This window comes from Arvicola amphibius, chromosome 4, assembly GCF_903992535.2.
Source record: "Arvicola amphibius chromosome 4, mArvAmp1.2, whole genome shotgun sequence".
Lineage (NCBI taxonomy): Eukaryota > Metazoa > Chordata > Mammalia > Rodentia > Cricetidae > Arvicola > Arvicola amphibius.
The window spans coordinates 97,090,145-97,162,233 of NC_052050.1; the positions used below are offsets into that span (position 1 = coordinate 97,090,145).

Below are 72,089 nucleotides of genomic sequence, written 5' to 3' on the forward strand. Positions count from 1 at the left end.
CTTCTTTTTCTCTGAATGACAGGACTGAAGGCGTGTGCCACTACGCCTGTTGGGACTTTTGATTCAGCAAATTGGGCAGGTCGTGTTCTCTCATCTGTGGAAAGGCCGTGTCTCACAGTCCACTACAACAGGAGTAAAGTGCAGAACTCTTGGGATTTTGTTTGGCAACATTGGCCTCAGATTCAACGCCAGGAAGCAGCACTCCTCCATGGTATCTGCACCAGCTGCTGCTCCCAGGTTCCTGCACTTCAGTGATGAATAGTGATGTGGATGCATAAGCCAAATAAACCTGCTCTTCCCCAAGCTGCTTTTGTTCCTGGTGTTTTATTATAACAACAGTAACCTTAACTAAGACAGCACCTCTATTTAAATGTTTGCAAACTGGATGTGGGGGTCACATAACTAACCCCAGTACCCAGGAGATCGAGGCAAGACAATTGCTATGCATTCCAGGCCAGTCTGAATGACACAGTGAGTGCCTCAGTAAACCAACCTAATCAACCCCCAAAAAACATGCTTGCTGATTTCAGGTTAGTAGAAAGACACTCCCCACCTCTGCCTTCCCTTGGTTCATTGTGGTAACTCCAGTTAGAGGCCAGCCTTGGCTGTATAGCAAGACCCTTTCTCAAAAGTGGGTGGGTGGGTCTAGTGAGCTGGTTTAGTGGGAAAAGGCATTTGCTGTACAAACTTGCTGACTTATTTGAGTCCCAGAATGCATGTGAAGTTGACATGACAAAAGGTTTCTGATCTTTACATGTGTGACTTGGCATGTGTGCCTATTCATACATCATGCACAAATGTAAATAATAAAAAAAACTAAAAAGGGGAGGGCTGGGGATGAATCTTAGTTGAGGGCTGGGGATGAATCTCAGTTGGTAGAGTGCTTGCCTCCCATGTTCTAGCTTTGGAGCCTGTCCTGGAGCTAGCCTTGAACTCACAGACATCTGCCTCCTGAGTGCTGGGATCAAAGGCATGCACCACTACCCAGCCAGACTACAATGTTTTAAGAGCCCATTACCAGGTGATGTGGGTTAAACTCAGATGTAAGAGTTAGCCAATAAGAAGCAAGAGCTAATGGGCCAAGCAGTGACTTAATGCAGTATCTGTGTGGTTATTTCAGGGCTAAGCAGCCGGGAACTAACTAGTGGCCCCCTTCAACAAATTGGTGCCCAACGTGGTTGACTAAAATCCACTTAAAACCTGAGAGGGCTTGAAAAGGAATTCTAGATACAAAAATACAGAGTTTAACAAAGGTTCTTTCTTGCTGTTTGCTGGTGGCATGCCGCAACTCCTTTAAGAGGTTTCCCCAATTCAGCTGCAGCAGAAAAAAAGCTGTGCTGTTTTAAAATACCAGCTTTCTGGGCCGTGCTGCCAGCAGGACCTCTGGTTCTTTCAGAAGACTGAATCTTTGGATGGGGTTTGTGAACAGCATGCTATGGCTTGCTTGATAGCAACTTGGACTGGCTGTGTTCCTGGAAGTGGGGCATTGTGTGGCAAGTGGCTCTCCCATGCTGAACTGGGTGGGGCAAGCAGGCAATGCCATATTACCCGTAGCAATGATATAGCTGAAGTTTTTAAGCAGCACTTAGCATTTTAAGAAGCACTTCTGGACAGTAAAGAATTACAGATACACAATAGGACAGATTCAGACATAAAAGACCTCTAAATGGGTCACAGTATGTTTTAAAAAAATGTATGTAGGCTCGGGAGAGAGAAGAAAAAGAGTATAAAGAGTTGTAAAAATAAGTAAATGGTTTATAAAAAATGAAAAAGTCTGTAAAGAGACAGAGTACAGACAGTCATAGATTAAAGGAGTAACGATAATAAAATAAATATTAAAAAGTAATAGATTTAAAGCAAATAAGTCACATAAGGATGGAGAATACACTGGGAGTCTGGATTATGTATATTGCTGTGTTTTCTTTGAATTTTTGACTGTGAAGGAGCTAAATACAGAGAGACATGTTATTGTATGAGCTGCTAAGATAAACCTATATATATGTTTTAAAGGTATCTTGTCTTCAAAATTTGGGCATAAGGATATGTTGCGTTGGAAAAGAGATTCTTCTTTTAAGAAGATAAGAACCTGTGGATTTCTTCCAAATTAATGTGGTTTGATGGACCAAGACCATCTGAAGGTTGCCTTGAATACCCCTCAAAAAATTACTTCTCCCAATAAACAGCAGGAAGCAGTTTGGAGAATAACTACACCCATATTCCCAAATATTGTCTATAAATGTTTGTTTACATTTAAAGGGGGATATGCTATAGAGATTTGCATTGCTATGGATCTTGGTCTATTGATACAAATTTAAGGTCAATTTTGTTATATGTCTATTTCTGCTCTTGAGTTTGTGCAGTCATTTAAAATGTAATGTGATGGAGGAGTGTCACCTGTCTATATGTTACTTTCATTGGTTAATAAAGGAACTGCCTGGCCCTTTAATAGGACAGAAAATTAGGTAGGCGGAGTAGACAGAACAGAATTGTGGGAGAAAGAAAGCAGAGTCAGGCAGAAGCCATAGCTTTCCTCTCTGAGATGTACACAGGCTAAGATCCTTTCCGGTAAGACACCACCTCGTGGTGCTACAGAGATTACTAAATATGGGTTAAAGCAAGATGTGAGAATTAGCCAATTAGAGGCTACAGATAATGGGCCAGGCAGTGTTTAAAAGAATACAGTTTCTGTGTAATTATTTCGGGTAAAGCTAGCCGGGTGGCGGGAAGCAGCCCGCCACTCCCATCACAACAGTAATTTATGATTAAGAAATATAGGTTAATAGATAATCATCTATAATAGTCAAGCTTGTAGTCATGTTAGTTAGATTTTCTAGATGTACAGAGATGTATTTCAGATAGATAGGTATTCTTAAAACCTTTCAAAGATTACAGAATATGGCATTTAAAATGTTTTAAGAAGTTAGGACTTTTTATGACAATGAGACACATCTGCTCCAGGCAGCACCAGTAACTTCAAGAGGAAAATGGGCATCAGAGAGGCTCTTTATGGAGTTTGTTAGCCATTTGGGTTGAAAACTGCCCTTGCCTGGACTGCTTGATGGCATGCTTTATGAAATGAACATACAGAACCCACAGAAAAATGACTGCTGAACTTGCTGAAAGGTGAGACAATCCTTCAGGGTTCCTGTTTCATGAAAGAGACTGCCAGACATTCTTCAGGGCACAGAAAAATGTGACTGACAAACTGCCAATATAGGTAGAACTGTCTTTGAAATTTCCTGCTTCGTGGAAAAGTCTGCTAGATACTATGGGCCTGTAGGTTAAAGATGGGTGCCTGAACATTGCAGAAGAACTTTGGGTGACTGTCCAGGCAGCGATATGTCTCTGTCAATTCTAGAGTTTTGGAAGTTGCTTATAATGCACTTCCTGTTTACTTAGGTAATATTTTTTTTCTGGAGTCTTCGATGGAGTTGAAAAATTTATAGTGATATTTATAGTTTTCTTTAGTTATGATAAAAGATAAAGTAGATATAAGTATTGTAACTGTAATTTTTGCTGGATACCTGTTTTGTTAAATGTAATTTTACTAAGTTAAAGTTAAAACTTCCCTTTTTATTTAAACAGAAAAGGGGAGGTAATGTGGGGTTCCCCTCTGTATGCTGTGAATATCACTGGTTAATAAAGGGCTGCTTTGGACCTATAGCAGGGCAGAACTTAGATAGGCAGGGAAAACTAAACTGAATGCTGGGAGAAAGGAGGCAGAGTCAGAGAGAAGCCATGTATCTCCCACCGTAGATGGATGCTGGAACTTTAGCCGGTAAGTTTATCACTTGGCGATACACAGATTACTAGAAATGGGTTAAATTCAGATGTAAGAGTTAGTCAGTAAGAAGCTAGAGCTAATGGGCCAAGCAGTGATTTAATTAATACTGTATCTGTGTGGTTATTTTGGGGCTAAGCAGTTAAGAACTAACTTGCGGTCTTCTTCAACAAGGTGATGGTAGCACACACCTTTAATCCCTGGACTGGGGTGCTGGAGCAGAGGCAGGTGGATCTCTGTGAGTCTGAGACCAGACTGGTCTACAGAGTGAGTTCCAGGACAGAGAAATCCTGTCACGAAAAACAAAAAAAACAAAAACAAAACCAAAAACAACCTACAGTCCTTTGCTTCCTGACATGATTGATATCCAAATTGTTATGAGGAAAAGGTTTGGAGATTGAAGAATAATAACATGTAATATAATCACCTCACCAGGCATCTTGACACTTGCCTGTTATCCCAGCACTTGAGAGAAACGGAAATTGCCAGTAGTTCAAGCCCAGCCTCGGCAAATAGTGAGTTCTTGGTTAATCTGATGTGAGATCCTGTCTCAAAACCCTAATCAAACCAAACCAAAACAACCCCCCTTTCAATGTATTTCATTTATTATTATGGTGTATTGTGCATGTGTGTATTGTGCATGTGTGCCTGTGCGTGTGAAGGTCAGAGGGAAACTTTGTGAGGCTGGCTCGCTCCACCTCTCTATGGGTTCAGGCTGTCACGGCAAACACCTTTAGGCTGGGTTCAGCTAAATCAGGGACTCATGCCCTAGGCTGACTTGGAAATTGCTCTATAGCTCAGGGCTGGAGGAAAATTTATAGTGATGTCGAACCTCTGCCATTCCAGCTATCTCACCCTCCTTTCCCCTTGAGGGAGGACATCTACCTGTAGAACAGGATCTCTCTCTCTCTCCCTCTCTCTCTCTCTCTCTCTCTCTCTCTCTCTCTCTCTCTCTCTCTCTCTGGAAATATTCAAATGACTCAGTTCTCAAAGGTTATTTCTGGGGAACAGGACTGCTGGGGAGGATCTGATGAGATAGGCAGAATGAATGACTTACATTTTTCATTCTAGCTTCTCCAGTCCGCTAGGAATTTATCTGTGCTTCACTCCCTAGTCAGAGAAACAGCCCCCTTTGAGTATCTTCTAATCCCACACTGGGACTTGTCTACCTCCCGTATTTGACTTTATGCCCTGTGGCTTTTGCAAGGGTGTTTTTTAAAATTTAACTTAATTTTTGGAGAGTAGGTCTGCCTATGATGTCCTGGCTTATACGGGAGGAACTCAATTTGTGACGATCCTCCTGAGTGTAAGGATTGATTTCGGGTGTGTTCCACCAGATCTCTCTGAAAGATAAGTTGCTTTTTACAGGCTAGTTGTGGTCACCTGAAGGATCCATGTGTTGATTTGTGATAACGTTGCTTAGGCTTCATTGAGGCCAATTTAGAATTTAAAAACAACAGAGCGAAACAAAAATTTACCAGGTGTGGTGGCGCATGCCTTTATCCCCAGATCCCCGGGAGAAGAGGCAGGAGGATCTTTGTGAGTTCGAGCCCAGCCTGGTCTACAAGCGCTAGTTCCAGGACAGGCTCCAAAGCTACAGAGAAACCCTGTCTCGAACCTCCCCCCCACAAAAAAAAAAAAACCCCACAAAAAACAAAACAAGGAAAGCGACACCACGCCCGCATTTGAGTCCTGTCTCAGTGAAAAAGGAATGTGAGCTTTTAGACAGACCAGAGACTAGATTTGGGGGAATGCGACAGGTCGGGGTAGTGGACGGAACGGAGGGAGATTTCGGGAGAAGCCAGAACAGACTAGGGCAGGGGCAGGATCTGCTGGGACTTTCAGGTTGTGCAGACGGTGCAGGGACCTCGGCCTAGGCTGTCAGCTCGGAAGCTGAAAGGTCCCGTCATCGCCGCTGCCCTCCGCCTCCCAGACCCGGTACCCGGGACTGCCCACCCTTGGGCGCTGCGCAGGCGCCGGAATGCCAGCAATCGCACAGCAGGGGCGGGGGAGGGACGCGGCCGTCGCACGTGTCCCGGGAGCGTGTACAGGACAGGTGCGGGCCGCTACTAGCCCCAGACCGATGCCCAGCTCGGCCGGGCCGCTCTCCCGAGAGCCGCGATGGGAGAATTTTCCTTTGGACTCGCACGATTCACTTGCCTCACTAAGGTTAGGAACTCAGCTATAAAAACATGGAAAGCGCTTTGGAAACAGACATAGACTGCAGGGCCCAGGCACCCGGAGTCAGCACATAAACACTCCGTGAGCACCGGCTCTCCGGCCCCAGAGAGGCCCCCGCCGGGTGCGGTCACCCAGCCGCGTCACGTGACCCGAGCTGAAAAAAAAAAAAAAAAAACGGCTAGCAGGCACTGCGCACGCGCGGCCCCTCTGCGCCGGCTGACACACACTTTTTTTTTCTGCTTTGGTTGGCTGCACGCAAACACTGTCAACTCCTCCCCGCTCCACCGTCTTCATCTTCCCTGACATTTACTCTTTTTTCCCTCCTCCTCACCCGCCCATTGATGACATCAGGGCGACAGGCGGTCGAGCCAATCGGAACCCTGTGTTCAGGGGCCGGCACGCGGAGCCCGTTGCAGCGGGCCAATGGGGAAGGCAGACGGCGGGCGCGCCCCAACCGCCTCCTCCCGGGGCTGCCGCTGGCCCAGTGGGCGGCGCTTTCCAGTCAGCATGTGGGCGGGGGAGGGCGGGGCCCGGTCGCCGCAGAGGCGTAGACGCCGCCGCCGTCGACGACGTTCCTCAGTCTTCGGGGTGGGCTCGGCGTTGCAGGCCGGCCGGGGAACGCCGGGTGTAGAGCGGCGGGGGTCGGAGCGAGGTCGGGGCGCCGTGGGCGGGCGGTAGAGGGGTGCGGGCGAGGCCAGGGCAGGGTGCGGAGCCTTCGAGCGGGGTCAGGGGGGCAGAGGCTCCGGGCTGTGCGGGGCGGGCGCCGGCTCCGCGGGGCTTGCAGCAGAGGCCTGGGCCGGCCGCCGGGCCCCTTGTTCCCGGGCTTGTTGACGACGACGCTCCCGCGGGGGCCCCGCCTGAGGAGGACGCGGCGGCGGCGGCCAGGCCGCGGGAGGCCGCGGAGGATGGAGGAGCGGAAGGAGGAGGGCGAGGCGGAGATTCAGGAGCACGGGCCCGAGCACTGGTTCTCCAAGTGGGAGCGACAGTGCCTGGCCGAGGCCGAGCAAGACGAGCAGCTGTCCCCCGAGCTGCAGGAGGAGGCGGCGGCCGCCGCGCAGCCCGAGCACAAGCAGCAGAAGCTGTGGCATCTCTTCCAGAACTCGGCCACTGCCGTGGCTCAGCTCTACAAAGGTGAGGCCGCGCCGCCATCTTGGCGCCGCCCCGGCCTGCGGAGCTGCCCTTCCGCCCGGCTCCCGGCTCGCTTCCCGGGGCCCGGTCGCTCCCCGCACCCTGCGGGGACAGCTCGGCGGCGGGGAGGGGACGGCCGCGTCGCGGACCCCTTGCCATCCGACTCGCACGACGCCGACGGAAGAGCGGCCCTGGGGAGGGGGAACGACGATGAGAGATGGGGAGACCCCCGACTTGGAGTACCCCTGGAGGGTGGTCCCCACATACCGGTCCGGGTGTCCCCGGCCGGATCGAGGGGATAGGGGAGGAGTCCCTGTCACAAAATGGCGAAGGAGGCGGTGGGGCGGCCCTATTGTGCCCCGAGTCGGCCTCGGGGCGGAGACTGCGAGGGGCGCCTCCCTGCGCCTGCCAAGCCGCGTTTGCAGCTCCGGCTTCGCTGATGTCAGGTTCCCCCTCCCCGACCCAGTAACTCCGGTCTCACGCTCTTTTGGGATCCCCAAACCCCGAAGAAAATGGCGAAACCTAATATGGCCGTTGCGGAGGGACTGACGCCCAAATAACATTCTCTTCTTTCTCTGTGTCCTTGTGTGTGTCTTTTTATCTCCCCTATTGTTTTTCCCCCCCTTTTTATTTCCAGACCGAGTGTGTCAGCAGCCAGGACTTTCTCTCTGGGTCCCCTTCCAAAACGCAGCCACCGCCGTCACCAACCTCTACAAAGGTAAAGATAACCTTGCTGCATTGCCAGGGGAAGGGGGAAGGGAAGAAGGACGGGCCGCTTCGGATTGACGTTCGGCTGACGTTCTGAGTGTGTTTTCTGTTCTCAAGTCTAGCTTCTGCTAACCTTGAATGCTTTGCACATTGAGGTTATCATTGGTGTTCTGGTTAGATGTCTAGAGGCAATTTTTGACAGTCCTCCGCCTTCTCCCTTGGGGGACATGTGACAGTGTCTGAGGGACACTTAGTTGTCATCAGTGAGAGGGGTCTGCTGTTGCCATGTGATATGTAGAGGCTGCTGATTATTCTGCAGTGTCTTGAGATATCCCCAGCACCTACCCTTTAGCAAGGACTTAATTTACCCAGTCTTCAAAGTGCTGAGATTGATTGAGATGCAGTGGAACACTGGTGAGTGTTGTTCTTTTGGAAAAGGCTTCGAGGAAAGGTGTGTTTAAAAAAAAAAAAAAACAAAACAAAAAAAAAACGGGATCACCGGCCCTTGGAAGATTTGTGAATCTGGCCTGTTGGAGCATGGTAGTTTGAGAGCATTCAGTGAACTCTTGCTGTTTGGTTTAGAGTTGTGCATGCTGCCCTGTCTGTAGCAAGTTCATCAGATCTTTTTCAAAACTACTTTGTAACTGACTGTAAATTGCTGATGTCTGAATGAGAGTTTTAAATGGCTTTGTGTTTGGTGCTTTTTTGGAGTTCATTTTCAGATCTGATTGAAGGTGTATAGGTCTTGCCATTGTTCTCTTGGTAACAGTAGATTTGACTGCATTGTTACAGCTTTGGGAATATTCTTGTGATAAAATTAATTTGGATTTAGTCAAAGGCTTCAAATGTTTAAAAATCCAGTAATGATAATAGAAATTTGTGCAGTTCAGCAAATAATAATTTAGGTTGGAAGATTATGGAACATCTTTAGTGTCAGGATCTTTTTGTTGTGGTGGTTTTGTTTGTTTTGTTTTTTTGGAGACAGGATTTCTCTGTAGCTTTGTAACCTCTCTTGGAACTTGTTCTATAGACCAGGCTAGTCTTGAGCTCAGAGATCCGTCCACCTCTGCCTCCTGAGTGCTAGATTAAAGGTGTGCCACCACTGCCTGGTGAGTGTCAGATTCTTAATGTCAGCATTTTGTAAGAGTTTTAGAGTATACTTGGCAGCTTGAAGGGACAGTAATTTTGAGAACTGTTAACTGTAATGTTAATTTAGGGAACGAGAAACTTATAGTCCAGTCTTACTGAAGAAACAGAAACCGCTTATTTATTGACCTTTTTGCTTTTGTAAGATAGGGTCTCTTTCACTTTGTAGTCTAGGCTGGCATGAAACTTGTGGTTCTCCAGCCTGTCTCTCCAGTGCTTGGATTATAGGTGTACACCTCCATGCCCTGCTAGAAACAGTTTACATGATTACTGGTCAGCTTTGATTTTATATAGCTGGGTTTAAGTTTTAGGGCAGAGTGTTAGGAATGGAGTCCAGGGTCCTCAAAAATGCTAGGCAGTTAGATAGCTGCTGAGTCACAACCCTAGCCCAAGTTTTATAAGTTTGACTACTGAAAAAATTGATTTTTAGCATCTGTTGGTGCTTGTGGGTCTTGAGCATTCTCTTTGGATAGCTCATGGTTTAAATAGAAACAGAATTTAGAACTAATACTTAAATTAAAATTTTACCAAATTTTAATTCCTTAGTGTATAATTTGCATACAATAAAATCACCTTTTAAAAATGTGCCATTTCATTTTGACACATACACTATTAGTAAATAGAATATATCTTCCCCTCCAGTCCCTGGCAACCTGATGGCTATATACATATAAAATAGCTACATCAAGTTCACATTGTAGGGTATTAATAGCTCAATGCTTTATTTATTTATTTATTTATTTATCTATCTATTTATTTATTTTTTGGTTTTTCGAGACAGGGTTTCTCTGCAGCTTTAGAGCCTGTCCTGGAGCTAGCTCTTGTAGACCAGGCTGGTCTCGAACTCACAGAGATCCACCTGCCTCTGCCTCCCAAGTGATGGGATTAAAGGCGTGCACCACCACCGCCCGGCTTTTGCTTTATTTTTTTGAGACAGTCTTTCTGTGTAGATCAGACTGGCCTGGAACTCAGAGGTCTGCCTCTCTGCCTCCTAAGTGGTGGGATTAAAGGCGTGTACCTGCCACTATGTTCTCCCAAACTCTTTTATGTTGTAGAGTAATAATTCTGTTATCCTGAAAACTAAGGCTTATTACTTTTTGCTTTAGTAGTTTTTGTCTGAAAGGGAAGATATTTTTCTGGTTGCTGGGTCCCTGGCCTGAGCCATATTACTTTCTGATGTGACGTCCCATGATTTGGTGCTGGTGCATGTACTAATAGGTCCCTCCAGGATTAAAGCTAGAACTTCTCTTTAAAAGATGGGGTTGGGTGTGGTGCACACCTTTAACCCCAGTAATGGAGAGGCAGAGGCGGACGAATCTCTGATTTTAAGGCCAGTCTGGTCTACAGAGTGAGCCCCAGGATAACCAGGACTACACAGAGAAACCCTGTATTTCAAAACCAAAACAAACCAACAAAAAACCCACCACGAACAACAGACAAACAAAAAACCAAAATTCGTTGTATTCCGAAATAATTTTTTTTTTTTTTGGGTTTTCAAAACACGGTTTTCCTATGTCAGCCCTGGATGTCCTGGAACTCACTCTGTAGACCAGGCTGGCCTTGAACTCAGAGATCTAGCTGTCTGCCTCTGCCTCCAGAGTACTGGGATTAAAGGTGTGCACCACCACCCTCTCCAGGCTAAAATAATTTTTAGTTGATTACTTCATTTGAAATGCTTATTGCTGGACGTTGTGGCAAAGGCCTGCAATCCCTGTAGGAGGTAGGAGGGTCACTGAGTTCAAGGCCAGCCTGGGCTCTATAGGTGAGACTCTTGTTTCCAAACAGGTAAGTTTTCTTGGTTTAGAAAACTTCTTGAGAAGCATTGCTTTTGTTTCAGTAGGACATGTAGTTCCTGGATTGTCAGTGTGAATTGATACTAATAAGTGTCCTGTTAAATAAAATATGCTTTTTACCTCACAGGAATGTATAGATTTTGTGTGGAATTAGATATTTTCAACTCCTTAGTTTTGTTATAAGGAGGGTGAATAATATTGTACTTTCACACACTCCCACCTTTTCAGAGTGTGACCACTATAGAACAGGAATACAATTTAAGAATATTTTGCTATCTGGGAGCTAGAGAAATGGCTCAGTGGTTAAGGACACTGGCTGCTCTTCTAGAGGACTTGGGTTCAATTCCCATCACCCACATGGCTGCTCACAACTGCCTGTAACTCCAGTTTCAGGGGATCTAACACCATCTCACACAGACACACATGCAGGAAAAACATTAATGCACATAAAGTAAGAATAAATTATTAAAAAAATATTTGACTATCTTAAATAGAACCGGTAAAATAAGTAATGTCACAAGTAAATTCAACACTAAAAATTTAAGTCAGATTGTTCACAGTTCTGATGATCTACTTAAATGTTAACTGATTGACAGGAAGACAGACTTTGGAGGGTTTCTCTTAAGTGGGCGGTGTTCTCATGTATTTAATGTAATCAAGCATATGATAAAATAAAAATGGCTTATTTTTCAGGCAGGGAAGAGTGGTGCTCCTTGGTAATTCTTTGATTTGAGCTCACAGGAAGATCAGAGTTGCGGTAGAACTCTTAACAAAAGGGTCTTTGGGGACATGCTTATTTGCTTGCTTGTTAATTTCTTTGAGTGTCTCCTTATGTAGCCCAAGATGGCCTTGAACTTGAGTATTGGAATAATTTACTGCCCCTCCCCCCCCTTTTTTAAAAGAGGTCCTTCTTCTGGAAGGCTCTATGTCTTCTTATTTAGACAAACTATGTCCCTGATTTAGACATGACCAAGTCTCCAAGTTAGAAATGTTGAACTGCAGTCTGGTAGGATTGATGATGGGTGACCATGATTCAGACTAAAGCCTCAGTTTTACCATTGTGTGAATCCTTACAGACCCAGCTTCGTTCTCCTCTAGTGTCTTGGAGTAATACCTGATTTTGTTAGCTGTTTTCATCTGAATCCTTTGAGGAACTGGACAATTATGCTTTTGTTTCTTGGTCAGGGCTCCTTTGATTCTGAAAGTCTTGTGAGAAGACAGGATGAGAAGCAGAGTTGGGTATGGTGCACCATGGCAGAGTAAAAGAGAAGCACAAAATATTTTCAAGTTATATTTATTTACTTAGTATGTGTTGCATGTGTGTGCAGAAATCAAAGGACACAACTTTTGGGAGTTGGTTCTCTCAAACATGCATCAAACCCAGGTCATCAGGCTTAGTGGCAAGGACATTTGCCTGCTGAACCCATTCACTGACCCTCAGGGATCTTTTTAATTGTCAGTAAGCTTTTGAAAAATTGAGCTTGCTGTGGTGGTTTAGTTGGGATATGGCCTGAAGGATTTGGAAAAGAAAAGCAAGTTAGTTTTGTCTCCCCGTTGAGGACACAGTTCAAGAAAATGGAGTGATAGGGCAGGCCTTGGTGATACTGTCTTGTGAATCCTGCCTTACTTGGGAATTTTGAGGAAGGAAGGTGGCAAGTTTCATGTCAACCTGGGCTACACAGTGAGACCCTGCCTCAGAAAGAGGATTGCAAATATGGCTTGTTGATGAGAGACCCTGGACCTTTTATGCCAGATCTCCCAAATTATCTGCTGCTTTTGGTGGGTGAGGCAAGCAAATTCAGGTGACTGGTTTCCAAAAGATCATTCCAAAGAGAACAGCATGCCTTAAATGTTGTTGGTTCCTTGGTATAGTAATTTTATGTCTTCAACTAAAGGAAGTGAAGTGGTTGTTCCATTCTGGGTAGGTGTGGTGGGTACCTGGGAAATAACAGTGCTCAACCTTTGTTGAGGGTAGTGGTGCTGCTGGATCTGGAACCCAGTATGCAGCGATCTGCCATGTGTCTGCTTCTCATCTACCTCATTTCCTTGGGTGACATGTTTCCATTTTGGTCTCTTGGTTCCTCATTAGGAAGGTATTGCATAATTTTTTTTTTCGAGGCAGTGTTCTTGCTGTGTGGCTTAGGCTTGTCTCCAGTATGCCCAACTATTAGGATCATAGACATGCTATCATGTCTCTGAATTTCTTCTTTGGCTTGGGGAACAATAACTTCTTAAGATTGGACTGGTGGTTGTCATTCAGGACAAGGTTAGCCTGGGTGCCTTATAGAACACTTAGTCTGGGCTGGGAGCTGGTGCCCTGTTTATTAACCTTTCAGAACCACAAAGAACCATTTCTCAAATCTCCCCCCTCCCCACCATTGTTTCTAGTCTAGCCTGGCCTCCTGCTTGCTTTTTAGCTGTTGATGACCTTGAGTTTGAGATCATCCACCTTCCTGGGACAACAGACTTGTGTTATCAAAGTCAGTTTATTCCATGCTGGGTATTAAACTAGTCTGTCAGCTGAGTTACATTTCACAGCTCCAATTTTTAAAGATTTATTTATTATGTATACAATATTCTCAATACTCTGCCTGCAAGCCAGAAGAGGGCACAGATCACACTACAGATGGTTGTGAGCCACCATGTAGTTGCTGGGAATTGAACTCAGGACCTTTGGAAGAGCAGGCGGTGCTCTTAACCACTGACCCATCTCTCCAGCCCTCTGTTTTGTTTTTTGTTACACTGTCTTATGTGCTATGTGGCCCTGGGCTGTCTTAAATTGTGGCAGTCCTGCCTCGGCCTCCCAAGTGCAGGGATTGATTATAAGTGTTGTGTGCCTGCATTCCTGGTCAGTTATTTTTTTTCCTTTCCTTTCCTTTCCTTTCCTTTCCTTTCCTTTCCTTTCCTTTCCTTTCCTTTCCTTTCCTTTCTCCCTCCCTCCTTCCCTCCTGTTTTCTCTCCTCCCCCCCCCCCTCTCTCTCTCTCTCAAATTAGTTTTGTGAGATAGGGTTTCTCTGGATTACACCTGCCTCTTCCCAGTGCTGGGATTAAAGATGTGTGCCACCACTACCCGGGTTTTTTTTTTTACTTCTATTTATTTATAGTTTTAAAAAAGATTAAAAAGTTTTATGAGTGTTTTGCTAGCATATATGTGCACCATGTGTGTTCCTGGTGTCTGTGGAAGTCAGAAGAGGGCGTCAGAACTTCTGGAACTGGAGGTATAAATGATTTTGAATTAGCATATAGGTTCTGGGAACAAAATCTGGGTTCTTTGTAAGAGGAACAAGTGCTTTTAACACTGTGACACCACTTTAGACCCCTCCTACCTCTACTTTTTATAAGTTGTCTTTGAAGCATGGGTTAGTTGGAAGTCTGTCACATTGAGAGCTTTCTCTTGATACTGCATACTTTGAGTTGTTGTGTATCTGCTTAGTAGTATTGAAGAAGGATAGGTAAGCTTCATGCTTCAGAATCTGCTACAGCACAAGCTCTTCGTTTTGTGTTTGGCATTTAGGGGGTATTCAAATGTTGACAGTGCTGGTGATTAGGTTTTAACTGTTTCAATTATTTTGCATAGTGCAAAGTGCTTAATACGAAAAAGACTAATTCTAGTATTTTTTTTGTCTTCTAAAGTTGCATATGTCAATAAACTTTGTGCAGTGTGCATTCCTTTTTTTAACAAACAAATTAAATAAATCTCATGTTACATTCTCTCTCTCTCTTTGGTTTTTCAAGACGTGGTTTCTGTTTCTCTATGTGTAGTTCTGGCTGTCCTGGAACTCAATTGTAGACCAGACTGTCTCGAACTCAAAGAGATCTGCTTGCCTCTGACTCCTGAGTGCTGGGATTAAAGGTGTGTACCACCACCACCCCTCACATCTTGTTTCTAACAATCATTTCAATTCAGTTTGGACTTAACCTGTTATCTGTACTCCAAAGGTGAATGGGCATAATGAAAATCTGGTACACGTTGGGAGTGCCTATAACAATAGTCAGAGAAAGTGTTCTGCCTGGAGTAGATGGTAAAGGTCTGTGACTCTCTTGTAAACAGTTCCAAGCTTTGAAGCTTTTTATTATTTTGCCATCTTTTCTTTTTGAGACAAGATGTTGCTATATAACAAATATTTTAGGATTTCTTGGAACTCACCATGCAGCTCAGGCTGGCCCTAAACTTGCTGTAGTTCTTTTGCCTTGACTTCCCAAGTGTTAGGATTGCAGGTGTTTGCCACCATTCTGTCTGTAAATTTTATAGGATACAAGCATTTTCAGGTCAGGTTCAGTTGTTAAAGGTGCTTGTTCCCAAGTCTGAGGACCTGAGTTTGCTCTTTGCGATCATAAGGCAGAAGTGTTGACTACTACGGTTATCCCGACCTGAGCTTGTGTCCATATACATCTAAGTAAAAGGAATAAGTTGGCTGTGGTGTGGACCAATTGATCTCCTAAGTTGTAGGCTGTATATAGGAATAACTTGATTTGGTGACCTGCTTTGTGTTTCTTTCCTTGTTTATGTGTGTGACTTATGTCCATATCTATAGTTTTGTGTTGAGCTTGGTTTTATGTTAGTGCTACTTTGAAATGTAGAAGAGCTTATACTAACTTGCTATAGAATTCTTGTCTAGGATTGAATGGCTTATTGAGAATTAGCACACCTAGCTAGGTATGGGATTATACAAGTTAGTTGCTTAGGACTAAGTTACATGTTCTGTTCCTCTACCAAATGTGGAGAAAACTTTGTTCAACACATAGTTATCCAGACAAAAACTCGGAGTAATTTAGGGAGGAGGGAAGGACAGGGATGCTTTTTTTTTTTTTAATATTTATTTATTTATTATGTATACAATATTCTGTCTGTGTGTATATCTGCAGGCCAGAAGAGGGCACCAGACCCCTTTATAGATGGTCGTAAGCCACCATGTGGTTGCTGGGAATTGAACTCAGGATCTCTGGAAGAGCAGTCAATGCTCTTAACCTCTGAGCCATCTCTCCAGCCCCCAGGACAGGGATGCTTATAGCCATAAGTAGCTGCTGTGATTCTCTCCTGGTACCTATCTTTTGTTCTGGGTGAAGATTAGGAAAGCACATAGGAAGTGAAAAAGAAATTCTTAATTTTTGGTACTAATTTCTTAGGGACTACAGGAGAGTTGTGTTCCTAAAATAATTGGAAAACTTCATTTTGACTTTTAACCCAGATCCTTATGTTCCTTATATAAACATTACTTTGGTGCTGGTGATGTAGCTCAGTTAGTTAAATGCTTGTCTAGCATGCTCAGTGGTCCCGGATCAAATATAACACATCATAAATGAGGCATGTGGCATATGCCAGTAAACCCAGCTTTCAGGAGATGGAGGCAAAAGGATAAGAAATTTAAGGCCATTCTTGTTATAAGTGAATGGCATTGCAGGTCATCCTGGGTTAATGAGACCCTCTCTAAAAATCAAAACCTAAATATCTGTTTTTCCTATTTGTTGAATTCTAGATGGTCATTGTAAATTTAAATTCCAGTATTTTGTGGCTAGCAATTTTCTTTAGAAGTGTTGTTTTGATTTAGTATTGTATCTTAGGCTTGCAAAGAAGACTTGACTCATTTATTTATTTAAAATTGAAGAAGTGGATTTTTGGAACTCTGCCTCTTAACCTAGCTTTGGATAGGCCCTTTGAGTCTCAGTTCCAGTTCCTCAATTGGGATACCTGCTTTGCTGACTCACAAAGTTTTGTATTAAAAGAAAAAACATTAAAGGACTGATGTACTCAGTGGCAGAATATGGATATAGCATGTGCAGGATCTGAGCACCAAAACCCTGATGAATTTTGGCTCTGTGAATTATGTATGAAGGTGCTGCATAGATTGTTTCTAGTGCATGCCACTGCTGTTCTAAGAAATCCAGACTTTAAAAATCTCTCTATTTGGAAAGCATTTTTTTTTTTTTAATAAAGCATGGATTGTTCACTGTGACTCAAGTAATAAGGGCGTGTATTGTGGTTAAAGGGTGGGTTGGCAGTTTGCTCTGAAGTTTTACCTTGAGGTTTATGGTCCTTTTCCAGTAATGACTTTGATTTTGGTAAACTAGTTCTGGACATAGGACTATCCCACAATTTTTATGCCCTGGGTTTTTGAATAAGAGATCTGAAGCCTACAGGTGCAGATGTGTTCATCAAAACAGTGTTTAAGTTCTGTTATTAAATTTAACTTATTTTTGAAAGATAAATCTTCCCCATTTTCTTAAGCACAAACCTCTCTGGTTAGGAGAAATAAAGAAAAGCATTCCTTTAAGTAGAGCAGATTTCTTTTCTTTTTTTAATTTTACTTATTTATACTTTATGTATGAGTGTTCTGCATGGATACCTGCATGCCAGAAGAAAGCATCAGATCTCATTATAGATAGTTGTGAGCCACCATGTGGTTGCTGGGAATTACACTCAGGACTTTTGGAAGAGCAGCCAGTGTCATCACTGGGCCATCTCTCCAACTCTTGCAATTGTTTTGTTTTGTCTTGTTTTTGTTTTTTTACTTCTTTTTGAGACAGTGGGTGGGTTTTCTAAAAACCTGATTGCTTGGATTTTATATTTTTCTTTGGCCCCAAGGGATGATGCTTGATTTTCTTAACAGACTGCTCAGCTCTTTCAGAATTACTCGAACTCTCAATAGAGCTTTTCGACTTCATCTGAGGTTTATCTACTTTTTAAGGATGCCTTTCCCATTTTTCCTCTAAGAGTTGAAAAGTGCTGTGTGTGTAACCTTCATGAATACTGTCTTCTTTTAAGATGGACTTCATGTCTATTCTTATTTTTGAGGAAATGAGAAAGCAGCAGATACTGATTTGGTTGATGGTGATTTGGATTCTAGAAGTGATAATGGAGAAATGATCTCACTCTTGCGTTTTATATCTGAAATTAGACTCATCTGCTTTCTCAGAGTTATAACGGTTTGGAATTTTTGGTATTTGATTTTTTTTTAGAGATTTATTATTATGTATATAGTGTTCTGTCTACATGTATGCCTGCAGGCCAGAAGAGGGTGCCAGATCTCATTACAGATGGTTGTGAGCCACCAAGTGGTTGCTGGGAATTGGTTTTTAAAAGCAAGGGCTGTGTACTGACTGTACTGAAGCTTGCTCTGTAGACCAGGATGGCCTCGAACTCCCAGAGATCCTCTTGCCTCTGAGTACTGGGATGGGTTTTGGACCACCTTGTGGGTGCTGAGCAAAGCTCCTGTGTAAGAGCAGTAAGTTATCTGCTGAGGCATCTATTTAGCCTGTTTGAACTTACATTTTAAGAGACTGGACCTAGCCGGGCGGTGGTGGCGCATGTTTTTAATCCTAACACTAAGGAGGCAGAGGCAGGTGGATCTCTGTAAGTTTGAGGCCAGCAGCCCTACAGAGTGAGTTCCAGGACAGGCTCCAAAGCTACAGAGAAACCCTGTCTCGGAAAACCAAAAGGAAGGAAGGAGGGAGGGAGGGAGGGAGGGAGGGAGAGAGAGAGAGAGAGAGAGAGAGAGAGAGAGAGAGAGAGAGAGAGAGAGAGAGAGAGAGACACTCTGAGACTAGACCTATTCCAGTTGTTATTCCACTTTTTTTCTTTTTTTCCTTAAAGATAGGAACTCTTTGGTCTTTGGCCCTGGAACTCATTTTGTAGACCAGGCTGACTTCGATATCATAGATATCCACTTGCCTCTTCCTCCAGAGTTCTGTGATTAAAGAGTGTACAAGATTTGCCATCTACTACAGAGAAAGTCTTGTTGCAGAGTCCTGCTTATACAACTGTCATGTGGGATTTCTTTGCTTTGGACCTATAGCAGGGCAGAAGAGGGGTAGATGGGAATACTAAACTGAGTGCTGGGAGAAAGAAGGCGCCATGTAGCAACCAGAGGGAAAAGACACATGCTATTAGTTGGAATCTTGCTGGTAGGCCACGAGCCTTGTGGTAAAATATAAAATAATAGAAATGGGCTAATTTAATATGTAAGAGCTTGCTAGGAATATGCTAGAGTCATTGGCCAAGCAGTAGGGTCTGAGTGGCCAGGAATGAACAAGCTACCTCCTACTCTTGTCACCCTGTACTCTTGACCATGAAAACGGGATTGAGGCCAAGACTTGCATGCTAAGCTAGTCTTTGCCCTATTTAACTACTATTACTGCTTTGTTGTTGTTTTAAATTAGATTTATTCACCTTGGGATCTCTGATGTCTGGATGATTTGTCTTAGTGGGACAAACATCTTTGTTTTATGATTTTTCTTTTTTCCTGTTAGAGGCTACTATGTAGTTTGAGGCCAGCGAGGGTACATAGTGAGATCTTGTCTCCTAAAATAAAATATACTCCATGTGTTCTACTAGCTCAGACTTCAAAAGAAATTGTTTCTAACTACATAGAAAAACTGAATGCCTGGGTTTATTTTGCTGAACTGAGTTTCAGTATACAATGGGAGGCTCATCTGGGGAAATTTAAGGCAAGGGAATGGTTATGACTTACAAAAATATGCTGGTTGTAAGCAGACTGCAAATATATTGAGGGTAGTAAGTGGGGTCTTTTGGCTTACTTCTAATACGGGCACATTAATAATAATAATATTAATCATTAATATTATCAACATTAATTTTATTTATATTATCACAATATTGACACACATTATACCATTAATATTATTTTTATTTATTAATATTAACTTTAATTATTTTATCAATATTAATTTATTAATATCAATATTAATTTTATTCATTAATATTATTAACATGAATTTTAATGTTACTATTAATATTAATGATGATATTAATAATAATAATAGGACTCATTCAAGAGTGGATAAGTGTCTTCATTTATCAAGTTAATACCTACTACTCTAAAATAGGCTAAAGTTTGACAAGTTACTTTGGCTAAAGAAAAACAGTTCCTCCATTTTTGTATGCAGTGTTTATCTTTTTGGCAGGGGTTGTGGAAGTAAGGTTTAGAATTATGTCTTGAACTTTAGACTTAGAATTTAGACTTAGAAGATTAAATGTTTAATGTTTTAAACATTACTATGGTATATTTTGGATTAAAAGACTGCTCATAGCTTATTCATTTTGGTTAATGTGCAAAGTGGGTTTCTTTAGGAGCAAATATAGTACAACTGTGATGATAACTGTATATTTTCTTTTCTTTTTATTTCTAATAGAAAGCGTGGATACCCATCAGAGAAGTTTTGATATTGGAATTCAGATTGGTTATCAGCGACGCAATAAGGATGTGCTGGCCTGGGTTAAAAAGCGCAGAAGAACTATTCGTAGAGAAGATTTGATCAGCTTCCTGTGTGGAAAGGTTCCTCCACCACGGAACTCTAGAGCTCCCCCAAGACTGACTGTAGTGTCCCCTAACAGAGCTACTTCAACGGAAACTAGCTCATCTGTAGAGACTGATTTGCAACCCTTCCGGGAAGCCATAGCTCTGCATGGTAAAGCCGTTTAAACATATTTCTTTGGAAAATGGTTAAGAGTGTGCCTGTGGACCCATTTTCATGTTTAGGGTTAGGTCCAGATATATTGTCTGTTTTTGTCTATATTATAGTAAATACTGGTTCTAGAAGTGTTGAAATATAATGCAAGCTACAAGCATACATTGGCAGCCCTTCTGACGGGTTAGTTTGAGCTTATTAGTATTACAGTAATTATTTCTGCACCACTGATTAGAATTCATTGTTTTGCACCCACCTACTGATTAGAATTTCTTGTTTTGCACCCACATGTTATACATGTTTTCTTAGTCCTTTTGAATCAAGGGGAAAGTACTTGTGTCTTAAGAATTTTATTAGTTACAGTTGCTTGGAGTGCTTGGTCCATGATAGTCAAGTAAGACAGGAATTGTTGAATTTGTTATCATGGAAAACAGGGACTACATTTAACACCTTTGGTTATCTAGTATAGAGAGTGAGTTGGTAGCCCAGGGGAAAGAGGTTGGAGAAGTCATACTCCCTCTGCTGCTGTCCCTCAAACCTTTATTGTTTAGGTGGATAGGATTGTGAGAGGTATTGTCAATGGCCAAGTCATCACTATTTCCCAGGCCAGATCTGTCATGCAGATGTGTGTTCTTGTGTATTAGAGAGATAGGGAAATGTTCTCAGTGATAAATTTGCTGTTGTTACTGTCTACTACAGACTTCCATAAGAAATAGAGAGGGCTATATACTCTGTGACATGTTAAACTGCTGTGAAAAAATGACAGCAACCAATGAAGATTTGTTTGAAATCAAGATGGACACATGATCAAACAGGTGACTAGCCAGGTAGAAGTGAGTCAGGTCAGGCATCCTGTTGACAGCTAACATTTTTAGGCCATAGAAACAGTCATAGGTCTTTAAAATAAGGCTAACCTGCTAATAAACAGTGGGATATGTCTAAATGGCTTCTATATCTTGGAAATTTTAATGTCTCCAGAGACCATACTTCCTTTGGCAACCATTTCTAATTTACTTTCTTTCTTGTATCCCTAGTGAAAAGATGAGAGCTGGAAAAGCGCTGCCTCCCTCCACGCCATTTCAGATTTACTTGCTAGTTAAAGCACTTATTCCAAGAAGAAATTTATGTGAATGCAATACCTATGATTGCATACCTTTTCTGATATTATTACTATTTAGGTAGTTTTCCCCCCCTACTGTATTAGTGTGTCACATATTTCCTTTTAAATTTGGAAAAACAATTAGAGGTGTATAATATGTCAGATTGATTTAGTGAATGACAGCATGCGATATAGTTTCCTCTCAAACATTGTCATTTCTTATGATTGAATTCATACTTCATATTTTTCTTACATACTAGTATCCTACAGAGCCAGTTTTACAAAACAACCCTTGCTTGCTAGCTAATAGTGTCAGGATATATACAGCAAAAGGCAGCCCAGATTCCACGAGGGAACTCTTATCCTAAGTGCCAGTGTGTTTTTTTCAGATCCAATTTGTTCAACCTATGATTTATTATTTTTTGAACTTTGAGAGTCTTGTAAGATATAGTTGTAGAAAGGACTATTACTTATGCTTAAGTTATGAGGGCATTAATAAATGTAAGTATAAAACCAGTAAAAATAAATTTGACCTATGGTGAATTTACAGTAAAATAACTAATTCAGTACATATTTGAGCAGAGTGTATTTATTTATTTTTTATTTTTTATTTTTTGAAACAGTGTACCCTTGACAGGTTCGTACCTCTAAAGTCATGTAGTTAAAAAGAGTTTTGGGTTAAAGTTTTAGGGCCTCTTCAAAGAATTTTTAGAAACAATTATACTTGAATGTTGTGTTCTAATGGTTGTCAGTTTACTGAGGAGAGGGTTAGTCTTATTGAAGGTTTAAATGAGGGTATTTGGATTAGTAAGAGGGCATTGTTAATTAAATGGTAAGGTAGACAAATGACTATGATATTCTTATCTGATTTGTATTGAACTCATAAGGTGATTAATTTGGAAACATCTTAATTGGATAGAGATACCAGAGTTTTTTGTGAATTATTTGCATAGTCAATTTTGAAATATAAAGTCAGATTACAAGTTTTTGGAGTACTTCATTGGATTCATTGAAGGGTGAGTCTAAATTCATGAAATTTTAGAGCAAGGAGGAATGGAAAGAGTATGGCGAGGCAGAAATTTGTGTTTGCAATGGAAGCAAACATCATGTTCTTCATCATTTTATGAAAGGGACAACTTCCCTCTTAAGTGTATTCATTAGTTCCTGGACCCCTTCTACCCCCAATAAATACCTCCACCAAAAACATCTGTCCACACATAATGTCTTTCGTTATTGGGAGGAAAAATTAGCAGGGACTATTGAGGTGGTTGCAGAGTGTTTCATGTAGATGGGGAGTGTCAAAGAAGATGACCCCCCCCCCCCCAGGGATAACCTCATCAGCTGGGAACCAGCTTAATGTGAGATTTGGGTAGTTTCAATCAGAAGTGGGTTCTATTTCAATATTTCCAATAGATATTTTAAGGAGTGGACTAAGAAAAATATTCTGGTGTATAGAAGTATGAAATAGAAAATAAATAGACATAAGCTGTTTTACTGATTGTTTTATAAAATAAACTAGTACAGATGATGATGCCCTGAATGAAACACAAGACTAACAATTCCAGTCTCATGTATTGGGAGCTTTAGGATACAGTCCTTGTTAATGGATGGATCACTGAGTGTTTGGCAGAGTCCATGCTTTTAATGAGATTTGAACAGAAGAATGGCTGTACAAGTAGGTGAAGGGTTTTGTTCCTTAGGTGATTATGTGACAGAAGAACCCAAGGAGCATGCTGCAGTGCCATATGGAGTTGTACTTTTTTTTTTTTGTCAGATTCCTTTTTGATCAGAGGCACAATCCTTTTGTATATTAGGTTTCTTCAACCCCTGAGCAGTGTACTCTACCAACTCCTGTTTCATCTCTTCTGACATGTTGCAGTTTTGGTCACTGCCTTCCCAGTGTATGTGGTAGAATGTGGTCATCATGAGCTGACAGCTTAGCCTCAGGGAGGGGCTCTTGTTACCCGGGCTGGAAAGGAAAGGAGGTAGCTGTTAATAACAGAAGCTGTGCTGACTATAGCAGTGGTTCTCAACCCTTTAGGGGCCCAACCACTGTTTCATAGGGGTCACCTAAGACCATTGAAAAATAACCGTATTTACATTATGATTCATAACAGCAAAATTACAGTTAAGAAGTAGCAACAAAATAATTTCATGGTTGGGGGTAGCACAGCATGAGAAACTCTATTAAAGGATCACAGCATTTGGGAAGGTTGAGAACTACTGCTATATAGGATTATTTTTTGTTTTGGGATAGCTCTCTACACAGCCCTACTGGCCCCTACTCACTGTGTAGACCAGGGTGACCTCAAATTCATTGAGTTCTGTCTCCAGAGTGTTGGGATTAAAGGCATGCACCACCACTTACTATTTTTTTAAAGGGAAGGTCTCATTCCATAGCCCAGAAAAATACGCCATTTAATGCTTATCAAACAACTTCAGTCAAAACTAAGTGATGGTGGTTAGCAACATGTAAGACTTATAAGACTAACCCATGCTTTATTTGAGCACTTTTCTGTAGCATGTTGCTTATTTTCTGTGTACTATAGGCCTTAGTTATTAGATGTTACATTCACAGAAAATGAAATATATAGGCTCATGCTAATTGATTTTTTTTGTCATGGTTAATTCTTATCGTAAAATAACACTGAAAATCTACTGAGAGATTCTCTCAGAATCTTTTTCTTTTAAATTTTTTTAATTTATATTTTATGTATGAGTGCTCTGCAGGCCAGAAGAGGGCATCAGATCCCATTACAGATGGTTGTGGTTGCTAGGAATTGAACACAGCACTTCTGGAAGAACAGCCAGTGTTCTTAACCACTGGGCCATCTCTCCAGCCTACCACATTCATCTTTTTATGTAAACAATAATTCATGTAGACCAGAAATACCTAGAGTACTTTGGTTATTTTCTGCTAACCTTTCTGATGACACCCTTTCTCTTTTAGGGTGTTTCGTTCTCTTTTGCTACTTGGATTTCTGACCTTTTTCTCAGGTTCCTTGACTGACCTACATTAGATTTTACAGGATCTCTAACCCTAGCTGCCACTTCCTGTAGACTCTTTAGGGGCCTCTTATAGCTACCAGATCTCTCTACTTGTCATTTAGAACTCTGTTGGCTGTCCCTTAAATGTTTTTGTCTTCTGGTCCACATCCTTCAGGGTGTCCTGTGAGCATTTGCTACACATGACATTTCCCTTTTTTTCCTTACAGAATACTAGGGCTTCACCGTAGGGTCTTGTGCATGCGAGGCAGGTGCTGTACCACTGAATTGTACATTAGTTGACATTTCACACTAACCTCGGCAAATATATACCATCTCCTCTATATCGCTATGCAGCAAGCATTTTGTGTACTCTCTAGAAAGAGAGAGGTGAAGAGTACTTCCATTTTCTGTTGAGACAAACAATAGGATGATTTGTTATTGTCTTAGGTGTGGTGTAAAATTGGGAGGAGGAACAGCAGAAAGGGCTATCTCACAGTTTAGCTTGGCTATGGGCAGGCTTGTGGAAGGGTCTCTGTTTGGGCTTAGGGTGATCTGCTATTGCTGTTATTTCTGACATGATTTAGGTGCCAGACTATCTTTTATAAAACCACTGGAATGATCTTTCTTCTTCCCACCCTCCCAACCTTGTCATTGCTTTGCCTAAGATTTTTCTGTGGTCCTACAAGGGCAAATAGAAACCCTTGATTTGGAATCACTATCCCAGCTCTACTGTTATGTCTCACAAATCTCTTTATCCACCTGTTTACACTGATCATGTAACTTGTGACACAGCCTTTTTTCTCCATTTCTCTCTATTTTCATCATTATTTTTAATACAGGCTAGATTTGAATTCTTGTTTTGATTTTCAAGACAGGTTTTCTTGGAGCCTGTCCTGGAACTTGCTCTTGTAGTTCAGGCTGACCTCGAACTCACAGAGATCCACCTGCCTTTGCCTCCCGAATGCTGGGATTAAAGGCGTGCGTCACCACTGCTGGGCTGAATTTGAATTCTTGACCTTTGTGACTCATTCTCTTGACTGCTGGGATTACATACAGATGTATATGATGACATCTGGTCTGTTGTCCTCATTTCTTTTAAACTGTAAGACAGGGTCTCCTGTTCAGATTGTCTTAGAACTCTTTTAACTCCTGGTCCTTAGGCCACTACCTCTCAAATTCTAGGATTTACAGGCATGTGCCTTTTTGTTTTTAAATGTAGTTAGTAGTAACATACTAGAACATATTGATAGGCCTGCAACTCAGTATATAGATATGCAGAAAGGCGGCCTTGAGCATCTAGGTGGTCTTCCTGCCTCTATAGTATTGGAATTGTGTGTGTCATTACACCTGACTTTCCCTTTTTAAAGCTTTTCTTGAACAGGGTCTCACTGTGTTCAGATGCTGTACTTTTCTGATTATTGAGGGTATGTTGTGCCATTCCTTTTGGCTTTTATAGAACCTAGCAAAGAATGTGGTTAATTGTGCTTCTGAATTTACCATAGGAATAAATACAGAGGTCTAGAATTGACTGTAAACAGCACTTGGGGACTGAGAACCTTTGGAAAGAGGAGTGATCTGTGTACCATTCTTGGAAAGGAATCTTGCATTAGAACAACTGAGAATTTGCTGGTCCTGAGAATGAAACCATGAGAGGTAGTCATTTTTTTTAACATTAATTTTTTGACAGCTTCATACAAGAGTACTATATATACATCATTTCCACCCCATTTTCCCCCTCCAACTCCTCCCATGTTCCTCTCAAATTTACTTTTTTAGTTACTGTTTTATATACATGTATAAATAACTATAACCTATTCATTTACCTCGATGTATATTATATATGTTTAAGACTCACCACTTGGAATTGAAGATTTGATTCTCCTTCACTCAGCAGCAAGTAGGTCTTTATTTAGGGTTTTGTTGTTGTGATATTTTCCTGATCGATCTTGGAATGTCAACTGGTGGTGGATTTGTTCAGGTCTTGTTGAGAACTAGTCTTTGGCATATACTAAAAAAAGTTTTTTATTTTGTGTATATTTACTAAAAGATGTCTGTCTTTTGATGGCTTGTTCTCACTGAGGAGCCTGTTAGTTCGGAGCTTACTGTGTATACCAGACTAGCTTTGGATTTTTAGCTAGTGATCCTCTTGCCTTTGCCTCTCAAGTGCTAGGTTTGCAGACCTGGGGCTTGTTAGTACACTGTGTATCACCAAGCTCAAAGGTTCCTCATTTAATATTCACCCGCTCTGTTCATTGATGGAGAAAGGCTAATTTTGTTGTGGTAGAGCAGGTTCGTAAGTGATAGAATAGGTTATTTGGGATCCATCTGGCTCTAAAATTTGTTCTCCTGCATACTTGTCTCTATGTACAGTTTTAGGGTGTCTTTTTCTGTCACTCATTTTTCCCCCTTACCCCTGGGCTTACTTAGGTGGGTGGGAAAGATCTTGAGATCATTTCAGAAAAAATTCAGAAGAAACATTAAAATTTTGTGTGTCTGGGATTCTCCTATCTGTGAATCTGGATAAGTGTTTTTGAAGATAAATGTTTGGTGGCCAGCTTCTGGTATCCTTGACTTACTGTGAGAGGAAGAGTGCACAATTTTTATGTGTAGACCACATATCCTATGCAACCTTGAGCAATGTGCTTAATATCTAATACCATCTTTATTAAAGTGATTTCTATGTGATAGTACATGAGAACCAACTAGGTTGCTTACCTACCTATCCCTCCATGATTCTATCTAAATATTCTTGTTCTGACAACTACAGCTTTTCTCCTTGCTTGTAGTGAATTCCAGGTATCATTCTACAGACTTAATTTAAAGCTTTATTTTTTATTTTTGTAAATATCACACACATACACACACACACACACACACACACACACACAGGTATTTTGCCTGCATGTATGTCTGTGTATCGTTTGTGTGCATGGCCATTGAATCCCATGGAACTGGATTTATAGATGGTTGTTTGCTACCATACGGGTGCTGGGAGTCAAATTTGGGTCCTTTGGAAGAGCAGCCAATGCTCTTAACCTCTGAGCTATCTCTTCAACCCTGTCTTATTGTTTTTGTTTTGTTTTTTTGCCTGTTTATACTTGCTAAATTCTTGAGCTTGGTTCCTGTGGACAAGCTAGAGAAGTTGGTTCTGAGTTTTCCTGTTCAAGCTAGTGCTGTTTGGGGAGCCTTAGGTTCCTTTAGAGTTGTTGTTACGGAGATAAGTGCTAGGGTGCAGAGTAGGAAGGCACATACATTCTAGAGGTAAGGCTTGTTATCAAAACAAACTTTACTCAATCTCATTACCAGTACAGCTTCACTCTGTATCATCTCATAACACAAGTGGGCTTTGTAGGTTCCTAACTCTGGTCCACACTGATTCTTAAAAATCAAAGGTATCTATACCAATAATTCAAAAAATTATTTTCATGACAATCTTGACTTTTGTAATACACTTCAACCCATTGGGCTTAGGCGGTTCTTATAAAAGTACATACTGTTTTGATTCAGGCCTATACATGTAGGGTCTGGTGTCCCTTTTGGCACTGGTGGGAATTATTGCTCTTACTTGGCATTTTGGTTTAAGATATCATGTTCTCAATTTTAAGTTATTTTTGTCTTGAAAAAACAGTGAGATTTACAAGAAGGACTTGGGCACACTCAGACAATGAAGCCTTTATGATTATGATACGTTATAAAATATAAAAAGAGAAACAAACAATATCTTTTGTAATTATTACTGCCTTCTTTTTGGGAGACAGGGTCTCACTGTACATACTTGGCTGGCTTGGAGCTTGTTGTGTAGAACGGGATGGTCTTGAACTTTGGACTTAAGGGAATCTCCTGCCTTAGCCTTCCCAATTGCTGAGATTACAGGCATATATTTTGCGTGTGTGTATATGCATGCTGATGATCAAACTCAGGGACTTTGCCCTCTAACCTTGAGTGATACTCCAGTCTTTGGAAAGGTACCTTTAAAAAGGATTACTTGGTAAGTTAGGACAAGTTTCCTTAGTGTTGAAGGTTGAAACCTTTTTAGTTTGGAAACCCTTCGTTTTGTTTTGTGGATTTGTTGTGGGTTTTCTGCAGTTTAGAATGTATGTATGTATAATGATATACAAGTGTGTATGTTGTCTTTCTGTAGTTAGCACTTCCTATAGATAACATTTACTTAGAGTGAATACCAGGTGTTATGGTACCAGGAATGTCTGATCTGGTAAAATTAACACCATCCTGAAACATAAGCCTAGGGACTCAGTCTGAGGCACAGTGTGTGTTTGTTCATTTGACTGGTGGGGGGTAAAAGTCTGAGTCTTGTGATATTTATTTTCCTTGTTCTGAATGAACTCTGGGCTTTCTTGTAAGTACTAAGCTCCATCCTTAGCCTAAGTCAGTTAAGTTCCTTGGTAGCTCCTAGGCTCTAGAGTTTCTAGGTAGGGTATGTAAGAAAAGGCAGTATTAGGAATTTGAATTTAGTAATATAATATGTGACAAGAATTCTTACCTAGAATTCCTAATTCCTCACACATGAAGCATTAAGAACCCCAAAAGTAAAGGTGTGACTTTAGGCTTCGTGAACCAGCAGATTTTCTTCTCACTACAGACTCACAGTGGTTATTTTGGAACATGCTTGGACTTATATGTGGCAGAATAATTTTTAAAGAGAGAAGTAACTACATTTAGGAGATCTATGATAAATAGGACACTTGACAGTACCTGGAAGAACTTACTTTGGTTCTCTTCCTTTCTTTCATTCTACCATCCCTTCTGATACTTCAGCAATAACATGAGAACTTTTATCTTGAGAGCTAACACAGATGCTTAAAAGTTATTAAAAGAGATAGTATAGAAGAAACTGCATTTTTTTTTTTTTTAATGGCAGAGGACTGGCTAGGACCAACTTTTGAGAGTTTGTTGCTGTCTGCTCATCTTTCACGGCCCACAAGTGAACCTCTCCCCCCCTTTTTTTTACCCTGAGGAGAAACAATCCTGGTGTGTGGAATTTTGTGGTGCTTGTGAATATTGTAGCCAGGTGCATCCTGTTGAAGTATGTGAACTGTTGATAGATTTTCAGCAGATGGTTTAAAAAACATCCTTGGAGCTTGCGTAAGAGATTTCGGCACCAAAGCAGTCTCTTAATCACTTACGTTTGATTTTTTTCCCCTATTTTCTTTTTGTTGTTGTTTTTTGTTTTTTTCTGAGACAAGGTTTCTCTGTAGTTTTGAAGCTTGTCCTGGAACTCTCTGTAGACCAGGCTGGCCTCAAACTCACAGAGATCCACCTATCTCTGCCTCCTGAGTGCTGGGATTAAAGGTGTGTACCACCACCATCTGGCTTTCTATTTTCTTTTTTGTTTCTTCGAGACAGGGTTTCTCTGTAACAGTCCTGGCTGTCCTGGAACTCACTCTGTAGACTAGGCTGGCCTCGAACTCATAGTGATTCACCTGCTTCTGCCTCTCAATTGCTGGGATTAAAAGTGTGCACTACAAATGCCTAGAACGAACTTTTACAATTACTGTCTTTCCTCAAACCAGAATTCAAGACCAATAAAATTATAGCAGGGCACTTATAATCACATTAATTTCAGATTGATATTTTATGTACATTAAGGATATTAAATAACCAAAGGTATTAGAGATAGACTAGGTATTCAATATTAATAAAACAGAATTTTCTTGGACTTGTAATAACATTGTGTTGGATATTGTAGTGGAAAAATTAAAAGGCTATGAGATCTCAAAGCCAGTTTAATTACCCTAGTACCTATTCAGTAATCTGTTGGTAGCTATTAGACAGTTGAATTATATGAGTTTCATTTTGGAAAATTTCCCAAAAGCAAAAAGGTTCAATATCTTGTGATTTCACTCTATAAAAACAAATACAGCCAAATGATTAATTTTTCTAGCCTTTTTTTCAATGTATAAATATTATTTCACAGTTAAGATCATATTGCATATATGGTACTGTATCTTACATTTCTTACTTAACGTCGTTAATCTTATTTCCTGTGGCATTAAAAACTGTCTTTCAAAAATGATGTCTTTGATAAATGGAAAGCATTTTGGGCTGTCAGTATAACTGAAAATGTTTTCTTGGTGTGACACATGTACCTTTGTAATTGGCATGATTTAGTGTGCTTTACTTCAATAAAAATTCAGTATTATAATTTACAGATTGGGGTGGGGAGTGGTATCTACTTTTAAATGACCAGAACCTTCCTGGTAGTATTGTTCTTTTTTTTTTTGTTGTTTTTTTTGTTTTTTTAAATGATTGAACTCTAAAACACTACATGACATTGACACTGCACGTGCTTGCACCTCACTCAGCACATTGCACAGGGCGCACTCACACTTGAGTATACAATTCATTTCAGAGGAAGAGAATGCCAACTTTTTAGGGCTCTCTCAGGCAGGTTGATACCATTTCAAAGTCTGAGGGATTTAGTCTAACACCCCCCCCCTCGCTTTTCCCCAGATAATGCTGGTTGAGCAGTCTGCGGAGGGACCTGAACCTGTGGTTCGCCATTATCTTGTGCACCTCTAGGGCTGGTGCTGAAAGTCAGGAGAGCATAGATGGCAGCCTCAATTGGGCTGTGAGGTTTTCTGAGTGGGGATTTGTTCTTTCTCTGTGACTTAATGCTGGGAAACTGGAGTTTTATGTAATCAATTATTCAAACAGCATTTTCATATTACAGTATGAAATGATGAAATGGTTTGCAAATAATAGTGATGTGCTATTTTTAATGATTTCCATGTAATCTGGATTTCTATAACCTGGTCTGTAAACTTGTTTCCACACCACTGGGAGTTTTCAACGAATGATTAAATCATCCTAAGCTTTTTTTTTTTAATTACTATATTGCTCATTTCAAATGGATGCAGAAACATTAAAGCGTGAGTTTGTTATCTTATGTTAAACAATTGAGACTTTTCTGTCTAATGCTACCTATTCTGCTTCTGTCAAATGATATTTTCATAGTCTGCTTGAAAAACACATTTTTAGTAGAAATTAAGTTGTATGTCCTAAGGACGTACAACTTAGTTTTTTAGTTCTGAAGCATGTTTAGATTTTCTGTACTTGTATGGGCTGATTGTGTTCATGTGGCAGAGCAAGATTTCTAAAGTGGCTTCATTAGCTGTCACTGGTTTTCAAAATAAAATTTGGGCTGTTTAAAATTGCTTTTCCCCCTCTGTGGTTGTAATCTTAATTTTTGTTTTTGACACTTGTGAAAAGTCTTCTTTGGGGAACATTAGTGACTCAAACTTTGAAAAGATTGTCATAGCTGAGGATAGGTGACATGCACCATGAAGTTAAAACCAGTACTCTGTAGAGAAAGATGCTTTTCCAGGTGTTATGGGGATTTTCAGATTGGCCAAATTGCTGCATAATGTATTTTCTTCTTCATGGAGAATTTAATCAATAAACATTGGCTGGAAGTGACTAGTCTGCTCCTTGCTGGAGTGCTTTTGAGTCTTTGGTAGCTGTCATCACCATCATGAACATTTATGAAGAGTATGCGTTGGCTGATTGAAGTCCCCTTGTAGTTTCATTTGCAAAAGGGATCCTGAATTATGGAAGTAGACCAGTTTATTGCCCAGCTCTCAGATTTTACAGTAGAATTACTATAGAACCTCTGCATTCTGGAGCAAATATAAATGATGGTAACTGTTCATTGTAACTTGACTTGTAATTCAGCAATTGGGAGGCTTAGGCAGGACTGTTGTGAGGTTGAGGCTAGCCTGAGCTACAAAGAGCAGGACCCTGTTTTTAAACACACAACACACACACACACACGCACACACACACGCACACACACACACGAGAAAAGTGGTCCTTGCATGTCTTTAGTTCCAGCTTTCAGGAAGAAAATGCAGGTAGAGTGTAAGCCCTGCCTGATCTACTTAAAAACAGGAGGTAGGGCAAGTACAGATGGCTTTTGAACCATTGGATATCATCTAGTAGGATGTTATTGCCCATAGGGCTAGGAAGAAAATCAGGGCTTTCTCAGCAAGTTGTTAATGGTCTCTGTGTAGGGGTAATAAAAAAAACAGCAACTTGGATGGATAGTTGAATCTAAAGTGATGGCATTGATTTAAGTGACTAACCAGCAATAACTTGGGTTTATTTCCTGAAATGAAGCCCTGGATTTCAATGAGTTTTGAAACGTGGGGCAGGACTCTGAAGCATTGTTCTTTATTAGAATTCTGTGAGTATTCAGTACCAGGCAGTGTGTTAAGTCCTTCGGGTAGATGGTGAAAGCCTGCCCATAGGAGGAAATGGTTGATTGTGCTGCATAAGCTCTGGATTTTGGTTTCCCTGTGTTTGTTTGTTTAAGCCTCTGTGTTGAGGACAAAGAAGTGTTGTTCCTCATGGAGCTATTAAGTCTGAGCTCTTCAGGAAGCAGTTAGAAATGAAGAGTAGGCCTATGAGAACAAGTTACAGATTATAAGCTAAGGGGTGAAAGAACTCCCAATATGTGACACACCTGTCTGTCAAAGGGGCAGAAGGAAAACCTATAGGGCAGCTGAGGAAGCAGCTGGTAGGTGGGGAGGACAGAAAGGAGTGGAAAGTATCAAGTGGGAAGGAAGCACCATCATGAGGCTAAAAGAGAAAAGCAGACTTAGTAATCTCAGGAGAGTTGTGAGCCTTATGGACTCTGGCTGAGCAAAGTTGGAAAAAAAATTTAGTACTGACTTCAAAAAGAACCACTAATCATAGATACTGGTGATACACAGTAAGTCTTCGCGTAGGATAAAAAGGTGAAGAGCTGTCAAGATGAGTCTAAGAGGCAGGCTAGCCTTGAACCCTAAAACTACTTAAAAAAATTAGTTGTGTGTATGTATGTGAGAGAGATTCTGAGAATAGGGTCTTGACCTGTATGTGTGAGACAGATTTCTGAAAATAGGGTCTTGACTTGTGTGAGAGAGAGGAGAGACAGATTTCTGAGAATAGACTCTTGACCTGGAACTTAATGGCAATTCTTGTGTTTCGTCCTCCTAACAGTTTTTATATTACGAGGAGGCAGTGTAACGAACAGTTCATTAGCGAGTGTGTGGACTCCCTTTGCCCTCTTTTGCTGAGACTCAGCCTATTGCTTACTACCTGATGACCTTGGGTGGGTGGGTGGGGGATACTTTTGTATTGTAGTCTTAGCTTGCTGAATCTTGGAGTCACAGAGCTATATATCTTAGGGTTACTTTGAGGACTACCTTCCTGACCTGGGAAGCATGCCAGGATCAGTGCCTTCCCACCCCCAAAGAAAGAAAACCAAAATCAAGCAAGAGCTGGCCTTTGAAAGGTAGAGGGGTAAAGAGGGACACTTTTGTTTTTCCCCAGATTACCATCATAAAAAAAGGTGAATCTTTATGGGGTTACAATAGGGAGGGGCGGGGGCCTGGTTGGGTGACTGAAAGACAGGGAAGTGGGAGAAGTCTTTGTGTAGTAAGAACAACTTTGGGATTTAGTAGATTTGAATTGGTAGATGCATAGTTTTTCCACTTAATCTTCAAACTTTTTTTTTTTTAAAAATAGAATTCAAAATAGGGGAGTATGGCCTTACTAGATCAAACCTCAAATTTTGTTTTAAAGATCAGGTGGAATTGTTACTCTTGGAAACTTCAGTGATTCTAGATCATTCTCTTTATTCAGGCAGTGGCAAAATTTGAGTGAGGGAGAAATTCATGAAATGGGAGATGGATTGTCCATACTAGTGTTTAAACTATAATGTTATAGTTTATATGTCCTGGTCAGGCACATGGCTTTTGCAGGCATATCCTGAATATTCAGAGCAGAATGTGTATTTTATTTAACTACTCCTGTTCTAAGCAACAAAGATTCAACAGTTAGTGCTGAGACTTAAGAACCTGAACATGAAAGAAGATTCTTTACCCCACCCTTCCTTACTCTTTCATCCCTGAAGGATTGGGATGGCTCTTGTTCTCTTAAGGGTGTCTGCCAGATACAGGCCAGACCTTGGAAAATAAGTGCCCTGTTTGTCCAGGGCATCCCCACCAGTGGTCCAGTATCATTTTTAACAGTGATTTTTTTTTTTCAGGCTTAATAATGGAGTGTTGGGATTATAGATTGTACAGTCACCTTGTCTAAAAGGATTGTTGGACTAAGTCTACTCAGACCTAGAAATGTTTTCTTGCTTTCTCTACATACATCATGCACAGACACATTACAGAGACATTGTAAGAATGGTGACATTGGACCAAATAAAATGCCCTGCTTCAAGCATGCATCTCCTGTAAATTGTATATAGCACTTGCCTAATAGTATAGATGGGAGACTCATATCTTTGTATTCCTAGCACAGTACTTAATACATGCAGCTTTCCATCATTGCTAATTGCCATTATTACGAATAATGGTTGTATTGCCAAGAAAACGGAGGTCAAAGCCAGATGATTGGTCCTTACAGAATAAATTTAACTATTCACTGCTGACCCGTTACAAAGAATGCCAGCAGGCACTCTTTGACACTGTGACAACATTGAAAATAGAGTGGGTTGCTTTCAGAAGGGTCGACTAATTGAGCAACTCTAAAACCTCTTTTCTTCTTCCTAGGTCTTAGTGGTGCAATGGCTAGTATAAGCGTGCGTTCGAGTACCCCAGGCTCTCCTACACATGTAAGCAGTGGACCGAATGCTAGTCGAAGGAGAAATGGACTCCATGATGTCGATTTGAACACTTTCATAACAGAAGAAATGGCACTCCACTTGGACAATGGTGGAACTAGAAAGCGTACCTCAGCCCAGTGTGGCGATGTCATTACAGACTCACCAACCCATAAACGCAACAGAATGCTCTAAACTGCAGACATTTTCACACCCACCATGCTGCTTGAAAGCCACTCGATCCTCAACATATACTATTATTGCAAAGGAAACATGAGGCCATCTTCCCTTGTTCACTGTTTAAGACAAGTGAATTCTCTATTGGTTGCCATAAAAGGAAGTTCTAGGTATTTACAGTAGATGCCTCCTGTAACTATGGCTTTCTCAAACTATAATCCTAGCAGAGGACATGAGAGATAATTGTGTAGTCATTAGCAAGATCATCATAGGCAAACATATCCGTTCCAAGGCTAAAAGTGACCTTAACTGTATTTATTCTCAAAGGGAAAGGAAATATCAGATGTTTATTTGGTTATAGAATGCTTTCTTATTTTTATTTTTTTGGTCCATTTCCTGCTGTGTTGAGTATTTTTGCTTAAACAGTATTGCCAGGTTCCTACAATTGTTAAAACCTTGATCTGGCTAGTAAGCCAGATCTGCAGGCTTCCATTTTTGTGGCCACACTGAACCATGCACCTGGTTTCCTTAGCGTGCAATTTCTGATTATCAGATTATGCCCAGTTTTTAGTTTTCAAAACAGTTCTAACCGTGGTGATTGTGAGATGTAAAGAGGTGCTATGATGGTCATGCAAGTAATATTTAATACTGAATCAATACACAGACCTTTATTGGATTCACTTTGTGTGTGTTAGTGCTCTGAAAATAGCAATATTATTAACCTGTCCCCAGAATAACCCTGTAGGCTTCAGATACTCAGTTTTAAAACAAGTACTACTTCCTATGCCAGGCACTTTACTTCTGGTTAAACACAAGCTGCATTCAGAGTGACCTGAAAAATGGGTCATGATCTTTGAGAGTGGGCTTCCTTTTTGGTTTGGTAGTAGTGAGAGGAAATGGATGGTGGGAGTAGGTATTTATTCTTTAGTTTTTTTTTTTAATTTTTATGGATGCCCTACTGTGTGTAGTTGTCATAGTGGGTAAAAGATGATAAATATGTTTTATCTGCTACTAATGTGAACGTAACTTAAATAGTAAAATCCAACTTTTCCTGTTCCTCCATTCCTCTCAGAAGTGCAGTTTGGAATTTCTTTCTGGAAAAGATGAGATCGCATGGAGATTCTCTAGATGTTAGGTAGACCCAAATAAAAGCTCTCAGAGTCCTCTTTGGGTAAATATAAGACCTCTTGTAGCTGCAACATTTTAGAGCATGTTTCATCTGCATTTTTACTACCTGAACTGAATGGTAGTCTATGTAGAAGACTGATGTCAGCCTGCCAGGCACTGTGATCCATTCTATCCTGTGATATTATATATCAAGTAGGACAGTGAAAATGTTTCTGTGCAAACTTGTAGTCCAGTTCAGTTGCTTCTATTTTTATCCTTAATAATCATTGCAAATCAGTGTAAGGGTTTTTCTGATAATTATAGCACTTTGTTAAAAGTTTGCAATTTTGTCGGCCATTTAATAATACCTTTCTGTGAAGAGACCTTGCTAAGTTAACCATTGCTGACTGAGTGGGACGTGAGTGGAATGTTAGGAATGTTGTGTGGATTGAAGTTCTGTATTCATTGTAGGTATAGCCCTTATTTAAGACAGTGAAATCCATATTCAAACTAGGAATGAAAATAAGGTATTTCTCAATTTTTGCAAAAGTGGAGCTTTCTTTTATTTGTTTGAAAAGCAGGAAGAATTACAGCAATTTGTTGTTTTACCTTAAACGGACAAGCCTGTGCATCACAAGTACTTCCAGGCTTCCCTTGGGATATACCAAGTTATGGAGTTCACTTTTGCTTTTCTGTGGTTGTGAATATATATTCTGGAGTTGGGGTTTGATGGTGTGATGGCTGCCGACAAGAAGACAGAGCTCCTGCTCCTAAAGGACTTGAGACTGAGGAACACGTTTCATCTTTCTTCCTGCCTTGGTCCTGTTTCCTCTGTCCAAGTTGAATAACGATGTTCTTGTTGTTTGGTTTAAGTTGGTGCTCTGAAGCTGAATCTCAGTGCCCTTTACTCTCAGTTGTCAAATTTTGATAAAACGTGCCATTTTCTTTGGTAAGAGAAAGCAGGTCTAATGTCTGCCAGAACACAATTTATAAGCCGAACTATTGGCTCCATTAAACTTTTTAAAAACTTTAGCATCCGTTACTTTTTTCCATTGCATTCAATATCTAGTACCTTCCTCACCTCATTAGCCTGCCCTCACCCTCTGCTCTGTCCCTGTTTCCAGATTCTACCAGAAAAGAGTAACCCTGAGACCCACCAGTACAAAAGTGAAGGATTTTCTAATCTTAGCAGAACTTAGTCTGACATAGTTCAGAATCTTTTGGAAATTTCCATTTGCCAGTTTAGGTGCATAATATCAAAAAAAGACCACATACTTGTATAGTACTCTTTAAAAACAACATTGACTTTTTTTGACTTTTGCTGTATTTTTTGGACAGGTCTTCTGTGAAGTTCAGACTGACCTCAGGTATGCCATCCTCCTGCTTCGGTTGCCTGAGTGCTACAGTTTACTGGCATGGTTCTTGCCTGGCCTTTTCAGTTGATCACGAAGAGAATGGGTTGCTCTTGAAGCTAAGCACTTGAGTGTGGGAGAGCTCTATCTTTGTCATGAGCCAGAGTCTGCGTCTCTAGGTAGTGTTTGAAGTTTTGTTAACTATAACCTGACAGGAAGAGGCTGGATTCATTCCTCCACTTCAACGTTCTGAATATCACTGAGGGGTTCAAGTTAGTATTTTAGAGAGCAAAATTAATTTGATATTTGGCTAAATCTAAAGACTTTCAGTGTCGTTTACCTGACTGAGGTAGTGACATATACCTTAAATCAAAAATTGAGTCAATCATGGAACATACTAAAAGGATAGTATCCTGTCTGGTTTTATTTTGGTCATCAAGTTCCAGTAACTTTGTAATCACAAAGTTTAGATATAAGAAGGAATGGCTAACTTGTGATCAGAGGTGCAGGATAGCGAGGTTTTTCAGAAGCTCTCTACTTGGAGATGGGGGCAGCCTGGTTGGTTAGTCTTAGGGAAGTACTGTGCACAGAGTCGTAAAGTTTTAGATTATGATTACGGTCTACATAGAAACATTTATTAGTGATACATTTGTATTAGATTGTGGGCTTGTGGGCTTTTATTTTTGAGGCAAGGTCTTATGTACCTAGTGCTGATCTTGAACCCCCGATCTTCCCGACTTCACTTTCTGGAATTCCTGAATTCTAGGGTGACAGGCTGGTGTCACTGTGAGACACACTACTTGGATTTTACAAAGTTTGGGAATCTTCAGACCTGATGCTGTTTGGAATCATCATGTTTAAAAGTAAATGTTCATCTGCTTAGTTAAAGAAGTTTCTGGAAACAAAGGACATCCATGTCACACATATATAGTGCCTGTGACCTTTCTTACCTTTCTGAAAGCTGTTATGTCGTTGGTTCAAGTGTCCTTTCCTGGAAAAGAGAATTTCTGGATTGCAGTCTAGAATAGCTGAGGTGTGTGAAGATTATGTGGGAACATGGTTTGAGACTGACAGGAGTGCCACGCTATATGACTGGCATGCTTGTAGCAGGGTTGGGGCTTTACTTCGTATGATGGAATCTGCTTGCTCCTCCTTGTGACATCAGTAGACAGCAGCTTGTGCTCAGTGGGCTTGGAGGTTCCAGCACAGGTGTTATAGTTTCATGGATGCTTTTCCAAGTTTTTTTTCCTGGTACTATGCTTATGTTTTGTCTCAGTAGAGAGGAGTAGCTACAGAAATTTACTATGTACCTTGTCCTGTGTTCTACAGATTGTTTCTCATCAGAATATGGTGGAAATCTTTATTTTTTTTATGCCGGACCCAACTTGTCATTAGTCACAGTACAGTAGCTTAAGTTTTATAAGAATTCTGTACTGATAAAATTAATAATTCAGGCCAGTGACAGACTGAGACCTGTAATCCCAGCATTGGAGAGACTGAGACAGAAAGACCACCATGAATCTGAGGCCAGCCTAGTCTATGGTAATGAGTTTTCTGTTTATAAAGTGAGACTGTGGCTCAGTAAAATAAAAACAACAAAGGGAATTATCAGTGCAAATGAATTCATGTTTAGAATACTGATGAGATCTTGCAGAGTGCCTTCTGCTAAGGCACAGGTTAATCTTTGCATTGACACAGTCACAGTGTCTATTGCCAGTCTCTCAGCCAGCATTAGGGGTAGGCTTCATTGCAGCAGGCTTCTCCTGTGAAGGAAGCTGGCTTACTTAATTATGTGTGGATTTCCGCACCTGACTTAACTAGAGCTGTTTGCCTTTCCTGGCACATTTTCATCATCTCTAGAACAAGTCTGGGTGGAAAGGATGATTTTTCTCACAAGTTTCTTGAAAGTCGGAAAAATTTTGGCCATGTTTATCTTGGGTGAGCTCTTGAATTCTGGAATGTGATTGATAGTTTTTCATTGTTTTCCAGAGTGTTATAGATTACAGTGGATCATTGAAAAATAAACACATACATTTTTTGTGTGTGAAGAAAATTTAAATTTCAGTGTAAAGGCCTTTTGACTTCTCTCTCACTTTCCTCAGAGGTAAAATGAATGGTTTTGAAGAGAACTTTTGAACAGTTTTTTTATATATTTATAAATCTTTTTAGTTTTGAGACAGTCTTGTGCTGTAGGCTGGCCTTGAACTCTTAAGTGATCTTCAGGCCTCATCCTGTTGAGTGATGGCATTACAGGCTTAAGCTACTACTCAAGTCACTTCTGGGTGTAGACATGGAGAAAATATTCTAATTGGCTGATTGTTGATTTCATCTTGTCTCAGGGGCAGTTGGAAAGGGGAGGGGGCAGGCAGCAAACAGATGCTGTGTGCTGTGGAGTGTTTTCAGAACAAGGGTTTGCCCATATGTTAATTGAAGTATTTTTCAGGGCTGGATGCCTTTATAGGAAGGTGCCAAGGGTGAGTCTCATCCTCAGGTGTAAGGACTTCTGAGTGCCGTTGGCCTCAAGCTACAGGCAGTTTAGAGCATCAGAGAGGGAGCTGTTGGGGGTTGTGCTCCTGTGCTCCAGGTCTGGTGGGCACAGGAAGTCCTGGGCTCAGATCATCTGGGACTGCCTTGGAGAGTTCCAGCATCGGCATCAGGAAGTTCTGCAGTCCCAGAGTGGTGTTTTGCACCCACCCCAGGAAGGTACTTAGACACTCCTGGGGACCCAGGTGCCTTAGAATGCAAAAATCCCCAAATCCACCCAGGAATGGGACACATGTGGTTGAGCTTTGAGGAAATTCTCAGACCATTACCCTGTCCTTGGGGTGGAGGTGCTAGGGCTGAAATCCTGGGGAGAGGGGATCCCTTGTCAAAAGTCCTGAAATGCAAGGTAAGAAGTGGATTACTCTTCACTAGTTTCTTCTTGCTGTGATGAGTCAGTCTCAGGGTCACAGTGGACACTGGATTTCAAAGTGAAGTATAATTCTGTAACTCAAGTGCTTTAAAGGTTGCATAGAACTGTGGGTTCCACGTTACACTGAGTACATGAAGGCCTGCCTTTTGTTCATCTTGGTTTCTCATACTTTGGACCATGTTCTCCAATGAAAAATACCTCCTCTGCCAAGACAGTGGAGAATACATACACAGAGTACACATGTCTACTGATAAACAAGCTTCAGACATCAACATTCACCTTTCTGGATGATGAATTCTGTACTTTGCTGCATGATACTATAGCAACATCACCATTGTGAGAACCTGGGCCCTGGACAAGCAACAACACCCAGCAGAGGGTATGGATATTTCCTGGATGAGTAAGTAGATTGAAAAATGGCTCCCCGCACCCAATACACAAAATCTATTTTCCTTCTTGGGCCTTTAGATTGCCAAGAAAGCAGAACAAAGGGTTGTTACAAATACGGATTGGGGTAGGGGTGTGGGCGAGAATCCAGTTTTGCCCCTAGCTACTACTACTTCAGCCCTGTCTGGAGTCTGTTGTGACGATGTCTGCAGACACTTGGACTCCGGCTGATAGATGTGGACATCCTCGTTTTTTGAAGTTTCCTTGGTTTCTGTGCCAGTTCCCAGCCTCCAACTCTTCCAGAACTCTCTTCCCTCTAATTTCATGTTTTTAACCCTGCATATTGGAATCAACCTTTCTCAAGCTAAAAAACTAGACAGTGTGGGGCTTAGGCACCAAGATACTTAAAGCTGTCAATAGAGAATCACCAATCAGGAGCTTCTGAAATATTGTGCAGAAGGAAGGTTGGGTTGGTGCCTTGCCAGGTTGGCTGTGTGGGTGACCAGTGACACCAGGCTCCTCAGGCCCCAGGAAGGGGCCTTTGAGGAAGCCAGTGTGACCATTGTGTTCCTCTGGGGCAGGCCTCCTCACTGGTCTGGGCAGGAGGAAGTTGTCACTGACATAAGGTCTGAGTCGAGACTCACCTGACCTGACCTGACCTAACCTGACCTGACCTGGCAGTTCTCTGTTACCTTGGGTTTTAAAGCAGATTCCTGGACTTGCTGCCCATGACTGCAAGCACACACAGACAAAAGGTTTGGGGCAGAACAGGGCATCTCTTGTCTCCCCCTCCACCCAATAAAGGTGAATTAAAAAAAGTTTTGAGTCCTACCCATTTATGTCAGTGTTTTTAAATGATACTATATTGATTATGTACAGGTACTGTTGAGTTCTTGCCCAGCATTTCCTCTACTGCAGGTGCACCTGGAGCCGCAGCCCTGTGAGGAAAGCTGGACCAAAGTCGAGCCTGGTGGATACAACAAAGAAACTTGGTTCCAGGGTGCATGAGCCATTGCATTAAAGTCGCCAGGAATCCTGATATAGAAGTAGTTATAAGGCCTGGGGAGATAGCTCAGAGGTTAAGAGCACTGACTGCTCTTCCAGAGGTCCTGAGTTCAATTCCCAGCAACCACATTGCTCACATCCATCCGTAACAGATCTGGTGCCCTCTCCTGGTCTTCAGGCAGAAGACCCGTATACATAATAAATTATAAATTAATCAAAACAAAACAAAAAGGCATTTACAATGCCTGAGGTTTTTCCCTCCTGTGTGGAGGAAGATGTTGGGGGTGAGGATGGAATGTGCTACAGCTAGAGGCTCCTGAGGGCTGAATTAGTGGAGTATCGCCCTCAAAATGACCCTGGCATATTTTCTGCCTGTCTGCAGATGAGAAGACTGGCTTGTTGAGAGGTGTTTGTGGCAAGCATAATGGGACCATGAACAGGTTGCTTACACCTCTGCCCTCACGTGGACTATTACCAGCTCTGCTTCCTCAGTCCAGTGCTAGCACAGTGGGTGGTACCCGTACTACAGCCAGTGCATCTAATCTTTTTAAACCTACTCAGTGTAGCCTCCACCTTGGATTGGGTTTCCAGCACCTCTGGAAGTCAGGAAAAGTCCATGTCTCTGGTGACTCAACATGCTTGCACAGGGTACTGAGGGGTTCAGGTCGTCTCTGGGGAGGGGAGGCCCATTAAAAAGCAAGATGTGGGTTATTTCTCGGTCCCTGGAACCCGGCAGGCCCTTCTGAGGCATGAAAGAAAACGGCTTAGCCCGGCGGTGTGTTCGAGGCCAGTCTGGTTTACAGAGTGAGTTCCAGGACGGTCAGGACTGTTAACACAGAGAAACCATCTCGAAAAAAACAAGAAGAATCAGGATTGGAGTTCTCAGTGGGTTAAGAGAGATGTTTTTGGGCGTGATCCACGGGGGGCCGCCTTTTACCCAAGTTGGAAATTTTAGTGCAAAATTCCTGGCATTCTTATTATGTTTTTACTTATTAGTTCGTTGTTTTAATATTTCTGCATAAGCCTAATTGGCCTTGACTCATTGAGTAAATATTTATTAGTGGGATTCCCATCTTGCAGATGAGAAGAATGAGGTTCCGAAGGGTTAAGGGAATGGCTGAATCATCAGAACCCAGGTCTATCCAATCTGCTCTGTCGAGAAAGTACTTGTGGATGGTTCCTGTGCAGTTTCAGTTTGGGTTCAAATCAGGACAGCAGAGGGTAATGTCGGAAGGTGAACCCGTGTTTAATCTGTAAGGACGGGCATGGGGATGGGGGTAGAAGGAGGAACTGCTGCCCAGGACCTGAAGCACAAAAAAATTCACATGACCCTGTACGGCTTGGGTGTGGTGCGTTGGATGACTTTAGACCTTACAGAAGCTACGTACCGCCCAGGGAAGCAAGCCGAAGTCTTTCTCACCCAGGAGTCAGGCCCCCCGCGAAGACGCCCAATTCCCAAAGGGGGACCCCTAAGACCAGGAATCCTACGTTGTTCCTCGGTGACTCACTTCCTGTTTGGGTGGAGGCAAGCAGAGACAAAAACCTCTGAACTGCTTCCAGGGAAACAGTAGGGCCCGCCCACTGGAGCCTTAAAGCCGTAGTTCCTCCTGGCACTCTGTCTCGGGGTTAAATCTGGAATAAGGCATGATTTGTGAGCCCAAGGGGCCTCTTCCTGTTCCCTCACTAAGTCTTAGTTCTTCGAATCTACACTGTTCGCCAAACCCCAGGGCCCACGGGATTCGTTCCCAGGAGTCATCACTAGAAGGATTTTCTCTGGTCTCCTCACCTTGGCCTTCATTGCAGTTTGTCTTAAATTGGGTCACAATACTCTGACCCGAAATCCATGCAGTCTTAAAGTTTATAGAGTACTAAGTCAAGGTGGGTGGATATGCGAGGTTCGAGCAGGTAAGTGGCTCCCTGGGGATAGTGGATGTCCGAGCGGGCTTCTGTTTAAGGACATGAATCTTGTTTTGAGACAAGGTTGGGGGAATTGGAGTTGTCCTGTTTCTGCCTCTGTTATTTGACTAGACTAACACACACCTGTATACATATGTATTACACACACAAACCACTCGGCTTGGGACACCTGGAGAGGGTTGGGGCCGAAAGATTCCGGAAGCTGCTCTCTCTCGCCCCGCCCCACTTCCCCGTCTGGTCTTGGCTGGTCCAGGTCTGGTCTGGTCCGGGGCTGGTTTTCAGGAGTCATTGTGCTCTCTCTTAGGTACTTATTGTCAGGCCCCACTTCTGTCCTCTTCTCTTTCCTGGATGAGGGAGCTGATGATATCCTCAGGTCATTCTCCAGGGCTCTGCCTCCAAAGTCCCTCCAGAGGTTCCAGTTGTAGTTACAAACCTGATAACCATTGGCTGGACAAACTCACGGTCCTAAGCAAGCAAAGCAGATTCCAGCTTCTCTGGGCTCCGAGGGTGGGGCTGAAACAAACAGGAAGCAGGCCAGTCTTGCAGGAATGTAAGTTAGCAGCCCTGAGTTACTCAGGGCTTCCCAGTTGCCACATCATCCTGATAACTGGTTACCCTAACCATCCTGGGTGCTTTGAACACATGTGCCATCTGGTAACCCAGGAAGCAAGAATGTACACCTGTTTAGCTCACAAAAGCTGAGGGAGGCCTGACATTCCATCTGAACTGAACCTCCATCTGACGATAGATGAAGAAAATGACAGAGCCCCACATTGGAGCACCGGACTGAGCCCCCAAGGTCCGGATGAGGAGCAGAAGGAGAGAGAACATGAGAAAGAAAGTCAGGACCGTGAGGGAACCTCCATCTGGCGACAGATGGGGAAGGTGACTGAGCCCCACATTGGCGCACTGGACTGAGCTCCCAAGGTCCTGATGAGGAGCAGAAGGAGCGAGAACATGAGGGAGAAAGTCAGGAACGAGAGGGGAAAGAAGAAGAAGCAATGAAGCCAACGAGATTTCACTTGGCTATTGGAAGGTTGAGAATGTTGCTGAATTTCCCAGGAGTCTGTGCACACGACCAAGTTGCCAGTGTCTTAACTACTGGAATTGTCAGGTTCACCCCAGTCGTGTTCATTGTGAAGGCACCAGGCTATTGGTGAATATCAGCATCAGCATCATTTGTTGACAGAGTTCCTACTGATTGTGCCACGTATTTGAAGAACCTCCACCTGACGATAGATGAAGAAAATGACAGAGCCCCACACTGGAGCACTGAACTGAGCTCCCAAGGTCCTGATGAGGAGCAGAAGGAGAGAGAACATGAGAAAGAAAGTCAGGACCGTGAGGGGTGCGTTCGCTCATGGAGACGGTGGGACAGAACTAATGGGAGATCACCAACTCCAGTTGGAATGGGACTGATGGATCATGCGACCAAACCCGTCTCTCTGAATGTGGCCAACAGCGGGGGCTGACTGAGAAGCAAAGGACAACGGCTCTGGACTCTGATTCTTCTGCATGGACGGGCTCTGTGGGAGCCTTCTCAGCTTGGCCGATCACCTTCCTGGACCTGGGGGGAGTTGGGAGGACCTTGGTCTTAGCATAGAGTGGGGAACCCTGATGGCTCCTTGGCCTTGAGAGGGAGGGAGGGGAGGTATGGGTAGAGGGGAGGGGAGGGAAGGGGGAGAAGGAGGGGAGGGAAAGGGGAGGAGGAGGGGAGGGAAGGGGGAGGAGGAGGGGAGGAGATGGAAATTTTTAAATATAAAAAAAATAAACCATGAGAAAAAAAAAAAAAAAAGCTGAGGGAGTTGCTTGAAGATGGCCTTTCTCAAACTTGGACCCTTTGTGTGATATCTCTATTCCTGCTTCAGAGCGTGAGATCCTGTGGGAGAGTAACATCTGAGGTTATTTGTTGTCTTTGACAATGTGTGTTATGCACACTAGGTCAAGGCAGATGATAGAAGATTGATTTTCTTAATTAAGCTTAGTGTGATTTGTGTGGTGTGTGTGTGTGTGTGTGTGTGTGTGTATATATATATATATACCACACAACACACACTCTATCTATCTATCTATCTATCTATCTATCTATCTATCTATCTATCTATTGGAGTATCTGATAGCTTAGTGGGTAAAGTTTTGCTAGGCAGATGGAATACCTGAGTTCAAATCCCTAGACCCCAGGGATATGTGCATGTGCTTCTATAACCCTTGTGTTCCTATAGGTTAAAGGGAGGTGCCTTAGTTACTGTTCTATTGCTGGCAGGAGACACCATGACAAGAAAACAAAATAAATAAAGCATTTAATTGGAGGTGTTGCCTACATGTTGAGAGGTTTAACTTGTATTCATCATGGCAGGAAGCATGGTAGCTGGCAGGCAGGCAGGCCTGGAGCTGAAAGCTTGCATCCTGATCTGCAGGCCAACAGGCAGAAAGAGACTGAGACACATGCTGGACCTGGGATGTGCTTTGAAAATCTCAAAGCTCACCCCCCAGTGACATATCTCCTCCAACAAGGGCATATTTCCTAAACTTTCCCAAATAGTCCAACTATCCAGGTACCAGGCATTCAAATATACAAGCCTATCTATCAGGGCTATTCTCATCCAAACAGCTATAGGAGGAATATCAGGACCTGGAAGCCTGAGATAGTCTGGTACGTATGCAACAGAAACAAACAAAACCAGTCCCTATTTCAAACAAGTTGGAAGGGAAGGGCTGACATCAGGGCTGTTTGTTCCCTGACCCCCATGTACACACGTTATTAAGGAGCAGTATGTGAACTGGGTATGACTAAATGCTAAGGGTCCGTCTTGTCTCTGGAGGGAAACTGTAGAATCGGAGTCCTCACTCGAGCGGTTAATGTGTGACCTCGAACAAACAAACCTGCCTGCTAACTTCCTGCCTCAGCTTCCTTGTCTGTAAAATGTAATAATGGTTTCTAATTTCAAGATATTTGGAGGCTTACATGAATTTAACAACTTCAGTATTCATAATAGTTCTCCTGGGGCTGGTGATGTAGCTCAGTTGGCAGTAGTGTGGAACATTGCTTAGAATCTGCAACACGGTTGTCATCCCCACCTAAGAAGAGTTAGTTCACGGTCAGTGTTTGAAACTGAATTTGAGACCAACCTGGACTACATGAGGCCTTGTCTCAAATAAAATAACAAGGAGGGAAATGTGTATAAAGATCTTTTAATTGTGATTTCATGTGCGTGTTTGTGTGTATGTCTGTGGCCATGTGTGTGCCCACCGCTTGTGGAGGAGAGTGTATCAAATTGCCTGGAGTTGGACTTACAGACAGCTGTGAACTGCCATGTGGGTGCTGGGAATCGAACCTGGGTCCTCTGAAAGAGCATCTAGTGCTCCTAACTGCTAAGCGATCTCTTCAGACCCAGTGTGTAAATCTTTATAAACATACAGGAAATAGACACGACTTCCCTAAAATACAACATTAATGTAGTTTTGTTCATAATATAAACTCAGGGGAATGGAGTTACGGCAAGGACCAGTTTGGGGGCTGAGGAAATGGCCGGATTCTCAGAACCCAGATGAGAAAGCCCAGTGGGCATATTAGCCTTTGCACATGCACCCACACATGCAAAACAAGCATGCACGCGCATCTTCCTCAAACATACACAAAATGAAAGCATGAAAAATGTCCTTCCCTGGTCCACAGACACACAAGCAGACACTAGTCCTTGTGTATCAGTGAGAAAGTGGTACTTCACAGTGAGAACAAGAACGAAAACGGGGTTTTCGAGCTAGAACTACAGAGAAACAATATTAGATGAGACAGTTGCTGTGCTGTCTTGTTGGTAAGTAGAAATTTAAACACAGAGCACTTGGAAAGTAGAGGTGGGAAGGTTGCTGTGTGTTTGAGGCCAGACAGGCTTCCTATATAGCGAGACTTGGCTTTCAAAGAACCAGCCAGCAAACATGCCTGGTGTTGTGGTTCATGCCAGCTCTAACGAGGCTGAGAGAATCACTGTCAGTTTGAAGCCATTCTTGCTTACATGGTGATGCCCTGTCTCAAAAAACCCAAAGGAAAGCAAAAGGGCATTAGCCTTTGATCCTATCATATGGTTTGTCCCCCGACATTGCAAAGAGACAATGGTGGGAGCTGATGCGCATGCAGTGGTATCCTCTGTGTATCACTGCTAGAGGAGATGGAAAACCTTACACTTTCTACCAAGGCTCTAATTATTATGATATGGAAGAAAACATTACAATGTGGGGAAGTGTTCAAAGTAGGATAGAACTCAACAGTGGCCCAAGAGTGAATGCGAGCAGGGCTTCAGTAAATTCTCGGTCGCATCTTATCAATTGTTAATTCAAACCCTCTTCCTCCCTCCCTTCCTCCCTTCATTGGGCTCATTTGTGGATGCTGTCTGGTTCCCTGGTGGTGTCTTTGCATATCTGTGAACAGCCCTGGGCTTCTCGCAGCCCTTCTCTTACACCCTTCCCTCTTCCGGGTTCTCTGGTCTACCACAGATTGTTTCTGGCTGGGCACTGCCATCTAGAGGCTCCTGAATCACAGGACATCTGACCCTGCTGTCCCTCACCTATCACTGGTCTCCAGTTTCAGGGAGTCCCTGGCATTATACACGTGATATCTTGGAGGGTTGCTTGTTTTCGAGAAGTCTCTGAGAAAGTCAGCACTAGACAGACCCTTTGAGTTGCAGTGTCCATGAAGATTTTAGGAGATCTGGGAAGCCTTTGAGAACAGTGTTTTTCTTTTTCTTTTCTTTTTTCTTCCCTTCCCTTCCCTCCCCTCCCCTTCCCAACCCTCCCTCCCTCCCTCCCCTCCCTCCCTTTCTTTCTTTCTTTCTTTCTTTCTTTCTTTCTTTCTTTCTTTCTTTCTTTCTTTCTTCCTTTCTTTTTTGTTTTTTTTGAGACAGGATTTCTCTGTGTGTTATAGGCCTGGCTGTCCTGGAACTCACTCTGTTGTAGACCAGGCTGGCCTTGACCTCACAGAGATTTGCCTGCCTCTGCCTCTGCCTCCTGAGTGCTGGCATTAAAGGAGTGCACCACTACCGCCCAGCTCAAGAACAGTGTTTCTTAATATGCGGTTCTTTGAAGCAACTGTCAGGTAGGAGATTATTTTAGAGGACCCCTGGGGCCATCCTCAGCCCCCTAATCAGACCTTGCTGGGTAGAAAGGGTTCTGAATGTCCCAGTAGGATTAGGTTCCATGTGTGATTTTGAGTCACCCAAGTTTGTTAGTCACAGATCCAGGCCAGTAAGCCAACACTATCATGACACAGGCCCTTGGTAATCTAATGAGAGCCACGTGGCACAGGTTTCCTTGGGAACATACACAGACACATCTCAGGACCGTACTTGAGTCTTTTAGGTTTATTCTGTATCTGTTTTATCCAGGTCTGCTCTGATTGAATTCCAGGTTCAGAGAATAAATGTCAAGTGCTAACTGACCTTTTATTATGGTCTAGGCACTGTGCCTGGGGACATGATAAACACAGAATGGAGGGGACAGGGTGTGGCTGCTACCTATGTGGAGTTTATGGGTTAATAAAGGCAGACGACTGGTTGTATCACCTTTGTAGGGGTCCTGGGTCTAAGACGGGTACAGTTGACATGGAATGGAAGTGAAGTTTGAAACCTCTTGTAGCTGCCCTTGAAAAATGGAGGCAGGAGGATCACTAATTCAGGACAATCCTTGGGAATATATGTCATTTGAGGAAAGCCTGGGTTCCTTGAGACTTCCTGAAAACAAAAACAAAAACAAAAACAAATAGTAAGTAAAGTTACTTAAGTGCAAGCTATGATTATGCCTTGAATATCCTAAATGAATTTCACTGTGATGGTGAACTCTGATTGTCAATTTGATGGGATTAGAACATCTTGGAAACAGATTTCTGGGAATGCCTAGGAGGGGTTATGGAGATTAGGTTAAATGAGGTGGGAAGAACCACCACTCTAAATGGGAGTGGTTCGGGTTGGAGTTCCAGACTGAATACAATGGAGAGAGTGAGCTGAGCTTCAGCTCCCATCTCTCTGCTTCCTGCCTGGATTTGATGTGACCAGCCTCCTCGCACTCCTGCTGGCCATGAGCTCCCCACAAAGAGGCACCAGTAACCCAGAGAAACCTCTCTCCTTTTCCTTCCTTAGGTCCCATTGTCAGGTATCTTATCACAACATTGAACAGTGTAACACAGAGTCTGAGTGAGTGGGACACTCCCCATGGACACTCTTCATACCCAACCATGCATCAGCCACCCTCAGGCCAGAGCACTGGATCCCCTGCCCTTGTCCACCCAGCTGTCCACACCGAGTCCCCATCTCCCTTCAGTCTGTGGTCCATCAGGCTGCTCCCACGTGCTCATTCAGGTCCTGCATATTTCCTGCCTGTCTTTGTCATGTCCAAACTAATAATTCTTTTATTTCCTGGACATTAATATTTCTGTCCATGGACCTTTTGAGGGGTGGGGTAGGGTGGGATGGGGACCATTCATCTCTTTTCCTTACTCCATCCTCCATATCTCCCACAGCACTCTGCATGAGAGGTATTGGCTGGTGCTGGAGAATAAAGGGGGTGCTGGGGTCTGTCTGGGCAGGGGTCTGCGGGAGACAGTGCTTAATTAAGGACGTGCAGAACAGGTAGCCGGCAAACGCTCCTCTGACCTGCAGGATCAGATAAGATCTCCGTTTGCACTCTTGCCCTTGGATACCAGGCATGGTAGGGATGAGAGACTTATCCCTGGGCCCTGGTGTGGATATGGCTGTGGTTATGATATAGACACTTTCATATTCTCTCTTCTTTACTTCTTTTGGATTTTGAGATGAAGGTTCTCTGTGTAACAGCTCTGGCTTTAGAGCAAATTCTAATTGGTCTTAATAGTTAAAACCTAGAGTCAGATATCAGGGTAAATGCTGAAAGACCAGGAAAGTAAAGGAGCCTGCCAGTAGAGACTTTTTACCTCGACTGAATCTTTAGGCCAAAGGGGGCAAGATACTGTCTCCAGGAATCCTTAGTCTGAATGCCATCTCTGGAAACCTCAGACTGAATCCTGAGCTCCTGTCTCCTGCCTTATATTCCTCTCTCTGCCCAGCCATATCACTTCCTGTCTCCACCTCCCTGGTGTTGGAATTAAAGGTGAGAGCTACCACCACCTGGTTCTGCTTCTTTTTTACTGGATCCAGGTCGTGTAGCCCAAGGTAGCCTTGAACTCACAGAGATCCATCTGCCTCTGCTTCCTAAGTGCTGGGATTAAAGGTGTGTGCCACCACTGCCTGGCCTCTATGACCCACTAGTGGCTCGCTCCACACTCTGATCTTCAGGCAAACTTTATTTGTTATAGCACAAACAAAACATCACCACATCTGGCTGTCCTGAAACTCTCTCTGTAGACCAGGCTGGCCTCAAACTCACAGAGATTCTCCTGCCTCTGTCTCCTGAGTGCTGGGATTAAAGGTGAGTGCCACCACCACCTGTCCCCCTGCTCTCCTGCTTTCAGTTCTTTGTTATAAAGACCCAGTTATATTCCATACTATAAAAAAGGATTTGCATGCACATGTTCTCAGTGTTGTGGTGAGCATACTCTGTTCATAGCTGGTTTATTCTGTATTAACCCCCTCCCTGCCTGGATGTCTCTGGAGGAGTATAAAGTTGGTACTAGAAGGAACTGACTAGACTCAGTGTTTCCAGAAATGCCTGAGCCCTATCTGTTGTAATCTGTTGGCCTGGTCTATCACCTGGGTATCCTGTCCCTTTAAGAGACAAGCTACACCCACTCCCAACCTCCCTTCTGCTGCCAAGGCAAGTGGATCTCCCACTTGCTCTTCAGTCCAGTCTCCCCCCCCCCACTTCTGGAGAGGCAATTTCTGCCTCTCTCCCTTCCTCTCCCTTTTCTCTCCTCACCTCCCCTTCCGCCTCCATAACCCACTAAATAAACTATATCCAAACTCTTCTCTGCATGATGTATCATCTGTCTCAAACCCACTAAGGGACCTGCCGAGACCTCTTGTAGCCCACTACTGCCTCTTGTGGGACTGCTGCCCCTCGTGGGATCAACCTCAGATTACCTTGTGTTTATTAATGATAACATTGGAGTGTGACTCAGCCAGGCTCTCTCTGTGTTCCCTCCTGCCTGCGGGCAGGCTGGCTAAGAGCACGTGGAGACCCTGGACTCAGATCACTTTTCAACATCCTGTGGCTGCCCCACGGCTACAAATGGTAAGGTCCCCTTTTCTGAGTCCACTTTTGCTGACATTCATCTTTGGTTATTCTGCACAGCTGAGGACTGAGATCTGGCTTCTCATTCTCGGACTGTAGTCCTTGTCTCAGTTCTGGAGTAATTCCTTGGCTGCTTAAAGTGGCTCCTTGTCCCCACCCTCTGAGCTGACAAGTCCTAGGGTGGCCTTGACCTTTCTCTGGACTCCTGCTCTATCTTGAAGACATTCACGGGTACATAGCCATTGGGTCTTCCTCACCTTTCTCACACTCTTGCCTTGGGGAATAGACCTAAAATTATCTGTTCAACCTCCCCCCCCCCCGTGTGTCTTTTACAGACCCTAAAACCTCTGCCATACTTACAGATTCCTAACCTTACCTGTCTTTGTACTAAGAAATGGCCTAAGTACCCCTTAAGCAACAACCTAAACTGGGAGCTTTCTAAATTTTATCAACAAACGGCAGATAGAAAAAGTTTCTTTCCAGCCATGCTCCACACTGCTGCACTGCTGTGTCCCGTTGGCACCTTACACCTTTCTGCTTTTTCTTTCCCTGGGCAGCCCATGCCCACCCACCTGTAAATGGTCTTTTTCTCACTCCTATTCCTTTTCTCGCTCTAATTCCTCCTATTCTGTCTCTGCCATGGCTATGACTGGTCTCACAGAAACCAGCAAGACTAGTTGGATCTGCACGGAAGCTCTTTCCAATTCCAGTCCTCAGTCCCTGTGGCAGCTGGCAGTGTGGTTAGTGGTGCCAAGCAGCTGGTGGCAGCTGGCTGCACTGAGTAATAATTTCCCTGTCTACTTCATGTATGGAAGAATATGTAAATGGTGTGTGTAATGATCTATGATGTCCTTTTAAAAGACAAGCCCTGCCCACTTCCTCCCCAGTCCAGTGCTGATGCAGGCAGATCTTCCTTCTACTTCCAGTCTGAGTCCTTCGTTTCTGTCTCTCTCTCTAGAAGAGGCAGCTTCTGCCTCTCTCCCTTCTCCCCACTTCTCTCCTTCCCCCTCTCTGTTTCTCTCTCTCTGCTCTTCTCCCTTCTCTCCTTTCCCTCCTTTCCCTTCCCCTCCATAACCCACTAAATAAATATTCAACCTCACTCTGCATGGCATGCCTATCATGTCTCTGTCTCTCACCCACCATGCGTCTCTCTGCCTAGGCTCCCTGCCTAGAACCCGTTGGCCCTCATGGCCTGCAGGTCATTTGGGGGTGCCCTGCCTGGACTGGTTGTTTTTGTTGCTCACTGGCACCAATTGGGGACCTGCAGTATTTTTATTTAAACCATAACATTGGTGCTTGAGACTCAGGAGGCTCTCCTGCCCCTCTCCCGGGGTTGGGATCCAAAACTGGATTTTTTTTTCCACAACTGCCTGAACCTCTATGCACACCAGCATCTTTGTTGGAGAGTTTTCCCCTTTTAGCTCCCAACCACAGCCATCACAGCTATGGTTGAGCCCTTCGCTCACATTCACCTCTGTCAGCTCTGGTTTCTTTCCATAGCTGAAAATGTGACCAGACGACCCAGGGTCAGTTCTCCTGTGTTAGCACTGCACACGCTGCATGGTGCATTCAATTTGGGTGCTCAGGGTTAACACCCCACCTGTAGAGAGAGGATGCTCTTCTACAGGCCCTGTGGTGTTTGCTGCCATTTCACACCCCACTTATATAGAGAGGGCGCTCTTCTATAGGTCCTGTGGTGTTTTTTTGTGGGTTTTCACATTTTCAGCTATGGCATAAACCCTCAAACTATGCTCTGCTGATATCTTACCAGCTCCTCAAACTGTCCCTGCCACTGCTACCAATGCCACAAGATTGGTCAGATCCACGAGGCAGCTGTTTTCAATTCCAGCCATTGTTCCCTGCTGTGGCTTGTGGCATGGCGGCTTGGCAACAGAGTGTATCACACCTCTAGGTCTCTCTTGGTATTATGTTTATAACTCCTGCGGCTAAAAAAAATTTGACTTTTCCATACAACGTGTGACAGCTGCCATTTTGACTGAGGTCAGGTGACCTTACTGCCATCTTAACTGAGGTCAGGTGACTTCACTGCCAACTTAACTGAGAGCCAGGTCAGTTGATCAAGTCCCGCCATCTTTACTGAGGTATTCCCTGCCTGATTCCCTGGTGTTGACTCTGTTACATGTGTATTTTGCGCAGTGGCATGCCTTTGGTAGGGTCCACCAAGAGCATCCACTTCACCCAATTCCTGTTCACTCTGTGTATGTTCATACATGTAACTTAAATGCACCTATGTTTACTGTTATAATTGTCTATTCATTGTATCTTGTTCCAGACTACAAAGCAATAAGTCTCATGTTTTAAATTGGCATATACTTTTCAGTCTCTTAATCCAACCCTGATTTACCTGTTAAATTGAGAGGCAGTACAGTCAAGTTTGGACTCAGCTCTCCAGGCAAATTCTATACTGTAGTTATACCTGATAAACAGCCCTCAACTTCTCAGAGATCTGGGGAATATGGCATTTAAATGTTTAATTATTAAAAGACTTCTTAACAAAAAGAGACAGGTTGGCTCCTAGCAGCAGCACTCTACTTCCTGCAAAGAATACAGAAGACAAATGGGCACAGAACAACGTCCATTCACAATTTGCTTCAACTGCCAAGTGCTGCCCACTGGGAAAAACTGCCTTTCATCTAAACTGAAGATCTCCAGACAGTGGACAGAATCACTAGAATCAATAGCCTAGATGCTCAGGTCAAGGTAGGCTTGTCTTCCTACAGATTTCTTAGCCTACAGGATCTTCTAGAGCCTTGCAGGCCCTGTGCTAAACAGCAAAAGGCAAACACGACCTTCAGCAACCATGGAGGACCCTGAGCAGCTCTAGGTGCCAACCAAGTAAGTTCTCTGTCATTTTTAAATCAATAACTTGAGTAAAATCTTATCCTTCTCAAAGACCTCTGATGAAGTTTAACCACTGAGAGATTTTGTCAGTTTAAAGGACAACCTCACCAAACAAATTTCAGTAAAACACAAATACAAGTTATTAAGGTGTGTACCTGCAAGTTATAAAGGTGTGAGGACAAATACAAGTTATAAAATTTCTCTCTCATGCTGCTTTCCCTAGTTGTAAAGATACTTTTCATTGTGCAAAGACATCTGTCACAATTATCCTGACATAAATATGTTACTGTTTATACAGTGTATATGTATAAAACTTATGTTTTCACAAACCCAAAGAATTCTTGTGAATTCCAGAGAGCTGAATTGAAGGATCCAGCTTAAACAGGTCAGATACACCTCTCTCAATTCCCTGGTCCTAAAACTTATTTTCCTAAGCTTTACTTTGTCTTCTGTTCTGACAGTACCTTACACAGGTGTAAGAGACACCAGACATTTCCATTCCATAAACACTGGACAGGAGCAAAGAGACCACTTATGCCAGGATGTGACCAGCACCCAGTTTTCTCAGGTTCCCCCTCCCCAAGGTGATGCCCACAAACAAGCAGGAAACAGTATTGAGAATCCGCCATTTCAATTCCTTTAACCTGTTGTGCCTAACCTCCTGCCTTTTTTTATTATAAAAAAGAGTTGGTAATGTAAAGATCTGTCCTGTCCCTTTAAGAGACAAGCCCCACCCATTACCTCTCCTATCCACTGCCCAGGCAGGCAGATCTTCCTTCTGCTTCCAGTCTGAGTCCCTTCCTCTCTCTCTCTCTCTCTCTCTCTCTCTCTCTCTCTCTCTCTCTCTCTCTCTCTCTCTCTCTCTCTCTCTCTTTCTCTCTCTCTCCTCCCCTTCCCCCTTTCCCTTTCACCTCCATAACCCACTAAATAAGTACCCCCTTACTCTGCATGGTGTGCATATCCATATCTATCTTTCCTCGAGGGACTGGCTGCCCTGCCGAGGTCTCTCACACTCTCTGGCTGGGATCTGCTGGTCCTCCTGGCCCCTGGGCCAGTTAGGGGCTTCCTGACTGGGGCTGGCTGCCTTAGTGGCTCGCCATGGTCTCGGGACCCGCTGTCCACTGCCACCACTTGGGGACCTGTCATGTGGACCTGCTGCCCGCTGCAGCCACTCAAGGACCCGTAACATCTTTTTAAAACCACAACAGTGTGGACACATGGATGTAATTCTGTTTTAAAGTATGTTCTACACGCCTCTATGCCTCTCTTGTTATTTGTATCTGTTTAAAATTCCTGCTATGGCTCTGAAAACATGGTTCCTCTGTATAACACGTGGCTAGCACAATTTTGACTAAGGGCAGGTCAGGTGACCTCACCACTATCTTGACTTAGGGCAAGGCTGGTGACCAAGTCCTGCCATCTTGACTAAGGGCAGGTTAGATAACCAGGTATGCACCACCACCTGATCTGCATAAATGACCGTAATCTAAGAAACACACTACCTCATGGGCTTCTTGGGAAGGTTAAATGACATAGCATATGTAACTTGCTTTGTGTAGTAACAGCACATTGAAAACACTCCGTAAATGGCTTTTGATATGGCTTTTTGGTATCTCCTCTAACATCTAATTATGTTAACTGTCCCTCTATGCTAATGAGAACTCTAGAGACAGATCCTTTGGGATCAGGGTCAGGTTGTTTGTATCTTTCTTTCCTTTGTCCAAAAGAATTATAAAAACACAAAATTGCTGGATTGTTAAGAGCTTATTCAACTAAAAGTGGTGTCATTTGAGTTGCCTTCCTGCTCAGAGTTTTAGCTGACAAAACACAGCGTTCCAGATATGTGTGGCATTTTAATTGGAATTCTTTTAAATAGCCGTGTTTACAAACACATAGCTCAGTTGTTCCACACCCACAACCCAGCTATCAAAACAGTTTAACGCTTTCAGAAATGTGGCTGAACATTTATCTTTTCCTATTTATTTATTTATTTATTTATTTCTAGTCAGGGTTTCTATGAAGCCATGGCTCTTCTGGAACTCCTTGAACTCACAAAGATCCACGTGACTTTGCCTCCCAAGTGCCACCACTGCCTTTATTCTCTTTAATGTTTCAAAAACAACCACAAATGTTTTAATGATATAGAATATGTCAGAAGAAGATAATTTTTGTAATTGTTCTACAATGATAGAATATTTTTGGTCTACAGAGTCTCATCCCAATTCAATCTGGCTTTGAATTTTGGACAACCCTCCTGTTTTCACTTCCCATGTTTTGGAATTACAAGTGTGAGACACCAACCTGACTTTACATTGATAGAATTTTTAAAAAGTAGCAAGCAGTGATATTTTTGTAATGAAATAAAGCAGTATTTTACATGTTAAGTTTTACAGAAAATAGAAAAATATATTCTGTACAACTGTAGACAAACTGTTATACAGAAAATTCTAAATGTAAAATGGGATGCATTTTATCTGCTTAAAGTCATGCATTTATTGTGGTTGTGAAAGACCCCCAGTGTGGGGAGACTCTCACTCAAGTCTCGGGATAACACCACCCCCTCAGTAACTCATGAGAGACCGTCCTTGATCATATGATGTTTAATGATGAGATGAGACGGGAACCAGTGCACTGGGACCGAGACTCATATCCCACACAGGAGAAGAGTTCGACCCCGAGTGACCGGAAGAAGGAGTTTTTAAGGGAAGAAACCACAGCCCAGTGATCAGAAAGGGGCAGGGAGGGTGTAGAAAATTCTGAAAATACCAGTGATGATCACAAGGGGGCAACTCCCTGCCTCTCAAGATTATTCTCAAGATTACAATCTAACTTTATCTTCAGCTAGTTCCTGAAACACAGTCACTGAACTGGCTAATCCTAGATTTCTGATTTTTCTCTTCCTGCTTAGATTTTTGGCTATTTTCCTCCTGCTGGGGGGTCTGGATTTATCCAGGTCTTTCAGTTGTAGTTTTAGAACCCAAGGCCTAATGCATTCCAGGCTCTTGCTATACTACTGTGAGCTGCACCATAACCTGGGCTGCATTTTACAGGTTCGTTGACGGAGGTACGATGGGAAGTGCCTGTGATTCCCGTGCTTGGGAGGTAGAGGCAGGAGGATTAGGAGTTCAGGGTCAAGAAGTTCAAGGCCAGCTTGATCTACTTCAGACTTGGCTTCAAAAATAAAGTAAAATATAATGAAAGAAATGTTACGATTTGAAAAGTCTGTTGAGTTGTGTGATATTAAATGGGAGGGACTCTGAGCCTCAAATGCTTCTGTTTTTTTTTTCTCCTTGAAATGGGGTGAATGGCACTGTTAACCATAGAGGGTCTAAAGCATGTTCATTTGCTCCACCCACTCTTTCTCCTCCCTCCCTCTTCTTTTTAAATTTATATTTGTCTGGGTTGTTTCACTTAACACAATGATCTCCATTTCCATCCATTTTTCTACAGATCCCATGATTTGATTCTTCTAAAAAATTATTTGTTTTCATATGTATAGGTGTTTTGCCTGCATGTATGTTTGTGTACCATGTGTGTGACTGGTGCTTATGAGGCCAGAAGAAGGCACTGGATCCTGTAGAGCTGGACTTACAGATAGTTGATACCATGTGGGCACTAGGAATTGAACCCAGGTCCTCTGGAGGAGCAGCCAGTTCTCTTAACTGCTGAGCCACCTCTCTGGCCCTAGTTTCATTCTCTATAGAGGAATGGAATCCCGTTGTCTCTGTTGTTACCAGGGGCATTTTATCCGGTTCCCACCGCCCTGCTTTTCTGCACTCTTGTCCTCTTTCCTCTTGTGTTATCCTGCATTCAGGCTGAAGGCCAACAGCTCCACCTCCCCCACCAGGTGAGGCTAAGAAGAGTCTGACTGCCATCAGTGACAATGGACTTCCTGCCATCAATCACAGGGTATAAAATGTTCTTTCTGATGTCTCTTCGCCATGCTGCTGTCTCTGCCCCAGTGTTGCCATTGTACTTGTATATATGTACTATAAAGGGCCCAGGGCAGCTTGAAACACACCTGCCAAGACAGACTCTATGGAGACCAGCCAGAAAGTAGGCCTGAGTCTCAGTTTACCCTAAGGCAACACCTGACTCCAAAAAAGACCACAAAGTGGGACCACCCAGGCCCTACCTAACCTAACCTAACCTAACTTTATCCCTTACCAGGAATGGGCCAATCAGCATCCAAAGGAATTCCTAATATTCCAGGTATTGTAGATAGGATCACCTAATGTCCCTCAGCACACACCCATCCCCTTTTCAACATGGCATCTTAGAAAAATGTCAGCCAATCAGAGTTTCCGAGCCTTAGAAATCTCTTACCCCAACCTCTGCTATGATAAAAACCCCACCCCAACTGAGCTCAGGGCTCTCTGATAATGCCAATAGGTTGGTACACAGAGAGTCTGAGTTTGAACTTGTGTAAGTATAAAGGCTCTTTGCTTTTACATACAGGGCTCAGTCTCCTGGTTGTTTTTGGGGGGATTCCACGATCTGGGCATAGCATACCATATTCTCCTTATCCATTTTCCTGGTGATACAGTGTCGTGTGTGTGTGTGTGTGTGTGTGTGTGTGTGTGTGTGTGTGTGTGAGGGCCAGCCATGATAATCTAAGTCTGGGCAAAAAGGAAGTTCTTTACTTCCTCCAACCATTATCACCTGGGACTCTGGCCATCGATAAATTTAAATGGAGTCTAGAGTCTCAATAGTTTACCCTTAGACAATGCCTGGCAGGCTGAGATTACCTGACCCCAACCCAAGAGCAGACCATTCAAAGGAAATTCCTGGCATTCCAAGCACTGTAAATCGAAACACCTGCCAGCACTTCACCAGGACACCCCTAGACAGATGTCAGCCAATCAGGGGTCCTGAGCCTCAGAAACCTCTCACCCCCACATTTACTACTATAAAAACCCAATTCTAATTGAGCTCGGGGCTCTCCGGATATTTCAGTATGTTGGACATGCGGAGAGACTGAGTTTGCAAACTTGATTAAAATAAAGGCTCTTTGCTTTTACATATGGGACTCGGTCTCCTTTGTTGGCTTTTGTGGGGACCTGTTATGGTTTTGGTCCCTGTCCCTTTAAGAGACAAGCCACGCCCATTCCCTCCCTATCCGCTGAGGCAGGCTGATCTTCAGCTTCTGGCCTGAGCTCACTCTCTTTTCCATCTTCCTCTCGGAGAGGCAGCTTCACCTCAGCCTCTCTCCCCACTTCTCTGCTTCCCCTTCTCTGTCTCTGTCTCTCTCTCTGTTTCTCTCTGTCTCTGTCTGTCTGTCTGTCTGTCTGTCTGTCTGTCTGTCTCTGTCTGTCTCTCTCTCTCTCTCTCCCCCTCCCCCTTCCCCCTTCATAACCCCCTTGAATAAATATTTAACCTCACCATGTCTCTGTTTTCTGCCCGCCCGCCATGTGTCTCCCTGCCTGGGACCAGCCACTGCTCGGGGACCGGCAGCCATCTCTGCCTGGGACTGGCTGCTCCCAGAGCCCACTGCCTGCCACCACATGGGCTCCACAGCATTTTTAAAAGAACACAACATTGGTGCCGAAAACCCTACAGCCGCTTCTCCCGGATTTCGGGGCTGGAGCTCCGGGCTACTGTACCGGCCTGGAGCTTCCAGACTGTGCCGGGACACGGTTGAGGACCTGAGGATGGGGGCTCTATGGACGATGATCACGTGCCCTCCATCTGCCTGTACGCGGCTCTGCGACCAACACTGGCTTTAATAGTGAGTTTTTCCCCTTCCAGCTGGTCAAACGACCCTGGCCAACATACTAGTTGCTGCTGAGCTCTCGGCAACTTGTTGGTTGTTCCTAGGGTCAGGGGGACTTCTCTGGTCCCCTTCGCCAGCGTCGTTCTTGGCTTAGCCCGTGCCTGAGACGGCAAAAGCTTCTCACTCTGCCCGCGTCCAAGGGCCCAGGGTCCTCGGTTCTTCTCTCTCTCTTTTCTTCCTTCTGTTTCTGTCTCTTCACGTGGCCACTACGGTGTGGCCTTGCCGTCCGGGGGACGGCTGCAGCCGCTACGGTGCGGCTTGGCCTTTGCTACATTCCTCCTGTCTGAGGTACAGTCCTCATTGTTGACTTGAGGATTCAGCCAGGCCCCCTAGCATTCCACGCATGGGCTCGGACGCCTGCCCATGCATCTTGAATGTTCGTGCCATCTGCATGCATTTCGCCTAACAGGGTACGGTCCTTGTGAGGCTTGAAGTGCCACGGTTTTTTGCGGGTGTTTTCAAGGGCTTGACCATGGGAGCCAAGCCGTCCAGACCTATCACTCTGGCCTCATGCTTTAATGCCTTACACTTATCTGTCTCTGTTCAAAAAAGTGATCTAAAAAATTAAGGCTTTTTTCATGCAGCATGTGACTGCTGCCATTTTGACTGAGGTCATGTGACCTCACCACCATCTTAACTGAGGTCAAGTAACTTCACCGCCATCTTAACTGTGACTTTTCCACCATCTTGACTGGAGTCAGGTGACTTTGTTGCCACCTTGGCTGAGGGCCAGTTCACAGTGACTGCCGAGCGCTGACCATTGGGAAAAACTGCCTTTCATCTAAACTAAAGACCTCTAGACATGGTCGGGATCGCTGGAATTGACAGCCTAGCTGCTCAGGTCAAGGTAGGCCTATCTTCCTACAGATTTCTTAGCCCACAAGGTCTTCTGGAGCCTGGCAGGCCTGCGCTAACCAACAAAGGTCAAATGCAACCTTCAGCGACTGTGGAGGACCTAAAAAGAGTAGCTCTGGGTGCCAACCAAGTAAGTTCTCTGTCATTTTTTAATCAGTAACTCAAGTAAAACCTTATCCTTCTCAAAGATCTCTGACAGTTTGATAGCTGAGAGGTTTACCCAGATTACCTCACCAAACAAATTTCAAATCAATTTTATCTCTTATGCTACAGTCATTATATGTCTAAAACTTCTGTTTTCACAAATTCAAGGAGTTCTTGTGAGTTCCAGGGAGCCAAATTAAGGAATCCATCTTAAACAGGTCAGATACCTGCCCAATTCCCTGGTCCAAAAATTTTTTCCTTAATTTAACTTTGTTCTTTGTTCTGCCAATACCTTAGAGACACCAGACATTTCCATGCCACAGACACTGGTCAGAAGCAAAGAGACCAGCTATGCCAGGATGTGACCAGCACCCAGCCTTCTCTCAGGTTCCCCCCCCCAAAGACGACGCCCACAATCAGCAGGAAGCAGTCTTGAGAATTTGCTGCCCCAATTCCTTCAAACTGGTGTCTAATCTGCTTTTTATTGTAAGGAAGACCTGGGAATGTTATGGTTTTGGTCCCTGTCCCTTTAAGGGACAAGCCACGCCCATTCCCTCCCTATCCGCTGAGGCAGGCTGATCTTCAGCTTCTGGCCTGAGCTCACTCTCTTTTCCATCTTCCTCTTGGAGAGGCAGCTTCGCCTCAGCCTCTCCACTTCTCTGCTTCCCCTTCTCTGTCTCTGTCTCTCTCTCTGTTTCTCTCTGTCTCTGTCTGTCTGTCTGTCTGTCTGTCTCTCTCTGTCTCTCTCTCTGTCTCTCTCTCTCTGTCTCTCTATCTCTCCCCCTCCCCCTTCCCCCTTCATAACTCCCCTGAATAAATATTCAACCTCACCATGTCTCTGTTTTCTGCCCGCCCGCCATGTGTCTCCCTGCCTGGGACCAGCCACTGCTAGGGGACCAGCAGCCATCTCTGCCTGGGACTGGCTGCTCCCAGAGCCCACTGCCTGCCACCACATGGGCTCCACAGCATTTTTAAAAAAACACAACAGTGGGGACCCACGGATTTGGGCATAACAGTGTGGATAACGTGGCTGTAAACATGGACGCTCAGATATTCCTAGAATGCTGATTTAGAATCCTTCTGAACACACTAGGAATTGGTATAGCTGGATTATACTTATTTCTGTCTTTTGTATATACTAGGAGTCTCTGAAGATCAACAGGAAAGAGGTAAATAAAGGAATTATCAAATCTGATGGGAGGATGTTGATTGAACACTTTATGAAAAATAAAGCAGAGAATGGGAATGAAATGTCCAGGCCTTGTAACAGAATGCCAGAGGCTGTGTGGTCTCAGCAATAATCCTTTATTTTCTAACAATTGTGAGGGTTGGAGGTCTGGGGTCAGGGTCAACTTCTAGTGGGGGCTGTCTTCTTGGCTTGCTCTTCTCTCTGTGTCCTCTGCAACCTGGCTGAGAGCAAAAGAGCAAGCTCTCTGATGCCTCTTCTTATCCATGCCCTGAAATCTAATTTTTCCCTCTGTTAGAGTTTATATCATGTGACAAATACCTCTGAGGAAACAAAATGTTATCTTGGCTCAAGAGCGCTATAGGGCCGGGCGGTGGTGGCGCACGCCTTTAATCCCAGCACTCGGGAGGCAGAGGCAGGCGGATCTCTGTGAGTTCGAGACCAGCCTGGTCTACAAGAGCTAGCTCCAGGACAGGCTCTAAAGCTGCAGAGAAACCCTGTCTCGAAAAACCAAAAAAAAAAAAAAAAAAAAAAAAGAGCGCTATAGGTTTCTGGACTGGGTCCCCTGTCTCTATGACTTCAGGCCTATGATGAGGCAAAATAACATCTTGGCAGGGGGAATGTGTGAGGAGAAGATGCGGTATGACATCACAGCAGGGGGATGTGTGAGGAGATCCGGTATGACATCACAGCAGGGGGAATGTGTGAGGAGATATGGTATGACATCACAGCAGGGGGAATGTGTGAGGAGATGCGGTATGACATCACAGCAGGGGGAATGTGTGAGGAGATATGGTATGACATCACAGCAGGGGGAATGTGTGAGGAGATGTGGTATGACATCATGGCAGGGGAATGTGTGAGGAGATGTGGTATGACATCACGGCAGGGGAATGTGTGAGGAGATGTGGTATGACATCATGGCAGGGGGGAATGTCCAAGGAGCAGATACAACATGACATCATGTTAATAGGAATGTGCCAGGAGAAGCAAGAGTGACCAGAAGGGACTCGGGACAAGGTGTGTGTTTTCAGTTTAGTTCTCTTTACAATGCTTCACTTTTGACAGTATCATGGCCTCACAATAACCAATTCAGACTTTGACTTCATTAGTGGGTTAGCTCATTGATTAAGGTAGAGCCCTCATGAGCCAATCAGTTCCCCAAACACTACCACTGAACTCCATTTGCATCAGGGACCAAGCTTTCAACATATGAACCTTTCATACCTAAATTGTAGCATCTCCCAGAAGCCCTGCCTCTGAATATCTGCAGGATTTGGTGTTGTGCCCAGAGTGTGAATATCCCCAAACCACCAAGAGTCCAGATCTGATGTAAAAGCAAACAGTCTTTTTAATTATGAGTTAACTTGGGACCTCCGCATGTCCCACACAGCAGGTAGAATAGGAGGGATTGTTATGACCTGCTACTGACTTGTCTTGTCTCTTCAAGAGACAAGCTCCACCCACTCCTCTCCCTTCCTCCAAAGCACTCTCTCTCTCTGCCACCTCTCTCTGGAAGAGGTGGCTGCATGTCTCCTCTTCTTTCTGTCCTCTCTCTCTCTCTCTCTCTCTCTTTCTCTCTCCCTTCCCTTTTCTTCCATAACCCATTAAATAAATGCCTATCTATCTCCCACCTGCTGTGGCTCCTTGTGGGACCAGCTGTCCAGCCGACCTGCCAAGGTCTCTCATCTGCTGCCTCCCACTCACCTGGGACCCACAGAGGCTTTGGGTGGTGGGACTTGGCTTCCCCTCATGGCCTGTTTCACCCCTTGGGGAACCACAGAGTTTTATCTAAACCATTACAGGGACTCCAAGTTTCAGTGGGGCAGGCCATATATTGGGGGTAGAGCAAGGAGGACGTATGGGAGTCTGTTAGTTGCATAGCAACAGTTTCCAACAGTTTCAGGATCGGTGTACCTCCAGGTTGGGGGAACCTGTCCTGAGCTGATTGGTCAGCTGCAGAAAGGTTGCTATGCCTGGAAAACATGGTGGGTGGTTACTGCAGTGTGGTAAGGAGCTGCCGGCAGGCCTGCTTTTCATCCTGCCTGGCTCCTGGCCACCGGCTAGCTTAACCTGAAATAATTACACAGAAACTGTATTCTTTTAAACACTGTCTGGCCCTTAGTTTCAGCCTCTTACTCACATCTTGACTGACCCATATCTAATAATCTATGTAACACCACGAATGGTGTCTTACCGGGAAAGATTCAGCATGTCTGACCTGATGGCTGGCTTCATCGCATCTCTCTCCCTGAGGAGAGGCAGGGCAGTCTGCCTAACTTAGGAGAGGCATGGCATCTGACTGAGCCATCTACCTCACTTCCTTCTTCCTGTTCTGTCTACTCCACCCACCTAAGGGCTGGCCAAGGAAGTTTCTTTATTAGCGAATGAAATCAACACAAACTGAACACTGTCCCACATCACTGAAGTCCACCATTATCAGTAAGGCACTCCCAGAGCTCCCCCAGCTAACTTCTGATTGGTTCCCTACCATGTGGAGACTATCTGGTAGTTTCTTCCCAGTAACTAGGGCAAGGTCAGGCAAGGATGGGTGCTCAGTGCATCTTGCTGGATCTCTGCAGCCTGTCATGGCTACCAGAGCAGGGGGAACTGGGTGAGGGTCTAGAAGTACTGGTGACAGGACCCAATCATTGGTCCTGCCTGCCTACAGGCTCAATGGGATGGTATCCGGACCAAAGAGTCATTAGCTGACAGATGACAATGACATTTGCATCTATTGCCATTCTTAAGGCCCTATAGTTCTGATCTTTGAGTACAACCAGATTATAGAAACAATATTTTATTTCAATTGTCAACTCGGGGCTTATTTTCCAGTATGTCTATGGGCATTATTAGAGGTAGCCATTTTGTCCCCTGTTTTTTTCTTTTCTTTTTTTTTTAGATTTATTTATTTATACAGTATTCTGCTTGTAGGCCAGGAGAGGGCACCAAATCTCATTATAGGTGGTTTTGAGCCACCATGTGGTTGCTGAGAATTGAACTCAGGACCTCTGGAAGAGCAGTCAGTGCTCTTAACCGCTGAGCCAACTCTCAGACCCATTTTATCCCCTATTTAAGTGTTGGCAGATACTGCTCATTTTTTCCCTAGCTTCCCAGACCCGAAATAATCACACAGAAAGCTTACTAATTGCAATGCTGTTTGTCCAATAGATTAAGCTATTTCTAGCTAATTCTTACATCTTTAAACAAATCCATTTCTATTATTTTATATTTTACCATGAGGTTTGTGGTTTACCAGTACTGGTGCATGGGTGTCTTTCTCCTCCGGTGTCTACATGGTGTCTCTCTGACTCTGTCTTCTTTTCTCCTCTATATGCTTGGAATTCCTGCCTTGCTCTATTCTGCTAAGCCACACTGATCAAAAAAGATTTATTCATTAATCAATAAAAGCAACACATATACAGAAGGACTTCCCACACCATTTTCCCTTTTCTGTTCAAATAAAAAGGAAGGTTTTAACTTTAACATAGCAAGATTACATACAATAAAACAGTTGTCAAGCAAGAATTATAATTACAATATTTATATCTACTTTATCTTTTATCATAACTAAGGAAAACTTTAACTATCTACTCTTCAATTCCATCAAATACCCCAGAAAGATATAATATTACCTAAGTAAACAGGAAGTGCATTGTAAGCAACTTCCAAAACTCTAGAATTGACAGAGATGTCTTGCTACCTGGACAGTCATTTAAAGTTCTCCTGTAACATTGGGGCACCCATCTTGGGCCTACAGGTCCATAGTATCTGCCAGACTTTTTCATGAAGTAGGAAATTTCAAAGACAGTTCCACCTATATTGGCAGTTTGTCAGTCACTTTCTTCTGTGTCCTACAGAATGTCTGACAGACCCTTTCATGAAGCAGGAACCCTGAAGGACTGTTTCACCTTTAGGCATGGTCAGGAGTCATTTTTCTGTGGGTCCTGAAATGTCCAGTTCATATAGCATAGCATTAAGCAGTTCATGCAAGAACAGTTTCTTGCTCAAATGGCTAACCAACTCTGTAGTGAGGTGCAGACGGGCTGCATTCCTGCTGCCTAGATCCCAGCTGCCTGGCTAGCTTATGCCCCGAAATAATTACACGGAAACTGTATTCTTTTAAACACTGCTTGGCCCATTAGCTTCAGCCTCTTACATTTTGACTAACCCATATCTAGTAATCTGTGTAGCACCACGAGGGGTGGCTTACCGGGAAGATTCTAGCGTGAATTCATCTCGGAGAGGAGAGTCATGGCAACTGCTTGAGCCATCTGCCTCACTTCCTTCTTCTCAGCATTCTGTTCTGTCTATTCCACCTATCCAAATCCTGCCCTATCAAAAAGCCCAAGGCAGTTTCTTTATTAACCAATGAGAGTCCTCCATCACAACTCCATAAGGAGCCTCTTCGATGTCCATCTTCCTCTTGAAGTAATTGTGGATGCCAGGAACAAATAAATGTGTCTCATTGTCATGAAAAGTATTAAGCTTTTTAAAACATTTTAAATGCCATATTGTTAGTCTTTGAAAGGTTTGAAGAATACCTATCTAATGGAAATATATCTTTATATATCTAGAAAACCTAACTAACATGACTACAAGCTTGACTATTATAGATGATTATTTATTAATTTATATTTCTTAATTATACATTGCATTTTTTAAATGAACTGTACAAACATACCTTAATCAAGAGCAGAAATATACATATAACAAAATTGACCTTAAATTTGTATTGATAATCTAAGATCCATACCAATGCAAGGTATTCATCTCTATAGCATATCCCCCCTTTATTTTTTAAAGATTTATTTATTTATTATGCATACAATATTCTGTTAACATGTACGCACCAGAAGAGGGCACCAGATCTCATCATCAATGGTTATGAGCCACCATATGGTTGCTGGGAATTGAACTCAAGACCTCTGGAAGAACAGCTGGTGCTCTTAACCTCTGAGCCATCTCTCCAGCCTGCATATCCCCCTTTAAATGTAACAAACATTTATAAACAAAATTTGGGAATTTTGGGAATAGTTCTCTTTAAAGTGCTTCTTGCTTTTTGTTGGGTAAAGTATTTGGGGGTTCATGGAGACTTTTTGGGCAGGTCTTGGTCCATTAAACCACATTAGCCTGGAAGGAATCCACAGGTTCTCATCTTCTGTGGAAATAAAAGCAGAACCTATTTTCCAAAGCAACATATCCTTGGACCCAAATTTTGAAGCCAAGATGCCTTTAAAGTATAAAAGTTGGTTTAGGCCGGGTGGTGGTGGCGCACGCCTTTAATCCCAGCACTCGGGAGGCAGAGGCAGGCGGATCTCTGTGAGTTCAAGACCAGCCTGGTCTACAAGAGCTAGCTCCAGGACAGGCTCTAAAGCTGCAGAGAAACCCTGTCTTGAAAAAACCAAAAAAAAAAAAGTTGGTTTAGCTTAGCAGTCCATACAATGAAACATCTCTCTGTACTTAACTCATTCACAGTCAAAAAAATCAAAGATGACACAATAATATATATATATAATCTAGACTCTCTGTGTATATTTTGTTTTTGCATGGTTTACTTTTCTTATGATATTACTTTTTAAAACAAGTTTAATATTTGTTTTATTGTCTTTCTTCTTTTAATCTATTACTGTTCATACTCTTTAACTGTCTGTACTTATTTCTGTCTCTCTCAAGTGACCCATTTAGAGGTATTTTTCATCTGAATCTGTCATTATTGTGTATCTGTAATTCTTTTCTGACCAGGAACGCTTCTTAAAATTCTAAACAGCTTGGCTAGGACTAAGGCTGCCTTGCCTTTTGGCTCTGCCCAGCCCAACATGGCCGAGGTCTATTCAGTGCCAGCTCTGCAAGCCATGCTCACAGCCTCATTTCCAGGAACACTGTGGGTCTATGTTGCCATTAGCAAGTTGTAGCAGTCTACTCACAAACCCCATTTAAATGCTCTGTATCCATACCTCCTGAAAGAGTCAGAGCTGTTTGTGCTGATGAACCAAAAAGCTGGTGTAGGGCCCAGGTCTGCCCTTGTTCCTGGGGCTTTTCTTGAGGACAGTTTCTGGTCAGATGACTAAGCATCCTGTTTGTTCCTGTGCTCCCTCTGCCCCTCCTGGTGATTAGCTGTAGGGCATTGTTGACTCTATTGTTGGTATGGTAATTTCCCACCTGCCTGGGCGGAAGTCCTTGTGCAGCAGTTAGATATAATAATTTCCCACCTGCCTGGGTGGAATTCCTTGGGCAGCAGTGGGATATATAAGATTTTCCCCAAGGTTAAATAAACGGCATTCAGCTGATCTCCTTTCAAATGACCCAGGTCTCTTTGTGTGTTCCTTCAATCTCCAGGCCCTTGTCCAACTAGCGTAAGGTACAGTGGCGCGCGAACTGTACCGTATCGAGGGGGTAACACAGAATCGGGTGTTACAAGCTGGCTCCTTAAGGAGCTGTACAGCCTTCCTTGCCACTGCTGAGTATGGAAGACCTTTCTTAAAGGAGCCGTGGTGCTTGTGCTCACTGCCAGCAAACAGAGCCCACCTGGAAAAAATATGCAGCTACTAAGAAATGGCACTAAACTCTGTTCTGTAGGTTTGAGTATGTTGTGTCTTTGTTTTCATTAAATTCAAGAAAGACTTTAATTTCTTTCTTTATTTCTTCCTTGACCCAGGTGTGGGTCAGTAGTTGACTGTTCAGTTTCCATGAGTTTGTGGGCTTTCTGGGGGTAGCATTGTTGTTGAATTCTAATTTTAATCCATGGTGATCTGATAAGACACAGGTGGTTACTAATATTTTTTTGTAACTGTGGAAGTTTGCTTTGTTACCAAGTATATGGTCAATTTTCGAAAAGGTTCCATGAGCCGCAGAGAAGAAGGTATATTCTTTCCTATTTGGGTGGAATGTTCTATAGATGTCTGTTAAGTCCATTTGGTTCATTACCTCCATTAAGTCTTTCAATTCTCTGTTAGGTTTCTGTCTGATTGACCTGTCCATTGGTGAGAGAGGAGTGTTGAAGTCTCCAACTATTAGTGTGTGTGGTTTGATGGCTGCCTTGAGTTCTAGAAGTGTTTCTTTTACATAAGTGGGAGCTTTTATATTAGGGGCATAGATATTCAGGATTGAGACTTCATTCTGATGGATTTTTCCTGTTATGAGTATAAAGTGTCCCTTTCCATCTCTTCTGATTGATTTTAGTTTGAAGTCAACTTTGTTGGAAATTAGTATGGCCACACCCGCTTGTTTCTTAGGGCCATTTGCTTGATAAACCTTTTCCCAACCCTTTACTCTGAGTAGGTGTCTGTCTTTGTGGTTGAGGTGTGTTTCTTGTAAACAGCAAAATGTTGGATCCTGTTTTCGTATCCAGTCTCTTAGCCTGTGCCTTTTTATAGGTGAATTGAGTCCATTGATATTAATGACCAGTGGTTGTTAACTTCGGTCATTTTTAGTAGTAGAGTTTGTGTGTTTCCCTTCTTCAAGTTGTGCTGGTGAAGGGTCGCTAGATGCCTGAGTTATTGTGGGCATTGTTGGACTCCTTGGTTTGTGATTTTCCTTCTATTACTTTCTGCAAGGCTGGAGTTGTGGCTACGTATTGTTTAAATCTGTTTTTGTCCTGGAATATCTTGTTTTCTCCATCAATGGTAAATGCAAGCTTTGCTGGGTATAGTAGTCTAGGCTTGCATCCATGTTCCCTTAGTGTCTGTAGCACATCTATCCAAGCTCTTCTGGCTTTCATGGTTTCCATTGAGAAATCAGGTGTAATTCTGATAGGTTTCCCTTTATATGTTACTTGACCTTTTTCCTTTGCAGCTCTTAATATCTGTTCTTTATTCTGTATGTTTTGTGTTTTGATTATTATATGGCGTGGGGATGCTTTCTTTTGATCCAGTCTATTTGGTGTTCTGTAGGCTTCTTGTACCTTCATAGGAACATCCTTCTTTAGGTTGGGGAAGTTTTCTTCTATAATTTTGTTGAATATGTTTTCTGGGCCTTTGAGTTGTAATTCTTCTCCTTCTTCTACCCCAATTATTCTTAGGTTTGGTCTTTTCATGGTGTCCCAGATTTCCTGAATGTTTTGTGTTAAGAATTTGTTAGATTTGTTTAGTTCTTTAATCTGTGAATTTATTTCCTCTATAGTGTCTTCAGAGTCCGAGATTCTTTCTTCCATCTCTTGTATTCGGTTGGAAATACTTGTCTCTGAAGTTTCTGTTCATTTACTCAGAGTTTCCATTTCCAGTCTTCCCTCAGATTGTGTTTTCTTCAATACCTCCATTTCATTTATCAGGTCTTGTACTGTTTCCCTTACCTGTTTGATTGCTTTTTCTTGTTTTTCTTGGGTATCTTTGAGCGATTTATTTATTTCGTCTACCTTTTTGTTTGTCATCTCCATTTCTTTATGGCAGTTTTTTACCTCCTGTTTAAGGTCCTCTATTATTTTCATAAAGTACTGTTTAAGGTCGGTTTCTTCTATATCTTCTGGGGTAGGGTGTTCAATTCTTGTTGTTTCGGGATGTCTGGATTGTGGTGATGTCATGTTGCCTTTCATGTTGTTGGAGGAGCTCCTGCATTGGCGCCTGCCCATCTCTTCCTTCAAAAGGAGCCGGGAGGCGCTTGGTGTCCTAGACCAATCTTTGCTGTGACTGAAACTGGTTGGATCTCCTCAGTGCCAGAGGAGGACCTATTCCTTGCGTCACAATCTGAAGAAGCCCGCACTCCCTTGCAGGAATCCTCAGACCTGCCTGGAGGCCAGAATCTGACCCCTTTGGGTGGATGGCCTTAGGACAGGAGCAGGACACCTGGGAACACTAGGGAAGGCTTGGGAGAGGCAGGTGCGGGAGAAACAGAGACAAGCCTGCAGAGGGAGCTGGGGGGAGGGGGTCTGTGCTCTCTTCCAGGGCAGGTTGCCCCAGGGTCCGCATTCACTCACCAGTTCAGATGGAATGTCAGTGCACAGGATTAGGGATTCCAGGCAGCCCAGGGTCGCCTCTCGGACAAAAGGGCCAAGGTGGGGGCAGGGCGGGATGGAATATCACACAGGAACCTGCCAGCACAATCTGAAGGAGCCTGCACCCCTCCGCAGGAATCCTCAGGCCTGCCTGGAGGCCAGAGTCTGACCCCTTTGGGTGGATGATCTTAGGACAGGAGCAGGACACTTGAGAACACTAGGGAAGGCTTGGGAGAGGCAGGTGCGGAAGAAACAGAGACAAGCCTGCAGAGGGAGCTGGGGGGAGGGGGTCTGTGCTCTCTTCCAGGACAGGTTGCCCCAGGGTCCACATTTACTCACCAGTTCAGATGGAATGTCAGTGCACAGGATCAGGGATTCCAGCAAGCCTGTGTATTTTTATAGTTAATCAAGTTCATTCACATT

The 72,089-nt window shown here is 43.3% G+C and overlaps 1 protein-coding gene across 1 annotated transcript; it reads left to right on the top strand.

Annotated features, from left to right (window-relative positions):
• The first annotated feature begins 6,657 nt into the window (after positions 1 to 6,657).
• On the top strand, positions 6,658 to 37,181 carry C4H16orf72 (chromosome 4 C16orf72 homolog). Its single transcript, XM_038328993.1, has 4 exons — positions 6,658 to 7,093; positions 7,728 to 7,808; positions 19,888 to 20,163; positions 34,816 to 37,181. The coding sequence occupies exons 1-4, from the start codon at positions 6,868 to 6,870 to the stop codon at positions 35,058 to 35,060; spliced, it is 828 nt and encodes a 275-aa protein (XP_038184921.1). The 5' UTR covers positions 6,658 to 6,867; the 3' UTR covers positions 35,061 to 37,181.
• The last annotated feature ends 34,908 nt before the right edge of the window (positions 37,182 to 72,089 follow it).

Coding starts and splice junctions, on each gene's coding strand:
- C4H16orf72 (XM_038328993.1), top strand. CDS start 6,868: ATGGAGGAGCGGAAGGAGGAGGGCGAGGCGGAGATTCAGGAGCACGGG. Junction 7,094..7,727: donor CGTGGCTCAGCTCTACAAAG/GTGAGGCCGCGC, acceptor TTTTATTTCCAG/ACCGAGTGTGTCAGCAGCCA. Junction 7,809..19,887: donor CGTCACCAACCTCTACAAAG/GTAAAGATAACC, acceptor TATTTCTAATAG/AAAGCGTGGATACCCATCAG.